Source organism: Phoenix dactylifera, unplaced genomic scaffold (assembly GCF_009389715.1).
Source record: "Phoenix dactylifera cultivar Barhee BC4 unplaced genomic scaffold, palm_55x_up_171113_PBpolish2nd_filt_p 000528F, whole genome shotgun sequence".
Taxonomy (NCBI): Eukaryota; Viridiplantae; Streptophyta; class Magnoliopsida; order Arecales; family Arecaceae; genus Phoenix; species Phoenix dactylifera.
In genome coordinates, this window is record NW_024067938.1 from 80,585 (window position 1) to 135,599 (window position 55,015).

General features: G+C 37.6%; 5 protein-coding genes across 8 annotated transcripts in view; 3 read left to right on the forward strand and 2 right to left on the reverse strand.

The window, feature by feature from the left end:
* Positions 1 to 17,696, forward strand: part of LOC103702645 (increased DNA methylation 1) — a 19,972-nt gene extending 2,276 nt beyond the window's left edge. The window contains exons 1-8 of one of the 2 annotated variants that reach the window (XM_008785157.4): positions 1 to 1,223; positions 2,989 to 3,112; positions 4,023 to 4,108; positions 5,229 to 5,461; positions 12,463 to 12,549; positions 14,857 to 14,956; positions 15,673 to 15,868; positions 16,027 to 16,212. The exon at positions 1 to 1,223 is cut by the window's left edge and continues 2,276 nt beyond it. In XM_008785157.4, coding sequence (XP_008783379.1) covers positions 1 to 1,223; positions 2,989 to 3,112; positions 4,023 to 4,108; positions 5,229 to 5,461; positions 12,463 to 12,549; positions 14,857 to 14,956; positions 15,673 to 15,868; positions 16,027 to 16,175 — 2,198 coding nt within the window. In that variant the 3' untranslated portion in view covers positions 16,176 to 16,212. Of the gene's footprint in view, positions 1,224 to 2,988; positions 3,113 to 4,022; positions 4,109 to 5,228; positions 5,462 to 12,462; positions 12,550 to 14,856; positions 14,957 to 15,672; positions 15,869 to 16,017 lie in introns of both variants that reach the window. The other variant, XM_008785155.3, reaches the window with a different exon arrangement.
* Positions 17,697 to 25,022: 7,326 nt separating this feature from the next.
* On the forward strand, positions 25,023 to 30,481 carry LOC103702646. The gene is made up of 5 exons (XM_008785158.4): positions 25,023 to 25,790; positions 26,398 to 26,865; positions 27,010 to 27,387; positions 27,465 to 27,532; positions 29,942 to 30,481. Exons 1-5 carry the CDS (start codon positions 25,188 to 25,190, stop codon positions 30,150 to 30,152), a joined length of 1,728 nt encoding a protein of 575 aa, XP_008783380.2. The 5' UTR covers positions 25,023 to 25,187; the 3' UTR covers positions 30,153 to 30,481.
* A 686-nt stretch (positions 30,482 to 31,167) lies between these two features.
* Positions 31,168 to 39,949, reverse strand: LOC103702648 (DAR GTPase 3, chloroplastic). Of its 3 annotated transcripts, none has more exons than XM_008785159.3 (9): positions 39,662 to 39,948; positions 37,822 to 37,968; positions 37,550 to 37,666; positions 37,333 to 37,476; positions 37,158 to 37,244; positions 34,201 to 34,316; positions 33,840 to 34,021; positions 31,805 to 31,928; positions 31,168 to 31,710 (listed from the first exon to the last, which is right to left on the reverse strand). In XM_008785159.3, exons 1-9 carry the CDS (start codon positions 39,770 to 39,772, stop codon positions 31,587 to 31,589), a joined length of 1,152 nt encoding a protein of 383 aa, XP_008783381.2. In that variant the 5' UTR covers positions 39,773 to 39,948; the 3' UTR covers positions 31,168 to 31,586. The 3 variants fall into 3 exon arrangements, with proteins under 3 accessions (XP_008783381.2, XP_008783382.2, XP_008783383.2); XM_008785160.3 differs by having other exon boundaries at positions 31,805 to 31,862; positions 39,662 to 39,947; XM_008785161.3 differs by lacking the exon at positions 37,158 to 37,244 and having other exon boundaries at positions 39,662 to 39,949.
* Positions 39,950 to 44,472: 4,523 nt separating this feature from the next.
* LOC103702649 (dirigent protein 22-like) lies at positions 44,473 to 45,349 on the forward strand. The gene has a single exon (XM_008785162.4). It carries the CDS (start codon positions 44,614 to 44,616, stop codon positions 45,178 to 45,180), a length of 567 nt encoding a protein of 188 aa, XP_008783384.1. The 5' UTR covers positions 44,473 to 44,613; the 3' UTR covers positions 45,181 to 45,349.
* A 1,365-nt stretch (positions 45,350 to 46,714) lies between these two features.
* LOC103702650 (cytochrome b-c1 complex subunit 8-like) lies at positions 46,715 to 52,378 on the reverse strand. The gene is made up of 2 exons (XM_008785164.4): positions 52,031 to 52,378; positions 46,715 to 47,040 (listed from the first exon to the last, which is right to left on the reverse strand). Exons 1-2 carry the CDS (start codon positions 52,198 to 52,200, stop codon positions 46,992 to 46,994), a joined length of 219 nt encoding a protein of 72 aa, XP_008783386.1. The 5' UTR covers positions 52,201 to 52,378; the 3' UTR covers positions 46,715 to 46,991.
* Between the last annotated feature and the right edge of the window lie 2,637 nt (positions 52,379 to 55,015).

A 55,015-nucleotide genomic window follows, 5' to 3' on the forward strand; every position in this document is an offset into this window, starting at 1 on the left:
GTGATTTGACAGATGTATTGATGTTCATAGAAAAAAAGACTCAGCCTTCGGATGACTCTCTACCACTTCTTCGGAGGTGGCAGCTTCTTGATCCTTTCATGGCTGTGGTGCATATAAACAAAAAAATTGGTGTCCTAAGAGAGGGAAGGGCACTGAGAGCTGTTAATAGTGGGACATTTCTTGTGAATGAAAGACAGAATCCCTTGTTGTTGGGTACTGTTGTGGAAAAAGAACTGGAGCAGGCATCTGCAGCAAGGCCAACAAATGGTTCCGCTAAGAAGTCAGGCAAGAGGTCCAAAAAGATATCAGAAATTGAATCTACTGATATAAACCCCCAGGAAGACTCCAACATATTGAGAGAGAAGCTGACTTCAGGATGCATGAAGCAGATAGAAAACAATGAAAAAATGCACTCATCTGAAGTACCCAAAATTCTTCTGACAAAAAAGGCACAAAAGAAGCATGTCAAACCAGAAACTAAAGCAGCCAGGCAGTGTGGCAAGGACAAGAAGGGCAATATAACTATGCAAAAAGTATCCATGCCGAAGAAACCCGAAGCTTGTAAGAAAAGTGGACAAAAGCGCCCACGTGGATTTTTTATTAATGACGATGATCTGTTAGTTACTGGGTTTGTCAAAAACAAAGATTTTAGCTCCTGCGATAAAAAAATTGCTTCAAAAGTGGGGGCTTCTGAGTCAAATGCATTAAGAAAGCTTAAAAGTCAAAAGAGAGGTTGTAGGTTGCTCCTGCGAACTCCTGGAAAAGGTGGGAAGCACTCCATGGATGGGAGGCGGTTAATCCTGGGAGCAAGAACAGTGCTGTGCTGGTTGATTCAGACGGGTATTGTATCATTGAAAGATGTTCTGCAGTACAGGGACCTGAAGAACGAAGATGTGGTAAAGGATGGGTGGATTACTAGAGAAGGAATTCTTTGTAAATGCTGCTCCAAGATCCTCTCAGTGACCGACTTTAAGGTTCATGCTGGTTCCAAGCTGCGAAAACCATCTTCAAATCTTGTTCTAGAATCTGGTAAATCATATACACTCTGTCTGCTTGAGGCATGGACTGCTGAATGCAACGTGAGGAAAAATCATATGCAAATCATGGAAGTTGAGGAGGTGGATGAAAATGATGATACCTGTGGGTTTTGTGGTGATGGTGGTGACTTAATATGCTGTGATAACTGTCCATCTACCTATCATCGAGAATGCTTGCCTGCACAGGTATTTCCCTTGCTCATGTCCAGATCTTATTCAACTGATTATGAAGTATGGCCATTGTCCACTCTTTTGACATGCGATGTTATTTCACGATATTTTTCCAGCATCCATTGGTTATATGTCTTGACAATAACATCATGCTATCTATTAGTGGAAAATTTGGAAGTTGGAACTAGTAATAGCTTATAGATGTGGCAATTCATATATGGAATTATCGTGCTTGTTGTATTTTTCTAAATATAGTGATCTTCTTACTAATAAAGAAAAGCATTTATTTTATTTATTTATTTTCTAAACAACCCCCTCCCCCTGCTAATACCAGTACATCTGGAGTCATGTAATATCTTTTATTCTTTACTACTTTTCCCTACATGACAATGTATCTTACCACACCAATATCATCTAAACTTTGATTCTCCTTGCACTGATTCATCAATATCCTGTAGAATTCTTCTATAATTCCAATTATACTTGCAGTGCTAAGCATGAATTTCTTCTTTATTTCCTCAAGATAGCTAAGCCTGTAGGTATCATCAATTTCATTTCATTTTCTTCCTTTCTGTTGAATCTATTTGATATCTTGTAATCAAGCAATTTTGGGGCTCTTCATTATTTTACCTATCAGTGTGAATGTTTTGATCCTAAATTAGGGATGTGCAACATAAGGTTGTTAAGCAACGTAGGTTCTTGATATTAGGGTTAAGAAGTAAAACATGTAATAAGATCCTTGAAGGTCTCTATGCTCCAAGACAAAACTAGCCACCCTTAGGGATTTCTTTTGGTATTGTATTGGGTCTTCTTGGTATTAAGCTTCTCAAATCTATTTTGTCTTTTGTTTTGATTTCCTATATTCCATTATATTTCTTGCTGTTTTTTCTCCTTATATGTCTGGCTCCATTCATATTCAGCATCATTCTTTTCGGAAGTACAAATTGCCTTATTATAGTGAAAAAGTACTGGGTTTGAGGATGTTCAGATATTTTATTATGATCTTCAGGCCTTCGCAGTTCGTTGATGATTTCCCATTGTTCGTTATCAATGGTTACTATTATCTTATGTTAATTCAAGATCTTCAATGTTAACGATGCCTACTTTTTCTATATCAAATTCTAAGGCTTCTTTTTACCTATGATTCCTTGCAAATATGGAGATTCACTTTTGGTTAATATGGGAGAGTGGTGTTTCCCGGGTATCTATTTTGTTTATTTAACTATCAAGGCATCTGATATTGTTTTATCCTTCATGGGGATGGAATATTTCTGTCCAATTTAAAGGAGCAACAATATATAGACAAATCGATTAAGTGAACCTTCTATAGAGTAGGCTGTACAGCAATATTTATGTTAATCTTTTTTTGACCAATTTGGGTATCTGTGTCATATATGCGTCCAAGTTTATGCCTGTGTGCAAATGTTGCACCACAGATGTTGACTGTGAGCTTGGAATTTCTTGCAATGTCACATCCTTGCCTGTTGTATATGTTTGTATCGATGGCTTAGTTTATGTTGTTAAAAAACAAACCCCCATTCTATGGTTCCATTAATCTAATTTGTAGTTAATGCATGCTTTGGTTTTATTGCCCTCAGTAGTTTCTGAGTTAGGCAAGTCTGCAAGAAACACTAAATATGGCAGTGTTTTTCTCTCATTAATTTTCTTCATTGATGAATACTTTGAGGAGTTCTTATCCATTCTGCTATTTAAGGTTTTTGGAGAAAATAATGTACATGGTAAGTTTTCAATTCTGATGCTAATCTCTATTTGCATGCAGGAAATTCCAGAAGGCAGTTGGTATTGCCACAATTGCCTTTGTAAGACCTGCGGGGATGTGGTTAAGGGAAACGAAGCTTCAAGTTCCCTTGTTGTGTTACAATGTTCACAATGTGAAAATAAATGTAAGCTGTTCAAACTTTTTGCTTAGCATGAAACACATGACTTCTGCTTTCTAGACAACATGGACATTGTAGGTCACGGTCAGTACTTTGGGTTTTCATTTTAAAAGGGTATCTTTATTTTGTGAGAATCTTTTTGGCCAAATCCTTTCAAAAGGCTTCTGGTTTTACTCCCTATATATGTATGTTTGTATGCATTCATGCATGCTTGTATGACTTGACTGGTAATATGTTTTCTTTTGAGAATTTGGATTTGTGTATATACACACATATATATACCCACACACACATATAAACACATATATATACATATACACACATATAAACACATACACACACACACACATATATACATATATACATACATACATATACATACATATATACATACATACATAGATATACATATATACATATGTAGATACATGTACATACATATGTAGATACATGTACATACATGTGTACATACATGTATATATATATATGTATACATGTGTGTGTGTATATATATATATATATATATATTTGTGGGAATTGCATGGTAAACTTTTTAGTCTAGTAGTGATATTAGAATACGATTCTTTTTGAGGAAAGAGTATGATAACATTTTATCCCTTAGGGCTGACTCCCTCGAGGAGCATTCTGCAGTCTGCATTGGGTTTATTACGTTGCTTGGTTTGGGGATATTAATGCATATTCTGCTGCATTACCTGTTTACATAAATAAATTTTCACATGATACAATCATGTGTCACATGAAAGAGCCATGGACTATTTTGATATTATATGTTAGGCTAGTGTTGCATGGCATTTTTTGCAGCCTAAATACTTGCTCACGTTTCATGGATATCTTATAATTTCGAACCTTAAGTTCCATTTCTTGCACATTGATGTACTTGTATTATTATCACCAGATCATGATTGTTGCCTGAAGGAAAAAACCGTATGCAATGGTGAAATGGGATCAAGTAAATGGTTTTGTGGGAGAAATTGTCAAGAGGTATGTGTAATTTTAATGCTTCTATAAAGAGATGCTTAATGTATCAGCGTTTGTTATTGATAAAACATCTGGATTTGTAGGGAAAAACTGTTTTTTTTCTTTTTATAGAATTCATTTTTAAAAATGAACCAAATGTTTCACATATGGAGATGCTCATTTAACTTTTGAGCATGGCATGCCGTATCATACCGAACAGGACGGTATGGGACATACTATACCAGTTCGATATTGGTACACGGTAGGAGGTGTATCGACACTCGGTATGCCAAACCAGTCCTGTACTGTACCGATACAGTGATAGTGGGGCACCAGTACAGGGCCCGGTACTGAGACAGCGTACCTTGCTTCTAAGTAATCTTAATTTTGTTATATTCACTTACATAGTGAAGGAAAATAGAAGAAAAGGTTAGTTCTCATTATAGAAAATACTTAATTCTTCAGTATATAATTTATATTGTTTGCTTTTTCATCATCTGTTATTACTTGTATACTTGCATTATTTTTTTCTTTTTTATGTTTCGCAAGTGATATTTCTAATATAAAACAGAATATTTTGCAAACCAACATATGGTCAGTCAGTGCCTGCAAAGAGATCTTAATCAGTCATGACTATTTCATATGTTTTTAGTGATTAAATCTTCAATAGGATGTAAAAAACTACCATTTTATTTTTTATATCTGCTCTGTAATTAGTCTACCTTGGTCAACGTAAAATATCAAGATGGACTATTTTTTCATAATCTTCATTTTGGTATCATATTTGTTGCAAATTCACTCTTTTTTTTGTTAATTACTATTTATATATGTTTATAATTTCCAAGATGAAGCTAATATATCATGTGCAAGAGTTAGACTTGATGCTAAGATAGTGCCCTGTGATTATGGTTACACTTTTTGTAAGAGTTAATCTTGAAGCAACAATTGGAAAGATCTTCATTTTGAAAGGACAATGCCTATTATTTCTGTCAATTACTTTTTGTTTGTATAATAATTTAACAAAAGTTTGCTTAAGATACTGCTTCTATGTATGTTCCCGCATTTAACATCATTGCTACTTGCTATTCTCAAAAAAATAGTTCTCTTTTCCCTTAAAACACATTTCTTGGGCTGGTTCTACCAGGTTTACTCAGGCCTCCGCTCTCGTGTTGGAATTCTGAACTGTCTTGGTGATGGGTTTTCATGGATTATCCTTAGATGTAATCATGAAATTAAATCCACACAGAAAATACCACTAATGGCTGAATGCAACACAAAGCTAGCCATTGCCTTGGGTATCATGGAGGAATGCTTTCTCCCGATGGTGGATCCACGGACAGGGATAGATATGCTACCACATATCGTGTACAATAGGGGGTAAAGTTTCTAGTCTTAAGGCTTGATTCTGTTTTACATCTTCTTATAGCCTGTCATCTTTTTATGTTGTTTATCATAGTTACTGGACCTTCTTGTAGCCAAAATTGCATGCTCAGCATTTCCAGATCTCGACACTTGCAACATTTTTCTTAACATGCATTTCCAAATCTTTATTGCTACATTAGATTTGCTGGAATGGATCAAACATGCTAGCTTTCACCCTATTTTTTAATGCTTGGTTGTGCAACAAATAATTAAATGATCTTTCCTTTGGAAACAACATTCTGTTGAACCAGGGATTGCGATTACACTCTGAAACGGGAAGAATGGCCATCCCAATTCCAATGGGAATGACTGACATCTTTGGGATGAATTATTTAGAAGCATTTGCGGACAAAATGGGAATGAATGGTACATTTGGAATATATTCATTAGTGGCATTTGTGGTGTTAATTGAAAATGAATAATTTCATCAAAATTTGAATTTAAAGAAACATTATTACGCTTTGGTTTTTTTTCATATTCAAGGATATATTCAACAAGTTTTAATTCAGTTCTAGAATAAAACTCGCTAAATTAAACATTAATATGGAATAGTCCTTTCCTTTCTGTGCATTTCTTCATTTCACGCCCTAACCATGGAACAGAAATGCTGATTCTGATTTCTTATTTTTCTGTTTCTTCTCCATTCTGATTCTTATTCCAGTTATTTTTTTGTTCCTTCAAACCAAACATAGGATAACTGTTCTATAATTTGATCCTTTCCTTTCTCATATTACATTTTTGGAAATTTCGTATGTAATGAGCAATAATTAAATTGGCAGCCTTTGTATAGAATAGCCACAGCCAGTCATAAGTGAACTTCATGTTACTTCCCAAGTCTGTTGTATTTTAGCAGATCCAATTCTCTGTTATGTACTAGCTTAGTGATCGGCTTCTGAATGTCAGTTGAAGCTATTCCTATTGTTGTGGTTGCTGTTAGATTATGGTATGCAGAAATCTAGTGCACTGGCTGTTATGAGTCTTGCAGTGTGGATTATCAATCCAGTTAACATATATTATTTTTGGAACATAGTGGAGAGCAAATGAATCAGCGGTATGAATATGTTTTTTTTTATTGTTTTAATTGTTACATGCAAGGGATGCCTCATTGGTGCATCAGTTTCGATTATGACATATGGCGAGTATCTTTTAGTTAACCGATTATGGTTACATCCTCTCATGCAACTGGTCACTAACTTTTCAGTTTCAATAGCAGCTGGTGGTAAAAAAAAAAAAAAAAAAACTCCTCTATGCAGCCTTTCTTCATGGCTTTACTAGGTCTGGTTGTTATGGTAGTTCTTTGTCAATGACTACTTCATGATAAAGTGTATCTAGGAGAATCTCAACATCCCTATAAAGTGTATCATTTCATCATATTCACACTATACAAAGTGTTCGTATTTCTCAATCTTGAAGAAAATTCATAACTTCTTGACAAGGACAATCATGCCACTTTTGATCAACTTTCAACTTGTCATTTCTTGAACACATATCTATGTTGACCTTACCGTCAATTATCAATATAGACATCCAACAATATAACTCAAATACGGATAGCATGAATTCTGCAACACGTACAAGCATCATTTGATCATTTGATTTTTCCAATTTTCCCCACTCTAAACTAATAGAATATTTCATCTGACATTTCATGTTGTCAAGCCAATTTTTGCTGCCAGTCCGCAAAGCCTACTATGGAAGTCCCTGCTGCATTATGATCATGGCAAGTCAAATCCAGTACAACTAAGTCTGAAACATGACTTGCAAGACATAACCTAGCCCAAGTCAATCCATTTGACTTATTTAGTTGGTACAATTAGAAACTTTTTGAGAGTGAACCTTGGTGCAACAGGAAGGTTGCTCTACTGTAGCCCGGTGGAGGTTATGGATTCATAACAGAAACAACCTCTCCACAAGCGGGGGCAAGGCTGCATACATCTGACCGTCCTCAAACCCCACAACGGCAGGAGCCTCGTGCACTAGGTTGCCCTTTTTATTAGAAATTTACACCAAATTTTTGTTTGCAGTTGAGTCTAAATCATGAACTATATGGCACATGCTTACCCAGATCATCCCTGCATATTAAATGAACCTCGATATGTTAACATCAGATCCAGCTGATAAGACTTAATCCAGCCTAGCGTGTGCATAACATGTGCAGTACCCAAGTATGAAATTCTGCAACATATGTAACCATCATTTAATTGACAGATTTTCTGATTTCCCCCATTTAAACTAGTAGATTTTTTCATCTAATGATTCATGTTGTCGAACCAATTGTTGACGAGCCAATTGTTGTCGAACCCATTTTTTACTGCCAGTATGCAAGCTTACTATGGAAGTTCCTGCTGCATTATGGTCATGGTGACAAGTCAAATCCAGTACCACTAGTTCTAAATCATGACCTACAAGATCGAACATAGCCCAGGTCAATCCACCATGACCTATGGCCCAAGTCAATCTATTTGACTTATTTAGTCAGTAGCATTAGAAATTCAGACCAAATTTTGGTTTGCAGTTGAGTCTAAATCATGCACTATATTGCACATGCTGATCCAAATCATCCCTGCATATTAAATAAACCTAGATATGCTAATATCAGATCCAGATGATAAGACTTGACTTAATCCATCCTAGTGTATTTATAAGGTGTGCGGTACCAAATATGAAAGTCTGTGACATGTACGACCATCATTTGATTGACAGATTTTTCTGATTTTCCCCCTCCAAACTTTTAGAATATTTCATCTAATGATTCGTATTATCAAACCAATTGTTGTTGAACCAACTTTTGCTGCCTCTGAAAGCCTGCTACGGAAGTTCCTTCTGCATTATAGTCAGGTGACAAGTCAAATCTGGTACCTGTTCTGAACCATGACCTCCAAGACCGAACTTACCCTGAGTCAATCCATTTTGCCTTTTTATTTGGCACTTTAGAAATTTAAACCATTTTTTGTTTGTAGCTGAGTCTAAATCATGCGCTGTATGGCACATGCTGACCCAAATCATCCCTGCATATTAAATGAACCTAGATATGTCAATATCAGATGCAGTTGATAAGATGACTTAATCCAGCCTAGTATATGCATGGTGTGCACCAGTACCCAATTTTGTGATACTTGCAATTTAGTGTTGAGCTTTGCCTCCACAGTGCATAATGATCTTTCTGAAATTTAGAATTGTTTCATATTATTTAAAATATAACTACAATGCATAAAAACACCCACTTATATGAACCTGTTATTTAACATGATTTAGGTGGTGATGGTTTCTAGAATCATATTAGCTAATACAATGCATAGAAACATCCACTTACAAAGACTTGTTTTTTAAGATAATTTAGGCAGTGATGGATTCTGGAATCATGTTAGCTTCATAGTAGGGTATGGAGTTGTAAGTTCCATGACCATAACCATAACAAAAAATGGTTATATGATAGAACTGTCCCTGTCTCCCGGAATCTTGTATTTTACACATCTCCTGATTGAAAAGTCAAAGGCAGTTGTTATGTTGTCTAGTGGCAACATGGGCTGCTATGCACTCCATTTGAGTTAAATTTGCCCTCTCCTTAGAGTATGCTACCCTTACTCAAAGAACTATTTTCTTGTGCACCAACAATGAGGGAGAAAAGAGGAAAGGAGTTGGGTGACATACAATGTCTTACCTTATATTAACCTTCCTTGACTGCTAAATCTACCTAAATTTAGGCGTTTGACTTAAGTTTAGTTAGATCATGCCCCAGTAAGTCATAGTGTTAGCTAGAACATAGGCAACAATGACAAGTTTATCTTGAAGATCCTAAGATCACTGTGAAAGTTCTGTTTACAGGTACAAGGGATGGTGATCACATCTAGAATGGCTAAAAATATAGAAATTCTGAAACTAGAACAGGTCCTTGGATCAAAGGGCGCATCCTGTCACTATGTATCAGTTTTTGACAATCCTACAGTCATTAAGAATATCTTAAGATTTTTAAAATGTTCTTTTTATGTCCTCGGCTAGCTATGGATGTTTTGGGTTCCTACAAGAGGTTGGAAGTTGCAAATATAGTTTTTTGGTAAATATTTATCAAGTTTTATTATGTTTCCTATATAAGATTTTTTTTATTAAGGTTTAGTTATGGTAGGAGACTAGGAGTCCTTTAGGTAGGTCAGCTGTTTGTGTTAAGAGTCAATAGGGTCTAATTTTCCTCAGAATGTGTAAATACATATTTTACCAGTTAAGGGCAATGTAATCATCTTGGTGTCATGTTATATTTTGGATCCATGTTAGTCATTGGACTATGTTTAATTGGTGGATCAAGTCACACAAGCCCACAAGGCCCATTTTATATGCCCTTAAGAGACACATATTGGGGCATTATGGACATCAATAATATCATTGGACTATGTTAATTTGTAGGTCAACTCATGAAAGCCCACAGGCTCATTCTATATACCCTTAAGGGGAACTTATGAGGGCATTATGGACACCAATCATATACAATGCCTGTTCTAGCTATAAAATAGAGAAAGAGGTTCCCAGTATCACGTAGATGAAGCAAAATCATGAAATATTTCAATTCCACTAGTTTGTTCAGTTGCTATCTCCTCTCATATATTCTCTCTCTTTATTTTATCCTTGTGTCATATTTTGTTGAAAGGTCGGATATATTTCTCTGATTGTTTGATAACTAGTCATAGAAAAGCTATCATCTGATATATCCTTCAATCCTAGGGTCATAGCAAATTTATTGAGGTCTGTATAACCTATAAACTATTACAAGAAGAACAGTTGACAGTCTTCTGAAAATGTTATGAAATAAAATGTGCCCCTAGTGGGTTCCACAATTATTTTTTCTTCTTCAGTATTCTCTTATTCTCCATTCAACAAATATGTTATCCATTCTCTAAACTTTTGCTCTTCATGTGTTCTTTACATTTCCTAATGACCATACTAAGAATCAAAGTACAATTGGCTTAATTTAGACTTATTAGTGCTTAACAGACATGGGCATTATTTAATTTAAATTTATAGCTTGTCACATAATTGCCATAGTTGTACATTGTAACTATACAAAAAAAAGCACATGCAATATATTGTGAAAGGAGGATAATAGAATATAAAAACTAGTAGAAAATGGGGGGGCACTCATTATGTATGGTACTGCTTGTACCCATGCATAAATACTGCATGACACTACATAACAAGGTTTGGACATGCAAAGTGATTGGTTTTCCCTAGGGTTAAACTAACAGATATAAATGCTCATACTTCTCTTAAAAATAGTATAGATCATGGGGTGCCATACGACCCTGAACCGGGCGGTTCAGGGCGTATTGTACCATATCGGATCAGAAGTAATACAAAAATAGTATTTGGGCCGATGCAAGCACCGTACTAACTCATGCTGAGGTGTACTAAGGTGTATCAAGGCATACCAAAGTGCATACTAACCACGGATCACCGTACCGGTAACGGTAAACATACCGGTCGGCCACCGGACCGCTTCGAGTCGGTACCAAGCTGGTACCACTGGTTCGGCATTCAAAAGTCCCAAAAAAATTGGTCTAGCTGGTATGGACCGTTATGGGCCGGTATCATTTTTTAACGCCGAGCCAGATCGGTCAGAGACCAAACCAGTTCGGTACGGGCTGACTAGCATTCCTGGAAACTGATTCATACTGATTTGTACCGCTTGGTTTCAAGCATGGTATGCTGAACCGGCCGGTACCGGCCGGTTCAGCCCGTATCGGACTGGTACCAGCTCTAACCGGTTCGGTTCGTTGTTAAAAATCGGTACCGGCCTGTACCGAACCGAACCGGCCAACCGTATTGGTTCAAATTTTTTTTAGAGCTTTTAGATGCGTGAACCAAGACGAACCAGTGGTACCGGTTCGGTACCGGTCCAAACCGGTACCCGCGCCCACCGGTACATCGGTACGGCGGATCTTACTTTCAAGTGGTATTCATTTCAAGGTGCATACTAACTCATACAGGTGCGTGCTATACCATACCGACCCATACTGTACTGAACCGGCTAATGTACCAATAGATACCTAGTACCGAGATTGTGGGCCTTGGTATAGATTTAGTTGCTTTTAATGCGCATGAGTAACAATTGTTTACTTATATTATGTTTGCTCTGCTGCTGAATAAGTGATTAAATATATTGTCATCCGATGCATATTGACTGCACCCATGAAACTCCCCTGAAAATATGGGAAAAGAGTTATAGTGATTGTTAAACCATACATGTATGATGCTAATAATTATCATGTTTCTTTTTACTTGGATTATAGATAGTGTTGCATCGACAGACACAAGAATTAGATATGGACACATTTCACAAGTGTTTGACTTGTCAAGAGGGGAGAAAAGGAGATATGGGGGCATGTAGAAACATAATTTTAATTAATATATACATATGTATTTCATAAAAGAAAACACTAAAACATTAAAATACATATATATTGCATAAACATATTGGAAAATGTTAAAAGTTCTCCAATGTGCATATTTTTCATTCTAACCTCCCAATTAGCTTAAGGATTTTAGAAAAATGATATTTTGCAAAGATGTTCTAATACATACATTCTTAATAAACTTTAAGAGAAACGAAAACTCACTTCAACATTATTATAGTGGGTTGAACTCATCTTTGAAGTCTAGCTCTACCAATTTTTAGAAGCTGCAATAATTCCTTAAGTATCCAACTTCCAGATATGTATCCAATTTGGATATAAATGCAACACTGATTCTAGGAGTTGGACATTAGTCCACAGGGAGTACAAATAATGTAATACAGGCTTTCTTGAACTTTAGAAATTTGTCAATGATTCTTTCTTTGCTCTTCTTTCATGTGTCTTCTACCTTTCTTTCAGCAAACTTTAACATATTGTTTGTCCTTGAATTTTTTTGGCTTCTAGCAATTTATCTGCCAATGCAGTACTTTATGTGGATTCTAAAATTTACTTCAGGTCCAGCTTCGCTCGCTTAAATTATCAAGGGTTTTACACTATCGTCTTGGAGAAGGGTGATGAAATCATATCTGTGGCATCCATCAGGTAAAGACTTAATGCATGGATTGAGATCAGGACTTTTTTATAAATATTGTCTCATGAATTTTAGCACTGCAACTAATTTGACAAGTATAGCTCCATTTCCAGCTTCATGAATCTGAAAGTCTTATATTGCATTTTTAGGTCATGTACACCCATATAGCAATTTGGTTACACTTGTTTATTAGTCGGAGATTTGGGGATGAAAGTAGCTAACTTTCTAGGAGGGTGCATGTTGCTCAGTATGTGGAAGCATTTTCTATTGCTCAGTATCTTCTCTCCATTATGTGGAGAGACATGAAATGGAATGGTGGATTGAGAGGATAATACATTCTATACTATAAAAGGGGTACAGATGATGAGAGCTGAAAGTCTCAGTGTGTATAGTGCATCAATAAATGAAGGTTTGACAAAGAGTGTTATGAGAATTTCTAATTTGAAAATCATTCGGTAGTTGAAGAAAATGAGCACATAGGTCTCTAAGGTGTTAAGTTCTTGGTGGTAAGGAGGTTAAAGTGTTTTGGACGTTTGTACCCTTGATCTTTCTCTGTACATGTCTTGCTTCATATCCATCTCATGTATCTGAAAGCCTGGTTGCTTTATTAGTTCCAGAACTTTTAGTGATAACAAGAGTAAAGCTTCATTTTGACATAAATCCTAAAGTTGGTTCTAGAGCCAATTACTGGTTGCCTACCCCCAGTAAAAGGAAACTTCTACCTAGGGTGCTACAGGTGTTTCAGAATATTTCAGAAAACTTGCACTTACTTCTGAAGTGCTGCTTCTAAGTTATTTGCGGTCACTTTCTTGACTTGTAAATGTATCCGCTCTTGCACCAACTTTTACTTTAGGTAACTAAGCTCAACCTATTTATTAGTCTCTTAACTGGTTCGATGATTTGATCAATAGCAGAAAGGAATTTATTAATTAACCTCAAATAAAAGAATTTTAACTTTGGTTAATATCAAGCTATAGAAAGTGTTAGGTGATGTGAGCTGGGTGTGGAAAAAGGGAGGATTAGTTTGGACATTTTAGCTCTGCCTGCAGGAAAATGAGAGGGCCAGGTCCAACCTGATCTGACATGGAGCATTAGTGATGGGGAAGAGATGGGAGGGAGAAGGGGTTAGAGAGGGCATCCCAGTTCAGGCTGGTGGCTGTTGGTTGTCAAGTAGGATAGGGAGAGGGAGGGAGGGAGGGAGGGGCTTCAACTGAGAGAAAGGAAAGACTTCTGGCTGGAGATAGGGAGAGAGAGGGTGGGGGTTTGTAGCTTTGGCTAGTAGAGGTGGTGGAAAAGAGAGGCACGTACCTCTGGGAGCCCAGGGTGGTTGCTGCTGGTGAAGGGGCGAGCATCAAGTAGTGAAGGGAAAGAATGATTACCCTCTTAATAATTGTTCTCATTCTAATTTTAAAAAACATAATAATGCTTTATATGTAACATATTTTAGTATATCTTATATGGGGCCTTATCAAACTAAAATTTGGTGAAACCGAGCCTGGCCTGACTTTCTGCCAGGCCTGAAAATTTAGCTCACCAGCCTGTAGGGCCAGAAAACTCTGTCCAGGCCTGCTCAAAATCTGGTTGGGCAGGCCTGGCTAATTATGCATAGGTCTATTGCCAATTTGATATGGAATTCATGTGATTCCTGATTCCTTTTTGGTGCTTACAATTTTGTTTTGTTGTCTTTTTAGCTTGCCTTAGAAGATATGCTTCGTCCTTAGTTTATAGGTTTGTAAATGCAAATACATGACTATCATGTCAAATGGATGAAAATATCTTGAAACTCTGGCACGGTTGTGTGCTATTGTTGTACCGTGCTTATGAAATGAACAGACATAATCTTTCTGTGCCCAGACCACATTCATCCACATTCGTTTTTCTTGCAAGTTGCTGGACATTCCTGCCGAAATAATTGTGTTTAAACCATGGTCTGCCGTACCGGTCCGGCCTGGGACCGGTACCGGATCAGCGTAAAATCCGGTACCGGTAATTTATTGTTGAAGGACCGGTACGCCACCGGTACGGACCGGTACGCCACCGGTTCGGACCGGTACGCCACCGGTTCGGACCGGTTCGGGACCGGTACGGCCCGGTACGCCACCGATACGGCCCGGTACGCCACCGGTACGGACCGGTACGGGACCGGTTTCATACCGGTCCGGGCCGTCACCGGTACGCCGACCGGTACCGGTACAGCGGACCTTGGTTTAAACTTTAAAACCACATGCAATTGCATCATTTATTAGCGGAATTAAATTTTCACCATAGCTATAGCTGCTTGTCCTGAATATAGCATGTTCACCTTTATTTCTCTGCAGGGTGCATGGAGTCACAGTGGCGGAGATGCCTCTGATTGCAACTTGCAGTGAGCATCGTCGCCAAGGAATGTGTAGAAGGCTGATGGATGCTGTAGAAAAGGTACTTATAAATTTTGGCAACAGTTGTCATTGGCTAAAATAACAGAAGAGAGCGTGCTTCTTGCATGTCCTTCCATTGTGCATCTGTGGGTTGGTCCACAAGCTAGACCTAAATAAAGCTTGCTCACCAATGCAGACTTGGGCATTGGACTTCCTCCTTTGCTACTCAGGGCCTGTAAAAGATGCATCTGGCAACTATTTAATAACCTTTCTATGTAGCTGCATCTTAGTATAACATTTGCACCAGCAGTTGTTCAGAACTTCATGATGTAGTTCTGATTCATGATTCTTGAATACTACTGGACCAGTGTAGGAAGCAGCATATTTTCTTCTTTTCTTAGTAGAATATCTTTGAATAAATTATATGCTGTGGCTTAGTTCTTGTAAAAAGTTCTATGGAAAAGCTCTGATTTGCTGATGTTTGCACAAACTTAAGTAGTAGTTGTTGGCAATTTGGACCTTTTTTCAGCGGGAAGTGGTTGATATGGTTGAAAGCAACCAACTATGAGGAGTTTTCTGCATGTTATGCACCATGTCTTTTCCCTTTTCCTTATATCTCTATTCAAACTCTATAAAAGTGTGCGGTGGTTTTAGCTATCCTGCCTGTCTCACTAGTGAAAGCTATTATCATAAATTGTCTTTGTTAGACTATGAGTGATTCTTTTTCCTGTTCTTTCAAATATAGACTTACCTATTTGCTTGACCTTTTGGGAGTAGATGCTGAAATCTTTCAGAGTGAAGACACTTGTATTATCAGCAATTCCGGATCTGGTCAACACATGGATGTCGGGTTTTGGATTCAAACCTATCAATGATTATGAGAAAAATTGGCTCGATCATATGAACTTAATGCTGCTTCCTGGAACGTCATTATTGATAAAGAGCCTGGATGAAACTCCAGTTGAAGCACCAGGTATTGATCTCTGTCCACATAGCACTTAATGATGCTGCAGTAATGTTTCTGATATTTTTACACTCGATTCCTATTTAACTTGCATGGAGTTATCTACGTGATAAATATTTCATAAAGTATGCTTGGTTTAACTGATAAAACATTTTCAGAAAATGCAGGAGGGGAAAGTGATTTGTATCGTAGTGAAGATCAGCCTCAGAATCTAGGGGGTTCCATTGAGATGAATGATACTGAGGCTGGAGAACAGGATGCTGAAAATGCTAGAGTTGAACCAGATGCAGTATCTGTACTCACAAAAAGCATATGATGCAGCAAGCAGAACATCCTGTGAACCCTATTTGCTGCTAGACCTCGTGAACATGTAGTCTCAGCAATATTGAATCATTCAGCGCAAGGATCAGAAAAATCTAACATGTATGAGATGGATAAGTACTGTTCAAGAAAACATGCTGTCGTCTTCACCAGATGTCAGTTGCGCCCGTACCTACTGCTTTACATTCTTGTTCTGGCTCTTTTTCTTCTCCAGATACAGTTTATGAGATTCCTCCTAACTCTAGCTCTAGAGAACTGAGGGCTTCATCAAGGATGCAGAATGGAACATCACTGATGATCAATATATATTTTGAGGTTGGCGAATATATAGTGATGAAAGTGAACAGAAATGCTTTGATGTTTTGAGCTTCTTAACTGGACAGGTGGCAGAGCAACATATTTTGGTACTCAGTGGCTCAAGAACCTGCAGCACTTGATTAATTCAGGTTGAGATTAGTCCAGTGTCAAGAACGTGCAATTAGAAAAAGACTAAGGAAGCCAATATGACTTCCTGAAAAACAAGTTTTGCTTGAAAGGATGACTGAATATGACTGAATTTGACTCTACTGAAATGGGAAACCTTCAGAGAAACTATTTGTAAATATGTTTTGTTGAACTTGGAAAATGGAAAAATCAGTAGTCCTCTATTTGTTCTCCTGAAGAGTGCAGCGAGCATTGTGCTTTAACCAATTTACAAAATAGAACTTTCAGCTGCAGAGGCACCAGGAGACCATATAGTTGATATTGTTTGCCGTACTGATACTGAAGGTCCAACTGTTTCAACTGACTCAAGTCAATGGCTATCCAACTTAATCACCAGCCAGAGAGTTCTGCAATTGACCAGTCATATAAGAAGGGAAGAAAATAATGATTGTTAAAGGAGCATCTTCAAAATGATTTTTTTTTCTTTGGTGAATTATTTTGAGAGATCTATTCTGAGGCAATTGATTGAGTTGTCCTTCAGGTGTATGTCAAGTGGATAGGCTAATTAATTTGTCTTCTGTGAGAGGACTCAGTAAAGACAGCAAAAATCAAGCCAAATTCATTTTTTGCTCTTTATTGTTCACATCTGCTTATTTTTCAGTTAGATGGTTTGGAGTAATTTCATTCTTAATTCTTCAAAGGCAACTAGGAAACAATGGATCACTGACTGAAATAGTTCTGTGGGTTGCAAGTCTAAATATTTTCAAACTGTGCTTATGATTTCTAAAGCGGTGGAGATGGTGAATATCAGTTTAAGGATGGGGCTTTGCAACTGAAGAAAAATAATATTTGTTTTTCATCCTAAGACAATCAGATGCAGTCCAGATTGTCCTGTAGGATTTCATCAAGTTAGGAAGCAACATTGACAAAAGGACTTAGAAATTCAAGACACTGTAAATTTAGCGTTGAAAGTAATCTGGGCTGGCTGGGAGTCTTCCTAGTTGGGGTAGACAAATTTTGTGGTCAGACATTCTTTGTTTTCCTTCAACTTTTGTATTAATTGGCTTATTGGACACTTGGATGGCTGTACCTATGTCAATGTTTTAGCCTTCTATTTGTGCAGTCTTAGTTCATGCAAGCCAAACTAATGAGGCTATCTGTATGTGGTTCTTTGTTAAAGTAACTTGCCATAAGTTCAAATGAACCAGCGCTTTTATTTTTAATCTTGTTTAATAGGGGATGCATATTTTTGCATATGCATCTATAAGGCGCTCGATAAAAGAAATACCCACTTGCTTTGGCAGGTCTTGGCACTCTGAATTGGTAATAGAAGTATGAACTACATGGACAAATTGAATGGATTTAGAAAACACATACTTTTTTTTTGTTAGCGTCTTGGCCATTAAAGATTGTACTCAATAAAAATATGTGGGATGTGATCAAAACAAGGTTGTTATTATCTTCCTGTATGTTCGGTGATATCATGACAGGAATTTGCTTTTGTTTGTTTGGTTATGATAAGGAACTTTTTTCTTCCATTGCCAAGGGCACATTCTAATTCAATTAGTTGCTGTCAAAGTTTCCTTGCCATCATCAACCACTTTCTGTTTAAGTAGGTATATTGATTTAGTTAGAATTGAGCTTAAGTTAACTCTAAGGAGGATGCCTATTTTCTGAAATAGCAGGTGATCTTGATGCAATCAGCTTGATCAGATAAATTAATTCCAGAGTGTTGGAGCTATGGCTCTTAGCAGGATTCATTTTTTTCTTTTAATCTTTTCCTTCCAACTCCTTTCAGCTTTACGAGGAATAGGGCCCTGTGGATGATTCTTTTGGTTAGGAAGGTCATCTGTTTCAGTTTTACAAAGCTGGGAATCTTGGATGAACCTATAGTTACTATTAATATTATTTAGTGGTACCATGTGGTCTATGTGCTTTCTGTCTCTGTGTATATGGAGCTATAATAGTGGATAGCATACTGGTTAAGTTGTCTGGATGGAAAAAATTGCCTGAATTTCCTCTCTTGCATGCATGCATTCGCCGAGATAATGTTCACAGTGTACAATTCAAGGCCTGATAATGTTCACGGTGCACTTCAAGGCCTGATTTTCCTCTCTTGCATGCATGCATTTGTTGTTCCCTCTTCACGCGCACTGGTGTTCTGGTGTTCTGCAAAGACAAAAACAAACAGGTAAAGCCCCAGTGGGGCTCTTGGCCCTACCCAGGTGCCCTGGACCCACTTACAAAGGCTTTGGCAAGTCGCCAATTACAATTAAGATATGCTTTAGAAATTCCACAACCTGATAACTCTGAAGCCTTGCTCAAATGTATACATCCTCCATTGATCAGGAAAATGGGATGCCTCCTCATTCCAATACTAAATTGCTCATGATCGATGAACCGTGTCGATATACAAGTGGCCAGCAGTTGCCGGCTATTTACAGCAAAGGGAATGGTGATGAGATAGATGAGCATTGTTAAGGCGGATGGACATGTTCATGGGATTGCCTAGAGCAGCATTGAAGAATTTGAAGTGGTTGCACAAGATGGGGTCAACAAGAGCGGCATGGATAGTCTTTTTGCAGCTGAAATGAGCCGGAAATATTGAAGCTCTAGCATGCGAACTGGAGCAGGCATCTGCTATGAAACCAGACTCGGCGGCCTTCAGACGACTCTCTTACCACTACTTCAGAGGTGGCAGCTTCTTGATCCTTTCACGGCTGTGGTGCATATCAACAAAAAAATTGGCGTTCTGAGAGAGGGAAGGGCACTGAGAGCTGTTAATAGTGGGACATTTCTTGTGAATGAAAGAAAGAATCCCTTCTTGGTGGGTAATATTGTGGAAAAAGAACTGGAGCAGGCATGCAGCGAGGCCAACAAATGGTTCTGCTAAGAAGGCAGGCAAGAGGTCCAAGAAGATATCAGAAATTGAAGCTACTGACATAAACCCCCAGGAAGAGTCCAACATATTGACAGAGAAGTTGACTTCAGGATACATGAAGCAGATAGAGTATCTTGAAAAGCTCCATAGTTTTGATGCTGCCAAGAATTGAAAAAATGGACTCGCCTGCAGTACCAGAGATCCAATCTTTCTGACAAAAAAAAGACACAAAAGAAGCATGTTAAAGCAGAAACTAGAGCAGCAAGGCAGTATGACAAGAAGGGCAATATAACTTTGCATTTGGAGGATGTACCAGGAGGTAATATGCTAAATTTAAACTAGTATCTATGAACATACATGCTATCTGCATGAAGCAATAATTTCCTACTTGAATATTTGCTTTATTTGCTCAACCCTGATAATTGTATCAAAAAGTGCACCGTAGCCCATGGTCACAAGTTCATCATTCCAAAATGATTCGATAATCTCGACAACTTTAGAATTTGGAAAAAAAAATCAGCAAATTTGAAGGAGTTTGGAAAAGTTCAGAAAACCAAAAACAAGAAAATAAGAAAACAAATTTCTAATCATGTCTTGTTATATATATATATATATATATATAACATTTAGAGAAATTCCAAGGGGAAAAAACATGAGAATTAGACATTTTGAAATTTAATAGGATATAGCCCTCAACTTTGAGCTGTTATTTCCTTTTTATTATTGGATATCACATTGAAGGCCTCGGAGGCAAAGACCATAGTAGTTCATCATGATTTTTTTGCCGAATGACCATGAAGGTCCATTTCAAAGCTTTCTTACACAGGAAAAAGAAAAAGGCTTTTTTTTTTTTTTAAACAAAATGAATGAAGGACAATAAAACATATTCCTATGTAAGACTAGATGCAGGGACTTCATGCCACAACTAAAAATTTGTAAATCTCGCAGACTATTCCTCTTTCATTTGCAAATCAGCAAAACAATAAATTGATCGTCGAATAATTCCCATTTTCTTAAAAAATATTGCCAAATATTTTGACTATGCTATGTAGCACAGATTAAAGCCAACTTATATAAAACCTAAACATCTAAAGGAGTATTGTAATTCTTAAAAAATGGTCAAATTATTCATGTCCAATAAAACCATAATGGAAATCATGGCTAGTTATCCGACATACAACAAAGGCCGATTTATAAGAGCAAAACAAGAATAAATAATATAGAGATTAAATTCTTTACATATTATAGGATATTTTATGAAAGGCTCAAGAATTCAACATATGTATCCATACACATATAACTTCAAATACGTCGTCTGTGGAGAAAAGGGTAGGAAAAGAGAGATATAGAACGGGCAAATAGAATGCTTGTTATCTATATATATATAAATCATGGAAAATGCAAATAAAAGGCTGATCACTTTCATTTCTATCTTAGATTAATTGGCATATTAATCTTGTTGGCAATAACTACTTTGAAAAAAAAAATGCATATGGATATAACAAAAGTTGAATGTATTCTTCTACTTACAATATGAGATGGGTCTCATGGCTCTGCTTGCAGACTGAGGCTTTGAGTGTTAGAATGGCATCATAGACCGACCAGATGGGATTCTTAGGTATGGATGGTATGGGACCGATAATAACATCAAAGGAAGAGGATTCTCTCCGGTGGCCTTTGGGCATGTAGATGGTTGAGGAGAGATGGTAATAGGATCATCTCTTTTTAGGTTTATGAGCATTGGAAAGTTTCTTGGGGTAGGCTTGCAAATGCTTATTTGGTTTTATAGACCATTTCTTGATGCCTTGCTCATGCCAATTGGCGTGAATAAAGTTTGGGATAGTTATGAATTTAATTATAAAGATTCTCTTGGATGTTGTTTCTATAAATACTATTTAGGGCATTGGGGTAAGTTTTCAAATGTTTTTTTGTATTTAAGGATTGTTTTTTTGCTCATGCTAATGATATAAATCGCTTAGGAAAGGACACATGATGACACATTATTTTATTGTCGCAGTATTATTGTTAGAAAGGATTGCTGATTTTTAACAGCTATATGGAAATAATTATCATATGTATTTTTATTTGATAAGAATGATGCAACCCATCAGATTCTCTTTGATGTTGTTATAAATGCTTTATTACTATAGAGTAGTATATTGTCTCTAATGGACTCGTTGATGCTTGGAAAGGGATAATCATGTGGTCATTTGGCTTAAAAATCTATGGATGGTACCTAGTATTTTTATTTTTTGGGATAAATGTTCAAATGTTTATTTGTTTCTAGAGAATATTTCTTGATACCTTGCTTAGGCCAATGGCATGAATAAAATATGCAAGATGATATATGTTGATGCATAATCTGATTCATTATTGTTGTTGAAAAATTTTGTCGGCTTTGTACGGTTATATGGCAATAATTATAAATCTGATTCATTATTGTTTGTTGAAAAATTTTGTCGGTTTTGTACGGTTATATGGCAATAATTATAAATCTGATTCATTATTGTTTGTTGAAAAATTTTGTCGGCTTTGTACGGTTATATGGCAATAATTATAAATCTGATTCATTATTGTTTGTTGAAAAATTTTGTCGGCTTTGTACGGTTATATGGCAATAATTATAAATCTGATTCATTATTGTTTGTTGAAAAATTTTGTCGGCTTTGTACGGTTATATGGCAATAATTATAAATCTGATTCATTATTGTTTGTTGAAAAATTTTGTCGGCTTTATACGGTTATATGGAAATAATTATAAATATCATTCATTATTGTTTGTTGAAATTTTTTGTTAGTTCTATGTGGTTATATGGCAATAATTATAATATATAGATTTATTTGATATGTACGAATTTAATTCAATGAATTCTCTTGGTTGTTATTTTTAAATGCATTATTATCATAAAAAATAAAACATATATTTCTATTTGGTACAAAAAACATATCCTCTTTAATGGACGCCAAGGATATTAATTCTCGAAGAGGATAGTCATCAATTCATCTGCCATGTTCATTTTTGTAGACATTTTTTGGTGTCTTGCTCACACTAATATCATTAATAGAGTTTTGGATTGGATACACAATTGCATAAATAGATGCATTATAGTACTATTAGAAAATCTTGTCAGTTTCAAATAGTTTTATAACAATAACTGTTGTATGTAGTTTTATTCGATATGTATGAATTTAATTTAATAAATTTCTTCAACATTATTTCTAAATATTTTGTCAGCATAATTTTGGAAATTAGCATTTCATTGAGTCCCATAACTTTACACACTACCCAGAGTAGATCCACAATGAATTCAGAATTTAATACCTATAAGTCAAGTATGGATCAAAAATAGACCTATCAAAGATTTCAAGACTGGGTGATGGTTGGATAAAAGAACACCCAATATGAAACCAACCTAACTGAATCATTTTAAGGCATGGGATCACTTTTTTGAAAAACCTAATCAGACCTAGAACTATTTCAGATCTGACAAGTTACGTAGAACATAATGCATGGTTGTAGTCTTCTATCTTTCAAGTTCTTTGTAATTTTTATACTTTGAACCTATATTATTGGTGATTTGTATGGAGGGAATGAAGGAAATTGAACTTACTATGTACAATTACTTGCTCGACACCAAAACCGAACTCAACTGATACCTAATCTAAAGTTGATGAGTGCCAAGGGGGAGCATGGGGTCCTTGCTCATATAGGTGGGCAGAGTTGATCTTGCCCAAAGTCCATGTGACTACTTTGCAGAAGTTCCCCTAGTTGATTAATCACCTCCTTAGAAGCATGCCAAGTAGCAATTGATTCAATAATAGGGACTAAGTTCGCATTCAAAGGATTTTTTCTTTTTCTTTTTTTTTGAGTTGAAAATGAAGGAAGTAAGGTACTATTTTATTAGATAGAAATGATATGTACATTCAAAGGAATTGAACTTGCCAATTAGACTTTCTTGAGATTGTCCTTAACTAGGAAGCTGCTCTTGCTGAAAATATAAATTCACCTGATACAATTCGGATGTCGGGGTATTAATTGTTTAGATGTTTTTGCATTGAGGGTGGTTCGATGAGTCATGCTAAGAGTACCTCTAATTTCATTTCACATTGGGGCCAATGTGTGGCCTGCATCTCGAGCAAGGCTAAAGGGAGATCACACAGCAACCTACAGATGGAGGCCATTCTTTGAAACAAGTCTTGGCTCCAATGATTCTATATGTGCTACAAATATAAATGAATGATATGTACCTAAATTGAATATGAATACAAAATTTTATATCCTTCTAGGTTTCATTTCTGTCTCTACTGGACCACTTTTGTTAAAGATTATTCACAAAGAAAAGCAAAGATGGGTGCATATTATTTCTTTCAAAATCAGCTCAACTACAGATGCATTCTAATCAGAAAAGATTATTTGTCAAGTATACTAGAGACGGACTATGCTCCTCTCGATGGGAGAAGATATTCTACTTCTCTGAATTCCAAAATTAATAATGAAGCATCTAAATCAAATATCTATATTATTGATCATAATCTGTGCCCACTAAATAAACCTAAAAAGATATTTATATGCTAGCATTCTAAAATATATGATAAAGTACTTAAATTGAGAATTTATCTTATTGATTATGATCTATATATACCAAAATATATATGGATTGAAAAATAATAGATAATAAAATATGGTTTGATATGATTTCAGTTGTTTATTTTTTTCTATACGATTGATACACATATCAGACATCATGAAAATATGTAATTTTTAGTTTCTAAATATTTTTAGTGGTATAGATTAATAGTTTGGATCTTTAATTTGGATATCGTATATCAATGTCAGAATTGACAGTACATTCCTTCTCCTCTCGAGACGAGCATAGTCTATCTCAGCATAGTATATATTATCGACTCAAGCATATATTTGCACTCAACTAGTTCCTAACCGGGCATTAGCTGATGGGTGTATAAAATTTGCAATGCAGATTGAAAAGAGAGATACTCACATTGCCTTGGATGGTTCCAAATCTTCAGTAATGCAATCAAATCTCATCCATGATAGAATTGCCGAGTATTAGAACTTCTCACAGCCTACTTCACAACGATCCTCTGAACCCTACTGAGATAAGTTGAGCTGATGGAAGGCAAGCTTTGGGTTGTTTAAGCTAGTCTAAAAACATGCAAGTATGTTGCTCAAGCAGCTCATGAGCCTTTTTTTTTTTTTTTTTGAGAACAAATGAGCTACATAAAAATTATTAAGATTGTCTTATAACTTATATGTCACATTTATGCGGACCTGCCTGAAGTTTGATGTTGGCTTGACTAGATATTGAACCTTGAGCACCGCCGACGAAGGATGAGCTTGAAGCAGACCACATTATCGAGCCAAGCCCACCATTACGTTCTGGCCCATTTATATCTAGCTTCCTCTGTGGCCCCATCGCTAACCCACTCCGGCGGCCCATTTATAGATTGCTCCGGTTGGACCGCTGTCGGCCTTTATTCCCCCTTCTACGAGGCGGGTAGCCTTTTGATTCTTCGCCCCCCGAAAAAAACAAAACACTAATAGTTCCCTCCTCTCCAAAACCCTAATCCCCTCCTTCTCCGTTCTCCTCCTCCTCCATCTTAAACCCTGGTCCCCAATTCTCCTCTCCCTTCTCCTTCTGCTTCGATTCTTCATGAACTCCATTAGCAGCAGCAGCGAAAGCTATGCACAAGCTCTGGCGCGGAAGCACAGCCCATGGCCCCGCCCTCTCCACTGTGGGCTGGCTTGAATCCAAGGCCTCTCGCGCGCTCCCCAAGGTGCCCCTTTTCCGCATTCTGATGCCCGCCCTCCACCTCCGCCTGCCCCCCTCCGACGCTCTTCTTTGGGGGAGCCACGGTCAACAGAGCCATACTCCAATCTGGCGCTGCGTTCTTCCCCGGCAAGCTCGGGTTTCGCACTCGTCCCCGTGGCTGCGCGGCGGCAGGGGGAGGAGCTTCAAGGCGGCGGAGGCGGTGAGGAATCGGGAGAAAAGCGGGAGCTTGGAGGGGTCTGGCGGACAAGGGAGGAAGGAGGAGGAGAGCGGCGGAGAGGAGGAGGATGGGGTTCCCGAAGAGGAGGGGAAATCCTCCAGGGCGTTGCAGCAAAAGTCGGCGGAAAACCACAGCAGTGTGGTGGAAAGGAGAGGTAGGAGCGGAGGTTCCAATGCCCCACCCCTGGGGAGTCTGGAGCTCTTGGAGATTCCTGGAGTTGGGCCTCGAAATCTTAGGAAGCTGGTGGATAAAGGTTTTCAACGCGTGGCCGAGCTCAAACAACTCTACAGGGATAAGGTATATTTTTTGCCTTCAAGATTTTTAATTCAGTACCTGCACTGGCTTGCTGCATTATAGATTTTTGTTGAACTTTGTTTCTATTGTGAGATAAAAATAAAATTTAAGCTTGAATTTTTGAACAGTTTATGTGCCTGTTGGTTCTGATGGTATTTTTAGCTTGTCACTGCAATATAAGTAGTTGCTCTGGTTGTCTTTTGCGTCTGTAGGCAGGCAGAAATAGTTCAAGTGGTAAAAATTAACAAGACAATCTAATGGAGATTTGGCTCCACAGAGTTACAATGTTTGGTGCCATTTTAATGGGTAATTTCCGCACTGAATTTTCATGGCATCTTTTGTGGTTTCCATGTTAGACTGTGGCCTCTTTTTTTGTTTTTGTGTTTTAACTTGCTCATATAACCTTTTATCCATTCATTTATGTTTTCTCATAGGTCTGTTTACAGAGAAGCGTTTCTTCACATACTTATGTGAGATGATGCTTAATTTTCGGAATTATTGGTTTTAGTGAATTGTTGTTTTCTGCATTTGATTTTCGGATAGTGCTTTTTCTCTCGGACATGCATCTAATGAATATTTTTTTTCGTTTTTCTTATGTTCTATACTGCAGTTCTTTGGGAAGTCTAGCCAGAAGATGGTTGAATATTTACAGAGCTCAGTAGGAATTATTCACAAGAACCATGCGGAGAGTATAACCTCCTTCATCAAAGAAAGTGTGGATGAAGAGTTGAAAGAGGAAACTGCAGAATCTGATGTCATGCCTACACAAAGGAAACGACTCACCTTTTGTGTTGAAGGGAATATTAGTGTTGGAAAGACAACGTTCCTACAAAGAATAGCTAATGAAACTATTGAGTTACGTGATCTTGTAGAAATAGTACCGGAACCTATCTCCAGATGGCAGGATGTTGGTCCTGATCACTTTAATATACTGGATGCTTTCTATGCAGAACCACAAAGGTATGCCTACACTTTCCAAAATTATGTGTTTGTGACGAGGGTCATGCAGGAAAGAGAGTCTGCTGGTGGAATAAAACCCCTCAGGCTGATGGAAAGAAGTGTTTTCAGTGATAGAATGGTAAGCATAATATTAATATGTGATCTGTAGACAATAATTATTTCTTTTCAATTGTACCATGTTTTCAGTCAAATTCACATACAATATATTGTCTAATACCTGTTTGCTAAAGTTTGAAACCTGTATGTTGATCCCAACATGCAGGTTTTTGTGCGTGCTGTTCATGAAGCCAATTGGATGAATGAGATGGAGATTAGCATCTATGACTCATGGTTTGACCCTGTTGTGTCAAGTCTTCCGGGACTTATCCCTGACGGGTTCATTTATCTAAGAGCTAGCCCTGATACCTGCTACAAGAGAATGATGCTCCGTAACAGGGCAGAAGAAGGTGGTGTCACCTTGGAGTACTTGCGAGGCTTACATGAGAAGCATGAGAGCTGGCTTTTCCCTTCTCAGTGTGGAAATCATGGTGTCCTGTCAGTCAGTCAGTTACCATTCCATATGGATAGCTCCTTGCATTCTGATATAAGAGATCGCGTGTTATATTTGGAAGGTGATCATATGCATTCAAGTATCCAAAAGGTATACCTTTTGTTAGGCATTTCTTAGGATCAAATCCACAATGAGTTTCTGATGGAGTTTTCTTTATCCTTGACTAGGTTCCCGCTTTAGTGCTGGATTGTGAACCAAACATTGACTTCAGTAAAGATATTGAAGCTAAAAGACTGTAAGTACTCTCTCTCTCTCTCTCTCTCTCTCTGGCCCCCTCTCTTCTCTCTCCATCTTCATAAGCAAATTGATACACTAGCTTAAAATTTGCTTGTAAAATTTTTTTCCTTAGTTTGAGGTAATTTTGTTTTGCTGTTGTAATTGTTCTTGTTTCGTATTCCAACTTGGATCCTTTTCTTATGTTTTGAGTTTTATATTGTATGTAGTTCTTTGTTGTATGCACATTTTTTGACTGATGAAAATCTCTAGTTATATGTAAAACATAGAAGCATGATTTGTAGATATTAATAATTATGATCTGTCAATTATAAAATGCCAAGTTTTGGGATAATTAGGGGCACATCAAGCTAGATGAAATTTTTCGAGGCATGCCCTAATATTCCAAACAACTCAAGTTTGGCTTTTGTTCATGCAGGCTTGAATTCTACTTGTCCATGTTAGACTTGCCTGTGGATATGTTCCAATTTGGTTGGAATACTTTTGATGTGTTATTGATTTTCATTTTTAAAATATCAATATTCTGGCTTATGAGCTGCAAAGTTGCATGTCTATCTAAGATAAAATAATACTTCAGATCTTATTCTACAGATCATAGCTCCTCATGGGAAAAAGCAACTTTGCATAGTAGTGGTTTGTCTTCCCCAAAAAAAATGTTTATCATTCCTCTTGGTCAATAATGATACAATTCCTCAATGGTATATGCCAAAAAAATCCTAGCCAAACATGTTACTGGGCCTAAATTCGATTTTCAAGCTGGACCTAGTCTTGAACCCATCCTATAGTAGGTGAAGCTCAAACCTGCACGCTAGCGCAACCTTCATCCAATTTAAGGTTGCAGCATTTTAATGAGCCTATTTTATTTTCAATTTTGGCGCATCACTTGTCTGATTATATCACATATACAATTGAGTGATATTCAGGATTTCCCGATATATAGCAGCATGAAATCTTTGTATATTTCTTGACTTAGAATTAAGGTTGCAGCATGGTAGTACTGACTCATTGTTTGAACAACTGTTTACTTGTTCATTCACTTTGAAGCGACAAGGCTGTTTTTTGTTGATGATGGCATGCATCAGTTGGATGCTTCATAAACACAAGTTCCATCTTAACTACATGGATTTTAGGACTGAATTATGCAGTTCTTCAAATAATATTAGATTTAAAAGTTTGCCTAAGTTTTTGAAATTACCAATTCTCTTTCCATGGATGGTTACTTAATTTATTAATATGCCAAAATTATTAGTTCAAAAATATGCAATATCTGTAAGCAGATGAGAGAACATCTTTTTGATTGATCTCATTGCTCGTTAACGCTAAAAAGTGATTTCAGATTTGAATCCTATTGACGGTATGCAAGCTCAAATTTTTTTAGTAAAAAAGAAAAGATAGAAAAAGATGGGCTATGACAATTAAAAATCTACATGATAAATCGCACCCTACAGCATTTATAATGACATAAAAAAATGCCAAAATCGATTGTTACTTGTGCATCAAGTGGACATGATATGTGGTATTTTTGCTGGTTAGACTCCAGAAAAGGATACAAGATCTCCACAAGTGCTGTTTGGATTGGAAATTTAAGCGTTCGAAATGGGTACATTTCTTAGACGTGTGATGAGGAGATAAGGAATTGTTTCTTGGTGGATTAAGCAGGGCAATATGCGATGCCATATGACCATTTAATATAGGAAATACTTGTATGGAAATAATTAAATTAACAATGTTGCATCCAACTAAATGTTGGTTACACTCAGACCAAGTGCATCTGCAGTAGGTGTTGAGTGGAATATCTGGTAAAACAAAGTTATTTGCTTGTTAGAAGTTTAAGGCATGCACTTGTTGGGCTAATGTAGTTGAGAGGAGATTGAATGGTATTTTCATACATAAGGATGACTGAAGGTCTTGAAACAAAGGGGAACGGATGTGTGTTGAAGGATCAGAAAAGTGAGAATAAGAGGTGGAGACTTGGGAGTACCTCTGTGGAGGAGTTTAAAGAAAGCTTGGCTTGACATAATCTATTCTCTAGGGAGAAGGGTGAAGCATGTCATAATCACCCTAATAATGTGACAAAGCTGGTGGATTTTGTATGTCATGGTTTGATATTTTCTTCATTAAAGTATACATGCTGCAAGTTTTCTCTATATATCACTGCAACATGGTACACTGGGCTCTTGATATCTGACTCATGAAAGCTTGGTACCTATCCTTTGTCTTCGATGCTTTTCTTTCAAAGATGGGATGCTCCCTTATATAGTTCAGTTACAGCAATAGCTTATATATTGGGGTAAGTCTTGACAGTTGTGTTTATTGTATATTTTCTTCTTATGCTGACAACTACCATGCAGTGTACTTGATACAATGGCCAACTTTTGACGAACATAATTCTTTTAATTATTCTCTCAAGGTATGCACGACAAGTCGCAGAATTCTTCGAGTTTGTGAAGAAAAAGAAAGAAGCTTCGTCTACAGAATCTGCTACTGACGGTAAGAACCAAACCCAACAAGTAGTGCTTCCTCCCAAAGGTGGTCTGTGGGTCCCAGAAGGCAGTCGTTTCCCAGAATCTGCCCTAAAATCTCTCGACTTCAGAAGAGCCATGTCATTCCTCTCTGGTTAGCTGCCGCTCCAGCAACCAAGCAAAATACTCTTGCAGATGTGCAGAAGTCCTTAATGAGATGAAGGATTTTAGTAATGTGGAATATGCTTCAGGTGCTAGACACGTCATATTGATCCATCTGGAGCTAATGGATGGAGCTAATTTTGGCTCCAGAAAGAAACTAGGTCCATGTTGTAAGGGTATAACTTGTAGAAAATCTGGTGTTTATGTCAATATAACATGTTAGGAGTTGTCTTGATGTAAATGATTTGATGTTGTATGGTTATGGAAGTTCTAATGGTGGACATATGCTTCCAGAATCCTAATTTTGTTTGAGATGGATGACTTCATTTGACTAGTTTCATTTGGGTTAGCATCGGGCATTAATTACACTCCCTGATGGACATATTCCAGAGAAGGAATGGAAGAAGTGTGTTCAGGATATTCAAGGTATGATTGGTTGGGGTGCCTTTCACCCTTTATCAAGGGTGGGAGTGGATATAAACGGAGACAATACCAATCAGATTGAATGGCGAAAAAAGATTTAAAGCATGCTCATTTTTTCTCTTTGGAATGAAATCGCCACAGGTTATCAAGCAATGCCTCTGGATCAAAATGAAATCATCGCTGTGCTAATGTTATTCCTTTTAAGTTTTGGGATGGAATGACCGCTGATGACAAGGATCAAGTTTCAAGGCTTGTTTAGAAAGGTCCATCCTAGAACAGATGGTTCAACTATAGAACTTTTTCAGCTTGTGGGCCGGCAGCACCTGTACTATTGAAATGGTTTGTCGGTAGAGATGTTCCCACTGGTGCTCCTTCCAATGGTACTATAATTTCTACTTTTAGCTTGAATTTCTGTTTTTTTGTCTATCTACGTTCCATAAAATTCATACACTCCATGGACAGAGTAAAAAAATGGAGTGTTGGTCAAAGCAAGCCACCCTATTCTATTACCAGACATAACTGGGAGAAGTTCGTCTGCTGGAAATGCTTTATTTCGTTTCGTTTTTTCATTTTCTTCTTATCGAATCCATGAGGAACTTGTCATATTTAGAATCTTTTTGCAGTCTGCTATATTTACAAATCTTTCGTAATCTCTTCTCTTTACCACATGATGGGTTAGCAAAGCGTGAGCGGGGCGAAGGAAAGTTCAAAGATCACTTTTGGATGGATGATTGGCTATAAATACAAAAGATTTTGTTCACATACTCTACATATTTTTTAAGTCACGTACAAGCTGCTCTTTGCTTTCTCTTTTTTGTCCCTCTTTTCCCCTGAGAAAACACACCAGCTGCTTGTTCGAACATCATTACTATGTTCAGCTACTTTGATCTTTCTTGCTAGTGTAGGTGCTGCGTCCATCCCAGATGATCCAACCTCACCTCCCCTCCATTGTTCTGGAGCTGGAGGCTGCTCAATTAAGAATGGTGAAACGTCTCAACTTCAACAGCTTCACCTAGGAGGCCTCTCTAGTGCAATCCAACCAAATTTCCCTTTCCTAAAGTCACTCAAGACACGGACAGCAGCGTGACTAACATCTCCATTAAACAAGTGAAGGGCAAGTTTCTCGAGGAATCTGCAATCAATTATTAATGCCAAGCTGACGACTCAACATTTACAGGAAGCAGAAAGTGTGAATAAATAAATCATGCAGCAAAAGGGATGCATACATTTTACCACAGCGACCATCTGAATCAATTCTATAGCGCTTGCAGAGAGTATCTGAGCCTGTAGGAAACCAGCGAGTGCAATTGGCAACTTGACAGGATGAGATAAAACAGTAGCATTTTGCTTCTGGTTAAATGATAGAAATGCAAACATAAAGTTACGAAATGTAAACATAAAATTACAAAAAACTATACAACTGACTGATCTATTCTCAAGGAAGTATCTCAGAGGATCGTGTGGATCAATAGAATTGCTATAGTATACAAGGAGGTCTCCAAATATTTGACAATAACGTGTCAGAACTGTTTGAATTGAACAAAATAATACGTACACAACAAGAAAGTTACTATCATAATTTATAAATAGAAGCATAGATTTTAATACTTGCATGGATATTTGTTGGTATATGGACAACAATATAGAACATGCTAGGAACAATCCTACCTATATTGTAGTGCAACCCTCATTGTCTCTCTACCAAGAGGACATCTCTGCCTCGCACCTCCACCATACATGCATAGGTGCAACATGCTTGATTCTTTTTATTGACAAGGCTAGGGAGTTTTAAATGTAAAACACATAAGCATTAATGATCAGGTTAATCTAAAAAGCCTAATGGACACTTATTATTTTATCACCAAGAGAAGCTAAGCTCAAAACTTGTGAAACTTCATTTCAAGTTTATATACAATCAAAAGTAATGAGCTTTTGGTGAGATTAAGTTGCAATTTGTATTAAACTTGGTGCAAACTTGAAGACCCACAAGAATTGAACCATTGATAGCAAAGGAAACAAAAGCTGCAGTTAGCCGGTAGTTTCCATAGTGCAAATCAATCCACAACAGCATATGCTCTACTCCTCACATGTTTATAGGATTAATGCTTAAGAGAAGCTTAATGACAAAAAACAGAGAATTTCCCTAGTATTTTGCTTTTAGAAACAAAGATTAGAACTGAGAGTGCAGATTAAACATGGCAATCACTTTGCATCAGACTGTAGTAAATGGGGACTAATTATCACATGACTTCCTAATGGAAACTCCACTCAGGACCTTCATGTTGCCCTCAAGCGCATATGAGCATCGATGCCTAGCAAATTTTGCAGCAATAATAAAAACCATGACTATACATGAGTGAAACCAAAGCTTTGAAAGAGATTTATCTGATATTTGAGGGCATATTTACTTGATGTTTCATGTCATCCATTTCTGATGGTGCATACGAGTTTCCAGAATACAACTAGTTTGACCAACATCTCTGATGGCATGTGTCAAAACAGGTTATTTAGGGTCTGCCCAACTCGATTTTTGGTATATGTTGATCTTGAGGTACAGAAGGCTGTGGAAGAATTTCTTGATACAAAAATATAGAAAACTAATGTAATTCAAAAAACAAAGCACAGCACATAGAAGCAACATTTTGTGGAAATGTTGATGGAAGACTAAAAGTTCCATGAAGATATTTTTCGTCATCTTGGTTCTTTTATGCAAAAAATGGTAAGAGATACATGAGAACGTCCCAAATATGGTTAAAGTAGAGATGCACCTGTTGAAAATGAGATCATCAAAAAACTATGAAGGCTATACATAGCAACAACCCCCTAATTTCTTCCCTTCGTTCTGCCCTCCTAAATTCTCAATTTTGATCCACCTCTTGGTTCAAAAGGTGTTGATCATAACATCACCTCCTAGTTGGTTCAAAAGATCATGACGAACAAATACAGACTAGTAATTTAATTGCCCTGCAATGCAATTTAGCACCCTAGCTTTCCTAGTACTATCAAAGTTAGTGTGACTCTGTGCACAGGCAAATAACCTCCCGAGCATCTGATACTAAATTCAGGCAATCAGATATAGTGGTTCATGAAAAGTGTGGGTTCTCAGCACAGATGGCCTGCTATATACTTTGCGCACATAGAGTTTAGAGTGAAATTCTAAACACAGGGTTGTGTCTCTCTATATGCATGCATGTGCAGAGAGGCACTCATGGGATTTTGGAGAGTACTTAAATTTTAGCTTGTTGAGTCTGAGAAACCAACCTACTGCTGGAAGCCTTGTCAACATTTGTACAAGAATGGCAGCCACATCAGCAGCATCGTATGATCTCTCCCCAATGTCATCACATATTGCAAGCTTGATTGCAGCTGCCTGGTCCCTAATTCGCATTGGTAATATGCCGGGGGAGTCCAAGAACTCTAAATCTTTCCCAAAACGGACCCATCTGTTCAAAGATACGTGAGAGCAATAGTACTGAATCAAAAGCTTACAATTTATTTTCCATGCAGTTAAACATGAAAGATTTACAAAGGAACATAGAGGAAATTGGTTTATACATAGTGAAATGATAATAATGCCTACTTCTCTAAGAGAGAAAAGAACAAGGTTCTAAGAGGAACTTACTTCAGTTGTCTTGTGACACCTGGCCTGGGAGCTGCTGGACACATTCGCCGCCTCAATAAACGGTTAATTAGAGAAGATTTTCCTACATTTGGATATCCAACTATTCCAGCTCGGACCTGTAACAGAATAGAAAAATAAAATATGGATAATAGAATTGAAAAAGCAACTGCAATTCTAAAATTTATGATGAAACTGACACGGTTTCAATGAATACATTATTAATGAGACATTTTATGGAACTGGACCTGTAGCAGAATTAAGAAAACATTCACATAATTGCAGTCAAGAACATATTGTCCATTCCTGAATTGAAAGACAAAAAAATAGGCAAAATCTCTGACAATTGCCATGAATATATCATTAATGCATTCACAAAGGGGCAAAAAACACCAAGAATTATTTTGGATAGTTGAGGTGTAATAGAATATTACAAATCTGAACTATTGCTTTTTGAATGCTGATATAAGGTGTTATTTAGAGCAAATTGAGTGGGTTGGATGAAAATATTATTTGGCATGCTGGAAAAGAAAAAGGGGCAGCATTGCTCATAGGGTTTTTTATGGTAAGAAGAATGATGTACCGGAAAACTGCAACATGTATAACAACTACTCCAAAAAATTCATCATCAGATCCTCTCCAGTATATAATAAAGACAAAATAAGGTTATAGGAACATTAAAATCTTGCAAAATGTCATTGATGACAGGCAACTGCTTTAATAGATAGCTTACTGGGTTATCTAGATGGCCCGCCCATGCACCCGCCTTAACATCTTGTATTATGTTTGAGTATAAAAGGTGCGAGCAATTTATAGATTTGCCAAGTTGATACTTACAATTGATTTACTAAATCTTATTTAAGATGTTATATTTCATTTGTTGGATGACAAGAATTTTTTAGGTTTCTCCACCTGTTTGTAGCTTGCAGGCGCTTTTAAAACAGTGTTGACTGATAATTGAAGTGTCGAATGACAAAAAAAAAAAACATTCCAGACTTTGACTCCTGATCTTCACTGGTTGTTGCCCAAAAAAACACAACAGACTAATATGATAATAGACAGATTGTTATCTAAATACAGATTTCGATATAGACTTGTGATGCTGACAAAGTTTTATAGCTGGTAGAAGCAACTATAGGCATCTCAACCTTACCAATCTTTGATCCCAAAGATCTTCTTCCTTGGTGAAATAAAGAGAGTGGTGAATAACATTCCCCTTGAAACTATCAATGAAATAGTTGAATGAGGAGGCTTCATCCTCAAAAGAAAGCCATATCCGCTCTCTCCACAGGGAACACATCACAATATGTGATATCATATTTCAAAAATAATTAACCATAACCCCTTGCCACACAACAAAGTAATCAACAATATTGTTTGAGAAGTTTCAAAAGACTTCTAATCAAGGTACGCATACCGAGCCCCATACCATTGCCACCCTATTACTTATCGATATGCCTAGTACAAGGGCCAGTTTGGCGTACCAAGTGTTGGTACACCTCCCATACTGCGTACCAGTATGGAACCGGTAAAGTATGATAATTTTTTCATTTTATGAGATCACAATTATGATAATGATTACTTAATAATTTTTTCATTACATTGTCCAATAAAGAGAATCTCACTAAGTGAAGCCAAATCACACAAAAAATAATTAAAAAAAGAAACAAAGAAAGAAAAGAAATAGACAAAAGGAAAAGTGTCATGCAGGGGAAGTGAGGAACCATATCCTCCATCTCATCATCAAAGGCAAAAATTAAATATTTAACTAAAAATACACGAAAGAGCTCCAGAGCATAGTCATCCACTACTCCCAACTAAAGGAATATAAGCATTATAGGAAGTCTTCAAGCTAGACACTCGCACCCTTGCAATTCCATAATATTTCTCATTAGCCTTACCAACATCTCAACCATTTATCATCGTAAAGAACTCAACAATCAATGGTTAAAATTATATTCCCTTGTAATTCCATAATATTTCTTATTAGCCCTACCAAACATCTCTACCATTTATCATGGTAAAGAATTCAACAATCAGTGGTTAAAATTATATACTAAAAAGAAAGTGACTTTCTGTAAGATATTTCTACTTAGCTTATAAATTGCATATCCAATCCATACTTCAATCCACATTGTTGTCGTCATAACATTTCCTCGTCACCCTCCATCTTAGAACACCTTGATGCACTTGACATGACAAGGGCTCTTCAAACACAACTGCCAACACTCCCATGACAACCCGCAAGACGTAATCGCTTTCATGAATTTCGAACTGTATATAATTATAGTTTACAAATCATAAAAAGTTGATCTATGTAATCACATATGTTACGAATTCAACTAGTATGATTGTTACATGTAAGGGGTTATAGCTTATTATAATTGTACATATTAGTAATAGACCTATTAGTTAAGTATATCGACCAAAACTTTCAACATTTTCTCCTATATAAACATGAATTTCAGAGTCTGGAATCATCTTCACGAGTCCTTTCTGATAGTTTTGGTGTGCAATCCATGTGAGCACACAATGGTTGCTCTCAAAGTTAAGGACCCTTGCAATAGTCACAGCTAAAAACTCTGACATGTTCTTTTGCATGCCTGTGTTGGGATGTCTAGGTGACAGGAACATCTGGTCGTATTGTCTTGATAATTGACAAGACGAAATGGAGTATCCAAGGAGTGGATTGCCGGTGTTCTCTTTGGGTTTCTTGGTTCAAATGGCAAGTTTTGGGACTTTTTTTTATGTTTTAAACTGTACCTCGTGGTATTCTTTTTATTTTTCTCTAGGTTTTGCTTTTCAACATCATTCATGGTATAAGAACACTAATTCAAATGCACAAGCATGCCCCACATGCACATGTAGCCATTCAAGAACACATGTTCTGCTTGAAGAAAATTGGAAGAATGAAGAAATATAGGAAAAGATGTCCAATGAAGATTCAGAAAATTCATTACAGGACGAGGTAGGAGTCCCTTAGCTCTACGTTTCGTATTCACGCCCGTGGCTAATAACTTTGCAAGCCTTCCAAGTTTCATAGTACCCTGCAATGGCACCAAATATCTAACATATGACTGTGAAACCCCTAACAACCTACCATAAGTTGGTCAAGTATTTGGGTTTGGGAGATACCATTCCAAGCTGCCCATTAGCAAAAACAACTTTTATGCCCTGCCTTGTGAAGAAATTAGCCCATGAATTTCTGTCAGCAGTGGATATCATGTCTTCCCTATTTAGAACTAGAATTTTTTTCCGATTGCCAAGCCAGGAATCCATCTGCTCAGACAAAACACCTTTAGGAATTATTTCTTCAAGTTTGCTTTTCATGAAGCAAATATTAGAGCATCACCTGTGGATGGCTGGTAGCCATAGGAATCCTGGCATCACGAACTTCTATGACAACATCCATTAACTTTAGTTGTTCTTTCAACTCTTTTTCTGCTTTTGCAATATGACCAGGATACCACTGCAGGATGCCAAAGTTCAAAGTTACGAAGATTGAATGCTTAGCAATTGCAGAATATTACAACATTCAATTCCAAGCCATAATTAGCTATTGAATTTCATGCTGCAAAATATCCCATCACAGATCACTTCTGCAAATCCACACCTCATATGTACCTGCACAGGACGTAATGACCTTGTCCAGTGATACACATCAGCATCCAAACTTTCCCAATCACCTTCTTCATGGAAGCTCTCATTCACATATTTAGAAAGGTTGATTTTCTCTTTCTGGGGCCAATGTAGTGATGTTCCACCAGCAATCTGCAACATTTCTTTTTAAAATTCCTAGCATTTTATCCAATATGCATGTACTATGAATAAAACTAACAAGCTTTGTACCATTTAGCAATCTTTCCAAGATTACAAGAACTAAATCCCATGTAAATATTGTTTGTTGAGAATGAAATCTGAAAATAATGGCAATTAACAGCTGAATTTTGCTGTGCAAAGGTAAGTCGGCAATTCAAGGCCAGAATTAATGTATGAAAGATCTGAACTGAAAATTGAGAATAAACCCTATCACTTAATAAAATATTTTCAAATATACAGTCGCCATGAGAAACAAACCTCATAACTTCGATAAGAGGTTGGTTTTGAGGCATGTACTCAGCAATTGGTGATTATAAATGGAGAAATCCTCCAAATGAAAAGCATGAAAGGAACTATGACAAAATGCTTGAACCATTCTCAGCAAAGAGAATGAGGGTAAGGTACTAATGTGAGCACAAAGTGCCAGGGGGTTAAGGAATCACCCTCAGGATTTTCTGCAATCCAACATGAGAAAATCATTTTGCTTCAAATCAAAAGCAAATGCATCATTCTTTTGTATTTAAGGTTTCTCTTGTATATAAAGCCATATAACAACTCCTAAACCAGAAAGAATACTTATCAGACACTTCCCAACCAAAATCGTACGAAGTAGGATTCTTAGTTCAACCTGAAAACTAGTAAAAAATTTTATCAATTTGACTGAGATTCCTTTCTAATCTGATACTGAAAATTAAGGCCTACATTTTGGCGTCATAATGACCGATTTACTGAAAATTGAAACATAAAATTATTAGACCACAAGGTCAGTTCTAAAACAATTCCTTACATGCCTCAAACATGCATGTATAGCTCAAGTCATGCCTCCAAAAATATAGCAGACTTTGAGCTGGAAATCACCCATGTGCACTGATATCTTATAACTAGTTGGTTCCTGATTTGCATTAGGCAGAAAACAGCCTTTCTCTATCTTTAGCACACTTAAATATGCCCATGCACAGCGCATTTTTCAGTAATGCAAACTTATTACAGAAAGCAACATCAAATAAAATTAAAAGCTAATCTGACTTGGATCATATTCAGAAAACATTTAGTTCTGAATCATATATTCATGTTCTTTAATAACATAAAGAAACCAAACTGCTTTAACAATTTAAGCAAGCCTACAAGCAACTAAATGAACAAAATCACCGGCTGACACTTATTACCAGCACCATTTGCATTTGTCAGCATTGCTGAGCCATAAAGCAGCGGTCTTTGAAAACACTAGTCAATTGCGTACATGAGAGGCTTGGGACTTCAAGGTATAGAAATCTTCTGATCATTTAACCGGCAAGTTGATTGCTTTCTGTAATAACTCATATTCCTATTAATCAAATGCAATCCCACGACCTCCTGATTGTAGATAATAATTAACAATTCCTTGTTGAATAGATAAATAAAATGGTTTTGAATGACCATTCCTGTACCAATACTAAGCACCAGTCCTCCGTCAATTACGTTTATGCTTTCCGCTAGAGCAAGAACAAGGTCTAGCAAAAGCATTTGAATAGAAGCATAGAAGTAGCTCGCAAAAATAACCAAAAGAACAAGGAAGAAGAACTTATAAGACGAAGGGGTTTCAAGAATGGGAGAGATGTCGAAAGACGAAGCAAAAGAAACCCTAGAAATCTGGGTGGTCACTCACCGCGTTTGAGACAAAGAGTCTGGGAGCCACCGAACGGAGGGACAGGGTCCTGAAGCGCCGAGTTGGGGAGAGGGAGGGCCGAGGGTGGGGCAAAGGGGCTAAAGACGCCATGGGAGATCTTACAGAGAGAGGGAGAGACAAGGAGAGGTGAGGCGGGCTGGTTAATCCGCAAAAGGTGCGAGTTTTCGATGAATTTTGGAAGTTGGATCCATTTCTATTTCACCATCTCCTCGAACAACGTCCCTAAACAACGGCCCTTTTTCCCTGACAAGCGATGAGAGGAGGAAAAAAAAAAGGACTTTTAAGGCAACGGATATGAGCTTTTAGGGATAAGAAAAAATTATACTTTGACATTAATTTATATAGAAATAAATAGATATAATTCTTAATTTTTATTGGGAAAAACTTGTATTGTTGCAGTTATTCTTTGTGTGTTTGAATACTGCAAGATAAAAAATGTTGTTTGGATGTTACTTAGTATGTACCAAGTGGATGAAAAATGTTATTTTTATGAAAGTTTAACTTTCAAATCTCTATCATTATATAATATCATATTATATAATATAATAATGTATTAAAATATTATATTATATATTATATATAGAATATTTATTATGATTTTATATTATACATTATAATATAGTAGTACAGCACAATATTCTGATATATTGTATATTTAATATTATAGCATATATATTATCATATGTTTATGTTATAATAATTATATTATCCTATAATAATATTATAATATATCATATGATATTATAATACTTTATTATATAATACTATAGTATTATATTATTTTTATATTATTGTATATAATATATTATTAAAAGTAAAGATGTATTCTTTTTAGATTGTTAGATAGAATATTCTTAGTTCCTTAGTTCACAAATATCTATAAAAATAATAAAATGAACAAGCTAGTATTTAATTATTTTTGCGGTTTTATGGGCATGCTCTCTTTCTTTTCTAATCAAATTAGATCCATTTAAAAAAATAACTAAAAATCTTAAATAAATTAAAATTTTCTAACTAAAATAATAAAAAAATAATAAATAATTAAAATTCTAAATAAATTAGACTCTATGGTCTCTCTTCGCTCCCCTCTTCCCTGCTACGAATTTCAGTAGTTGGAACTTTCAGTTATCTTGGTAGAAATATAATATCTGTATTCTCATCTCAATAAATTATTTTTTGGAATCATGATGTCTTTCTACAGCTCGCAAGTCCATTCATTAGCTCCTATTTATGGTGCACATGAAATGTAGCTAGTGGTTGTGACCGATCCTGCCCCAACCCCTCTCCTCTTTCTCTCCTCCTCTCTCCTTCACATCCTTCCCCAACTCTCTATATCTCTTTCCTCCCCCCCTAATTACTCCTTTTTCCATCCAACCCCCTACCCCATGGCCCTCTATATCCTCATCCTTCCTTCCCTACGTGCCCCTCCCTCCCTCTCTCTCCCCCAACACCCTTAGCCTCTCTCGCTCTCCTATCTTCCAAGGCCCAATGCCAGCTTCGATCAACTTGAGACGATCTATTTTAAGGGTGTAATACTCATTTGCCAAGAAGAGTGCTGTTAAACAAAAAATTGGGAGCAGGCAGTTTCCATATGTTGGAACAACTCTCAATTATGGTTCTTCCAATTCTGCCATATAATACAACAAATTTTCAATGGATTTAAGATTGAAAGTATTAACAACATTAACCTAATCCAAGATATTCAAGTGTAGGCTATAGCTTCCAAATAAGATTTTCATACTAACCAAGCTTTTTTGTCGGAAAATAAATAATGGTTCCAGTCTTCATTAGGTGCAAAACATTGTGGACAAAAAGGTTGATTAATGCCCCTATTATAAAGAGTAGTAGAACAAGGCACTTCTATCAAGAGCAACTCTCCATGGAAATGACTGATTTAACCCTTCAATGCATAATATTAATCATATAATACTATCATATTATCATACTAATAACATATTTTTTATATATATATATACACACACACATTACATCATATCCAATTTCACAAAAAACGTCTTTTTTATTCACTTATCCTCAAATAACATCAAGACAATATTTGTTATCCCTGGCTAGCATCCAATTAGAAAACAAAAGAACTGCAACCATTTTCAAAGCAAGAATAAAATTTATCCCTGCTAAACCTGGCATTATCTATTCACCCCGGTTTATCCCTAGAAAACACATCCTGGTTCCCCACAAGGTCTAGAAAGAGTAGTAATTTGACTGCAAATGGGAAGTCATTCTCAAGAAACATAAATTTCTACGATTCCCCGTACAGAGGTGCAAATGGAGTAACACATCATGACTAAAAGTATAGTCACATCCTTTTGATCATTTACATGAATAATTACTTGCTTTGAAAGAGGCAAGAAAAAAGAAGTATAGTTTATAAAATGAAAGTGCAATTACTAGTTTTATAGCATCTAAGAAGAGTAAAGTCAGTGATTTGCATGAGTTCTAGCTAAATGATATATAGCAATATCTTCAAACAAAGTTTGTGATCACAAAGTTGAGCTGATATACCAATGGTCACTTAGTGAAGCTCTGAATGTTGTTACATATGGTCATAAGTTCTGTTGTGGGGAGGGGAGGGGGCCTTGAATTTAGTCCCACATCGGCTAGTAACGGAAAGGTTCCATACCTTAAATGGGGGGTGGAAATTCTTTCCTCTCGAGGCGCCTTTTGAAGGGCAAACTCGTGAGGGCACCAGTCTCCCCCCGTCAGCGCTGGACGCGCGGGCCGGAGCGCCCAAAGCGGACAATACCTCGGGAGGAACGTGGTCCTCTTTCTCTGCTAGCTTAATGTGGGCTATGTTGTTGCGCGAGGCTCCGGCCAAAGCGCCGTCCCCGCAACAGATGGCGCGCCAGGTAAGGGCGCCTCCTCCCTCCATTGACTACCCTTCAGGACTGTGGGGGCCCCCGGCGTTAAAAACCGGCAAGGAACCTTCCCGCTGGGGGGCTATGTTGTGGGGAGGGGAGGAGGCCTTGAATTTAGTCCCACATCGGCTAGTAACGGAAAGGTTCCATGCCTTCAATGGGGGGTGGAAATCCTTTCCTCTCGAGGCGCCTTTTGACGGGCAAACCCGTGAGGGCACCAGTCTCCCCCCGTCAACGTGGTCCTCTTTCTCTGCTAGCTTAATGTGGGCTATGTTGTTGCGCGAGGCTCTGGCCAAAGCGCCGTCCCCGCAACAAGTTCTTTTTTTTTTTCTGATAAATTGGAGGAGGAAGTCATGCTTCCCCCATTTATGAATCATAACAAGCGGACATCGTCCTGATCACGTATGAATCAGTGATGGCTACTCTTAAAGACGAGTTCCAAAGCAATCACCAACAATTTCAGTAATTTTTGGTAAAAACGGTCGATAACAACTATCTATCGTTGCTCATCCAACGTTCTGAAACAATTATTTTACCAATCAAGTAGCATAAATATTTGCAACAAGTTCAATAACTGATCATTAATGCCAAACTGAAAATCTCAAATTCATGTAAATGTTTCACTCAGGTTGGGAGCACAATGATAGCTAGATCTTAGTGCAGGTTTCACCTGTACAGGATACTTCTGCAACACGAGGTGATTTTGCAGACGCTAATAGGAGCTTAAAAACTATAGAAATTGTTATTCACTCGAACTATAGAAAATTTCTACGACTTGGACTGTAGAGAAAAAAGAGTGGGAAGTGACATCTTGTCAACCTCTCCCTCAAAAAGTTCAAAAAAAAAAAAAAATCTTGTCATCAGCTTCTCTGGCCACACACTAGATCTTACAGCATGAGTTTCCGGATTTATTGCATGTAAATTGTAGCATTGGCAATCTTGGGAATTTGCAGTGCACATGTTCTTTGCTTGGAAGCCCAGCTCTTCGTCAACACGGCGAGCATTTTTTGAGGCTGAGATCTGAACCGAAGACCCCAACAACACAAGAAAGGCTATGTGGAGACGCTTCCTTCACCTTGCCATTTTTTTCTACGGTTTGTCCTCCGTCGTCTTTGAAAGAGCCCCTGGGTCCTTGAATCAGTCTCCCATGCCTCGCTTTCACATGGCATCCTTTTCCTAAAGCAAATGTGGTGGAATAGAGGCCGCAAGCGAATGAAGTACAAGTCTTTGCCATTAAAAACGCAGGAAAGATTATTCCCATAGTCAAAAGTGAAGCACTATGGCTCTCTAATAATTATTTTTTTCTTTCCCTTCAAAATCAGCACGGTTTCCAATTTCTAGCCTAGATTAGTTCCAAGATTCGCTAAAACTGTTCGTCTGATTTGATCTTGGTCTATCACTTGGCCTGAGACACTGGGAGGAAAAGAGTGAAATTGTCCCCAAATAAATAAACTCTGTATTAGTTTGCTATCTACCCAAATAAAAAGTAGGAATTAATGCGGACATATATGTTTCAATACAGACACATGCAAGAAAGCTTGATCTAGTCCTCCATTTTCTTTCTTGTATTGATCAGTGGCAAGGGAAAAAACATGCAAGAATATTATTAATGTTGTTAGGATTATTATTAAATAAACTTATGGCCCCTTCTCTTGTTGGAGTGGGGTGGTGGTGCTTCCACAAATATTAATGTTGTTAGGAAGATCTCTTAGCCACGTTCAAATGGTCCTTCGCATGTAAGGCAAAACAGATAAAAAGATTAACATGTCAACACGCGATTGGAGCTTGCTGTTGAATCCTTCCCTTATACCATACGTTTGAAGATCCTGCGAATCTAAATCTAACAACCAGGAGCACGGAAGAAAAAAAAAAGAAGCAACCGAAGTCTAGTCGCATGAACCATCCTTTTTAATTCACCCTTCTGCCCTCACCCGCCCCCACCAACATCCCAACTGTTCTCTCCACAAACACCTACAAAAGCCCAAAGTCACTCTCCCACCCCCAAGTCAATCTCCATTTGTAATTCACTTTAGAGAGGAAAGCTAGCCACGCCAAATGGCCAAACTCCTCCTCCTCCTCCTCCTCCTGACCACCACCACCACCACCACCTTGTTGGCCGAACAACCGTATAGCTTCATCCAAAGCCAAAAAACAGCCCCAAAACCCCGCCACGAGAAGCTCACCCACCTGCACTTCTTCTGGCATGACGTATTAAACGGTCCCAATCCGACCGCCGTGCCGGTGGCGCAGGCTGCAACAACGAGCACATCAAGCAGCTCCTTCGGCCTGGTGAACGTGATCGACGACCCGCTGACGGAAGGCCCAGAGATGGCATCCAAGCTCGTCGGCCGGGCGCAGGGACTCTACGCGTCGGCCGCGCAGGAGGGTTTAGGCCTGCTGATGGCCATGAACTTCGCTTTCATGGATGGCAAGTACAACGGCAGCACGATCACCATTCTCGGCCGCAACGAGGTGTTCACGGCGGTGAGGGAGATGCCGGTGATCGGCGGCAGCGGGCTCTTCCGCCTGGCCCGCGGCTACGTCCAGGCCAAGACCCACAATTTGGACATGAAGTCCGGGAATGCGGTGGTTGAGTACAATTGCTTTGTCTTCCATTATTGAGCTTATCTGATGTGCATCCACTTTTCCTCCTTTCTTCCAGTATTCTGGGTCCGCTTGTGTCGGGCGGTAGCCCCACACCTTTTTATTAGCACGCTATTGTCACTTAGGCGGCTAGCCTAAGATTATTCCCCTTTCGAATAAGAAAAGTACGTAGAACTGTGGTTGTGAATTGTCGGTTGGTTGATAAATCTTAAAATTAACCTGGTGCTGATCTAAATTATTAGGTGGTTGAGGCAGAAATCGCCTATTTAATCTAGAACGTTCTAGTGTTCTCATCCGCACGTGCCATCGCATCTTATTCCGGGTCTCTCATTTGTGCGAGCCTAAAATACGACACCAACCACCAACCTTGTTCGTCCTCCGCTCCACTTTCAGAACCAGTGATGATTAAATTATAGAAAGGTAGCCAGGATCCAGGAAAAGAGAGCTTACCTAATAGTCATCTTGGTACACCATCTGCAACTGCATCGAGCGTCGAGATTGTAACTTGTAAGCCAACCTCCTCACCCAAATCATTTGATTTTTCACGGGAACGTTGACTAAGAAGCTGGTCTGTTCGCTCTGAAAAAGTGATATATCTGAATTGATAATTATTTGGTTGGAGTTTGATGCCTGAAATTGTCGGGATCATTTCATCGTACCTCCAACTTGCCTGGGAGAGATATCAGACTAATAAGACATCCAGCCAGGGCCGGAAGAACATTGCTACCGTTGAAACACGCCGGAATATTAATGGCCCAGATGATCTCGTTCAGACCTGTCGTTGACCTTTCTATTTTGTTCCCACCGACAACCACGACGGCTGGAAGCCTGGCAGAGCATCAGAGTGGGGAAATCTCTTGTACAAAATAACAATGAAGCTATCGCTAACGTCCACAAGCACCTTGAGGGAATTCAAAATCACATAGCATTCACAGAACAGATGCAATTCAAAATCACATAGCATTCACAGACCAGATGGAATTCAAAATCACATAGCATTCATAGAACAGATGCAATTCAAAATCACATAACATTCACAGACCAAATGGAATTCAAAATCACATAGCATTTCACAGAACAGAAGCGAACTGAAAATGGTGCCGCAAAACTACTGGCGATAAGGCTTTCAAAACCAGCAATCAGTTTACTGTTTACTGGTGCGGAGTTGGAGTTGAAAACTGGGATCACTCAAATAAAGAATGCCGTTTAATTACATAAGCATGCTGCCAGAAGAGAGACCATACAGGCAATACTTCATCACCGGTCCAAATTGCGAATATCTCGTAGGATTCCCAATCCCAAAAAGCATCTTTCCATCTGAATTGGAGGACTGTGGAGTAATGTCTGGAGGAACAAATATATCTGCTTGCAAATATACAAAGCCAACAAATGCTCCTATAGATAAGGCGGATTATAAGACAGCAGAAAACAAGAATGAAGGGCCCAAGACAGAACCTGTCCATCAACGAGGCCCACAACCTTGAATCACGGCAACAAATCCTTCAGACTATGGTAAAACAACAAAACATGCACTGCAACATAAAAGATTGACTGCACCAGCAAAGCTCTACAACCAAGGTCCTATTCAAAATCTTCAGTGTCCGCTCATCATTGAAGATAAAAGACATGATCATCAAAAATGTAGGTAGGTGGAATAGTACAACCATGTAACTAACAAAAATCAGTTCACACTCAATTATTCAAAAGCAAACATGATGCAGTTTGGAGCATAATAAGAACTTTAAGAGGTTTCACATTAGAGGACACTGCAACATAACTCTGAACAACTCTTTTATGACCCGGATGACTTCAACATGGGCATTTCAACCTCAGTACCTGTGGGCTAGCTTCTCCTTCTCCAGATAATACTGAACATAACTGCATGTGCAGATAACTTTTTAGATAAGGATTTTAGTGCACCAATAAAAAAGCTGTCATTAATCAGCTCAAGACTTCATTACAGTGGAAAAAACACCTTTCTGGAACAGAATGAATAAATTCTTATTTCAAGAAAGGAAAAATGAAGACTGAAATTGAATACAGGCAACCTGACACTAATATCGAGCTAGTATATGTTAATAATAACATTTTAAAATAAACAAGAATTATCAAGTTCAGCTTTCTTTCTTCATATGATCTGCAAAAACCATATAAATAAGCTGCTGAAAGAAAGAAATATTGCAGCAAATATGGGAAGACAAAGCATGACATCTGCAGAACACCCATGTTTCCAGTCTTAGCTCTTGCATCAGGTTACAGTGCCCTTGGGGCGGTTGTGATTAAAAGCGACTTTACATGGAGCATTAATAGTTTCTATAACTATCTCACTTCCTCCAATATCCATATCGCATAGACACAGTCGTTTTTATCTGCTGGACACGATTTTTTGTGGAAGAAACTTGCCCTTGGTGTAGTCTACTCCAGCTTGATTCTCTCCTTACTGTTTCTCAGAAAGGGGTGGAACTCAAAGCCAGGGCATTATTCAGAATTTAACACAAAAAGGAGGAGGTTGAAATAAATATATATCGATGGGACCACAGCCAAAACTTTCAACCCTCAACCTAATATCCATGAAGTTACAGTTACCTCCAAAAAACCACCCTAGTATAAAAAGATGGTGCTAGATATGATTTCAACAGGCACATGATGAAACTCTCCAGGCTAATGCATGCACTCCCAATAGAAGTCACATCACCCTACTCAAAAGGCAATTCTCCACATAAAGCACCCATTCAATGTTTACACAATCAAAAAGAAATCACGAATAAAATGCTCAGTTGAACATTTTTTTTGCAGGCAGTTACAACTGATCATCCACAGCCCTCTGATCACCATCTTCTCACATCCTACCAAAAACCAAGCAAAGAAGTTCTTTCACATGCAATCTTAAAACATATCAGTAATTCCATTTTACAACTTCTAAAGACCATCACCACTTAACATCAGCATCGCCGTCGTCGTCGTCGTCGTCGTCATCATCAACAACAACAACAAATCCTCCACAATACTGTCCATCAGTTTGATTGTTGTTCAAATCATATGATTCACAATCCAAATCTTGCAATCCAGATTAAAATGGCCCTAAAACAATCTGGATCTTCTCCTTGATTGGAATCAGCTAGGATGACAGGTCCAGAACCATAGCATGGATAATAGGGCCCTTTCAATCATAAGATCCAACTTGATCTGGCTATTTACATGTTAAATCATGCAGACTTTCATTTTTATAATTTATTTGACTATATGGATTTCAAAATTACGTATCATCCGTAAGTCTTAGCTCTTGAGTAGTAAAATCAAAAGGCATATTGTTCAAGATCATAGAGTTGAAAAAAATGCAAATTTTCATATTTTTGCAACCATATTTTAAATTTTTTGTCCTTTTTCCTAAAACACTTGAGCTAATAGGATAATTAAATTAATAGGTAATGTACAACTACCAAACACAATATTTATTTCATTAGAAAAGCTAAGAATGAATTTATGATGGTGGAAACTACACTTCTTATATGTATGGCTTTTCATTCCCCATTCATCTACTCTGTATTTGACTCATATTGTCACATCTCTTTTATATTTAGTCTTAAAATATAAAAAACAAACTCATCATATGCAATCCAACCCATGAGTCGATCCAATCTAACCCACTTTATGATTTATGACTCGTTATGACCTCACAGTTGTCAAGAGGCCAAGGCACCATTAGGACAATGGAACACCCATGTCACCCAAGGCACTAGACACCAAATACATCTCACCTTGAGAAAGTTCAAAAAAATGCATTAGAAATAAAAATTATTTGTATAAAAAAAACGTTATCAAAAGCAATACAAACATCATCAGATTAACTATTCAAGTCCCAACATCCTCTTCACGATCACTTTAAACATCAAATGTCATGTTCGACATCTTTCAAGATATGGTATCAAAGTACCACTTCTGATAATATGTTTTTAAACAAAAGTGAGCAAAAATAAACTACTCGACATCCTGAAGTAGCTTCAGGATTCAAACATGACAGCAAAATACCACTTCCAAAAACATGGTTGATGTTTCTAGACCACACATAACACAAAAAAGTAAATCAGTGAACATCTGCAAATAGCCCTTTATTAATAAGGACTCTAATAGACCAAAATAACCCAGAAAATAAAGCTAACAAAACTCTAAAAAATAAGCAAAGGAGGGATAGAAAGAATAATGATCGACATTGGAGAGGAGTAGCCTCAAAGCCTCTCATTTTGTCTTGAACATTGGCTTATATGTAGCCTCAGCAAACTTGCCATGCTTCTGACCATGAAGGCACTCTAGGGTTTCCTCACATCACTTAAGTGCTTAGGTGAGTGCCTGAAGCATTTTCCATCACCACCTTCTGAAACGTCTTACTAAACACGTTAGGTACAAAAATAGCAAGAAAGAAATAACTTGGGTCGTCTTGCTCCCAACCTTACTTGCTACCAAAGCATCTACTAAAGAATATATAAATGAAAAAAAATAATATAAATGAAAAGAAAACAATACAAATATGCACCATGTATCCAGCAAAATTTGTACTTTCAATACCTATCATCACCATTAATTTATTTTTTTTCCATATAAAACTTATAAAAAGAATCCACGTGTATGACAAACAAAGGTGCCCACAACCTACTAAAAATATTCATAGTATCATATAACAGCTGCAGTATGCAAGTGATCAAAGGACTACATAGTGCATATATGATATGCTAGTAACATATGCAGGTACATCTACAGTTACCATTTGTTAAATATTTAAAAATAAATATAATATATTAAGTACAATAAAAAATAATAATGAAAGTATTTTTTTATGGATGGATAATAGCAATACTAGTAACAACTAACAACTTAGTGCTTATCACTTAGTATCGAACATCAATAGCAATAACTATAACTTAATCAACATTTTAGCACGATCAATACCCGTACCAGGCTTACCATAAACTGATATCAAAGCTATCATCAGCAAGTATCCGCTTCACCTACATGGGCCCATATAAGAGTGGACTATATATGTAGCTCCAGAATGCTAGGTGAGCTCACATATGTCTAATACGATATTAAACAGCCAACATATGCTAAATTGTCTATCTTTTTGGTTCATATGCCATATAACTGCATAGTGTACCATATAAAGGCAATGCGGTGCAGTCAAGGGACCGGATAAGCATATGGGCCATTTTAAAACACTGAAATTTATATCCTATAAAACATGGTCTTTATGATGAGGCTACAAAAGATATTGTTAAACAATAAATCCACATTAGGAATCATAGATATTTTAAATCACATATCATATCTGCATCAAAAATGTATCAAATAACAATGCACATCGGATACTTCTCAAATACATGTTGGATACTCATGTTAAGTATCCAATTTTTCAAATATAGAAAAAGACTATGAATACTTGTCAGATTCGCTCAATATATTTCTCTTCCTCTTACAAGATAGCATATCTTCCTTAATGGAAATGGTGGCCAACTATTAATTTTGTCTAATGTGAACTGTAAGTTTTAGATGTCTATTCGTTGGTCTCTAACTCATTAAAAAATTTAAGTGATATTTGAATTCGAAACACAAATATCCCAACTCCAACCCCCGACAAGAAGATAAAAAAGCATGAATACATCTTGACACAAACTCTTGACCACTGAGTCACAAAGCACACACTACAACTAATACTCAAGGATTATTATTAGCATCTCGACAATCAAGGTGATTCAAAATTAGCCTTTCAACCTATCTGCATAAAATGCTTTTATATCAACGCACCTTATCCACTCAAGTATTCTACTAGAACAAGAATTTTAGAAAAATAAAAATAATGTCAAACATATCAATGATGCAAAAGGAAGCACCATATTTTAGATATCTTTTTTCATTTTCCATTTATATTCCTATTATCAATCATATTTTAACTATTCCTTTCCAACTGCTGCCTCGACATAATGCCAAAAGCTTTTGCAATCAGATAGACAAAAGTTGAACAAAGAACTCATCAATCATGGTTTCTTGGCTTTGTGACGGTATCTAAACATTTAGTTTTATCCAAAAAAACAGTTTATGATATAATTCGTGCAACCTTGCCATGTCTGAGATTTCTGCAGCTTCATTAGGTAGAAATGTTTTTTCCCCCAAAATCTCAACAAGAATGTCAACCTAAATATTCAGCAATGAAACAGGACCAACAACCATATCTCATATCTGAACGCGAGAGGATAATGTACACATTGTTCGACCCAGCTTCATTATCAGAAATGATCTTTCCATCCTTCAGGAGAGTTCCAAACATCGGCAACTTTCAAGAATAGAAAGCAAATTCTCTAATCCTTAATCAACCCAATTTTAAGCCCCGGCAACCATTTATTTCTCATTCTCTAAGTATTCCAGAGCACTAACACACAAATATAACATCACGCGCCTTTCAAAACATATCGAAAGCCCCCATGGCAGGAGATTCTGTTTTTTTTTTTCGCGGATCAACGGATCAACATTGAGGTGATCTGGAAAGAAAATTCTTATACAGCTCAAAACCAAGAAACAACACGATCGAGAACAACGTCAAAACATCCCAAATATCGATCAATCCGTTCTTTAAAAACAAAAAATTCCCAAAACAGGCACAGATACACAGAAATCTGAAGCGCTCGAATCTATAAAATACGTAGATGAAAACAAAACAGAAAAGCAAATACGAAACCGATCGATTTTGTGGTTAAACAAAAAGAGATCTCTGTCGACGCCACCAAAAACTAGTCTCGAGAAATCAGTCATCGGATAAAGAAACAAATCAGCGATTAATGACAAAAAAAAAAAGAAGAAGAGGGAGAAAGAGAGGGCATACGTGTAGGTGCCGACGACGGGAGAGAGTAAGAGGGTGGCGCTGAGCCAGTTCTCGGAAACCTTTTGGTGGATCTTTCCGGGGAGATCCTTCCACAGCCCCGACATCACCTTCTGCTGGAACGGCGACAGCGCGTACACCACCGCCTTCATCCGCACAGGCGTCTTCCCCATCCCTTTCTCTCTCTTTCTCTCCCTCTCTTTCCTCGATCCAAAGACCTCTCTTGCTTGCCGAGAGTCCGAGCCCTATCGCCGCCCCTCTATACTTCCGGGAGGACTTCTCTGGAACCAGCGTTTGGCACGTGCTATGCACGTGACCATTAGATGATCGTCAATTGCTGACTTGTAAATCTCAAGTTTCATCAAAGAAAAAAAAAAAATCTTTTGGAAGTTCTTAGGGGATGGCTGTAATCAAATGGTTTCAATGGATTACTGTAATTAGATGATTTGTTATACACATGATACTTGGATTCTATCTAAATTTTAAGGTAATAGCAAAATTAAATGCAACTAGATTGGGTCAGACTTTAGTGAGGTCAAATTCGGACAGCTATATGAAAACTCTCAACCTATATCTAACCCAATCAATACCGCTCAACTCATTGAAACCACATATCAATAGTTATGACTAGATGTGATTTATTTGATCTCTAGCCTAATCTATATTGCAGGGTCGATTGTTTATTTATCAAATCTAATTTGTCTAGTTTTGATTTAAATTTTTGCAATTACTGGCTGTCCATTAACAAAATAAATTAAATAGTATTGCAAGAAGTTTAATTACTGAAAAATAAGAAAATCTTGACCAGGACTCCGACTAATCTAAAATATTATAATTCAAAAAAGTAATCTTTTCACACGAGTTGAGCGATATCGAAACTTTTTTAATCCATATTAGACAATTAAAATTTAAGTTAAGAAAAAATTTATCCGCACCTCGGACGACTAAAGAATCTTGAACTCGAACACAATCCTAGTTCTTGAATCTGACCAATTTTTGTTGCCCCAAATTTCTAGCATTTATTGTGTTGAGGCAAGAAAACATCGCAAGGCATTCTCAAAAAAAAAAAAACAAGTTGTAATTTTGGCGGGAAAGAAAATTTCGTGCAAATCCACCGTTGGATCATTCATAGGTTGCTTTGAGATCCATACAGGCAGATGAATGATAGATTTGGATAGCTCTATGTGTCATCCAATGGGGGGATTTGCATGAAGGATGAGAAACCTTCTTTCACACTATAGATAAATTCATTATTTTTTTTTCCAATAAGGTGGACAGGACATACAATTTTGGTGCAAATATGTCTAACAAAATTAGAGAATAAAATATCTTAAAGTGCAGTCAGAATAACTGACATTGTACTCTATAAGGTGCTCCGCTACAAAAGAGGTGATCCAGCACAAATATCTACACTTCCTCAAAACTCCTTGGAACGTTAAAACCTCACCCGCAACAAGTTGAAGTACACGATGTCCAAAGCCCCATGTTCGGCCTTCCACCTAAGCTGGCTCTCGCTTCAAAAGGAATAGCTCCCAAGACCATGAGAAACCCCCAGGATGTAAGTAGTCAAGTCATATACTCGGCGAGGTTGGTGGAACTATGGAACACTACAACAATTATGAGTTTTGCCGATTTTGTTTTTCCGACACTAAGGGAAAGCAACGAAAAAGTTTGGCCCAGCGCCAATCTTTGCCGATGCTTTTACCTGGCATCAGTAAATCTCCAAAAACGACGACGCTCTAAAGCATCGTTAAAACATTAAGAAACGACAACGCTTAACAGCATCGTTAGAAAACATTAAACCCCCCAACCGCTCGCCCGGCCCCCTCTCCTCATTTTCTATCGGTCGATGCCCTAGCTTCCCCGCTGCCGGCTTCTCAGTTCTCACCTTCATCACGAGCCCTAGCTTCCCCGCTGCCATCGACCTCGCTCCGTCTGAGGTAAGCCTCCTCCTCCTCCTCCTCCTTTTTGTTTTGTTCTTGTTTTTAACGCTCGCTTGGCCCCCTCTCCTCATACTCTCTCAGTCGATACCCTAGCTGCGCGCCGACATCAAACTGATCTCACCTCCATCCCTAGCCCCGTTCGGCGATCGAAGATCTCGCTTCTCTGCCGCCGTCGACCTCGTCGTCGTCTGAGGTAAGCCTCCTCCTCCTCCTCCTCCTTGTTTTCTTCTTATTTTTAACGCTCGCCCGGCCCCCTCTTTGTTTTTGGCAACGAAACCCTAGCTGCGCGCCGACATCTCACCTCCATCCCGAGCCCTAGCTACTCCGCCGCCGTCGACCTCGCCGTCAAGTGAGGTAAGTATTTTATGCTTACTTTTCTTGTTTACATGCAAATATTTGATTTGTCAATATAGTATTCATTAGGAACTTTGTAGCCATGATGTTCTGCATTGGTGCTGTGTTCAAGTTGTATTAATCCTTCGAAGGTTGGATTGTTTCTAAGAAAACGCGTACTTGTAGTGGGTGCCATCGTTACCGTCCATCAAGGTTGATCCTGTCTATTGATGATGTCTGATCGAACAACGGTAGATAAATAATCATCCCACCTAGTTATGTCTAAAACTGATCACGAAGATCCGAACTCTTTCCAGCAACCTTGAAGAGACCCTTTCTATCTCTTTCTACAGCAGCACTCTATTTACACAAAAACGTCAAGTCACTTATTATTCTTACTTTCAGTTCCATATCATTTTAGAAGGTTTCATTATTGAGCACGAAGTCATTCTCTTTTTTTTTGTGTGTGTGTGTGTGTGTGTGTGTGTGTATGTGTCTACGTGTGCATGTACTTAGGAAGATTAGTTCTTAAAAAATGACATTGCAAGTCTTAATAATTAGAATTAAACAAAAGGACCTGAGTTTTGATGGCATTTAGTTGTGGTCTCTCATCAAGTCATCCGGTCTAGATGTAGAAAATGACTCGATAATGGGAAGTAGTCGTGCATGCAACTTAGTACAAAATTTTAAAGAGACCATACTGGCAGTACTA

Coding starts and splice junctions, on each gene's coding strand:
- LOC103702646 (XM_008785158.4), top strand. CDS start 25,188: ATGCACAAGCTCTGGCGCGGAAGCACAGCCCATGGCCCCGCCCTCTCC. Junction 25,791..26,397: donor AACAACTCTACAGGGATAAG/GTATATTTTTTG, acceptor TCTATACTGCAG/TTCTTTGGGAAGTCTAGCCA. Junction 27,533..29,941: donor GATATTGAAGCTAAAAGACT/GTAAGTACTCTC, acceptor TATTCTCTCAAG/GTATGCACGACAAGTCGCAG.
- LOC103702648 (XM_008785159.3), bottom strand. CDS start 39,772: ATGGCGTCTTTAGCCCCTTTGCCCCACCCTCGGCCCTCCCTCTCCCCA. Junction 34,317..37,157: donor AGGGACTCCTACCTCGTCCT/GTAATGAATTTT, acceptor ATTCTGTTACAG/GTCCGAGCTGGAATAGTTGG. Junction 31,711..31,804: donor GATGGTCGCTGTGGTAAAAT/GTATGCATCCCT, acceptor AATTGATTGCAG/ATTCCTCGAGAAACTTGCCC.
- LOC103702649 (XM_008785162.4), top strand. CDS start 44,614: ATGGCCAAACTCCTCCTCCTCCTCCTCCTCCTGACCACCACCACCACC.
- LOC103702650 (XM_008785164.4), bottom strand. CDS start 52,200: ATGGGGAAGACGCCTGTGCGGATGAAGGCGGTGGTGTACGCGCTGTCG. Junction 47,041..52,030: donor CCCGTCGTCGGCACCTACAC/GTATGCCCTCTC, acceptor CTGCACATGCAG/TTATGTTCAGTATTATCTGG.